At 43.9% G+C, this 65,849-nt stretch overlaps 1 protein-coding gene across 3 annotated transcripts; it reads left to right on the forward strand.

Moving 5' to 3' along the window:
* The first annotated feature begins 33,352 nt into the window (after positions 1 to 33,352).
* TP53INP2 (tumor protein p53 inducible nuclear protein 2) lies at positions 33,353 to 60,268 on the forward strand. Of its 3 annotated transcripts, XM_073683775.1 has the most exons (5): positions 33,355 to 33,550; positions 45,623 to 45,892; positions 51,709 to 51,795; positions 51,886 to 52,018; positions 52,256 to 60,268. In XM_073683775.1, exons 2-5 carry the CDS (start codon positions 45,775 to 45,777, stop codon positions 52,503 to 52,505), a joined length of 588 nt encoding a protein of 195 aa, XP_073539876.1. In that variant the 5' UTR covers positions 33,355 to 33,550; positions 45,623 to 45,774; the 3' UTR covers positions 52,506 to 60,268. The 3 variants fall into 3 exon arrangements, with proteins under 3 accessions (XP_073539874.1, XP_073539876.1, XP_073539875.1); XM_073683773.1 differs by having other exon boundaries at positions 33,353 to 33,550; positions 51,709 to 52,018; XM_073683774.1 differs by lacking the exon at positions 33,355 to 33,550 and adding an exon at positions 44,617 to 44,767 and having other exon boundaries at positions 51,709 to 52,018.
* Positions 60,269 to 65,849: the final 5,581 nt, after the last annotated feature.

Here is a 65,849-nt window from a genome sequence, read left to right on the forward strand (position 1 = left end):
CACCTGGGAGCGCACATCTGCTACCTGCCTGCTAGCCTTCCTGGAGGCTCTGCCATCACGTGCTGTGACCACCTGCTATTCCAGAGACTCCTGCCCGCTCACCTGGGAGCGCACATCTGCTACCCGCCTGCTAGCCTTCCTGGAGGCTCCGCCGTCACGTGCTGTGACCACCTGCTATTCCAGAGACTCTTGCCCGCTCACCTGGGAGCGCACATCTGCTACCCGCCTGCTAGCCTTCCTGGAGGCTCCGCCGTCACGTGCTGTGACCACCTGCTATTCCAGAGACTCCTGCCCGCTCACCTGGGAGCGCTCCTCCGCTACCTGCCTGCTTGCCTACCTGGAGGCTCCGCCGTCACGTGCTGTGACCACCTGCTATTCCAGAGACTCTTGCCCGCTCACCTGGGAGCGCTCATCTGCTACCTGTCTGTTGGACTTCCTGGAGGCTCCACCGTCACATGCTGTGACCACCCGATTATCCAGAGACTCTCGCCTGCTCACCTGGGAGCTCACGTCTATCATCTGCCGCCACAGGTCGTACCAATCCTTTACCCAGAGACTGCCCCGGTCACTTGCCGTGACCTCTTGCCCGTTCATCCAGAGACTGCCCCGGTCACTTGCCGTGACCTCCTGCCCGTTCATCCAGAGACTGCCCCGGTCACTTGCCGTGACCTCCTGCCCGTTCATCCAGAGACTGTCCCGGTCACTTGCCGTGACCTCCTGTCCGTTCATTCAGAGACTGTCCCAGTCACCTGCTGTGACTGCCTGCCCGTCTACCCTGGTCGCCACCCGCTCCCTTACAAGGACCGCCCCCTTGTATAGTAGCTCAGAGGTTCCGCCTCCCAGACCCGTTACAATTACTATATGAGGGCTAGAATTGGAGGACATTATTACTATATGAGGGATAGAATTGGAGGACATTATTACTATATTGAGGCCACATAGGAGGAGATTATTACAATATGAAGATATGGGGGCCACATAGGAGGACATTACTATTATATGGGGGCCACATAGGAGGAAATTATTATGATATGGGGGCCACATAGTGGAGCATTATTAATGTATTGGGTCACATAGGAAGCATTATTGATGTATGGGGCCATATAGTGAATTATTACTGCTATATCAAGGACACAAAGAGGAAGTTATACCTGCATGGGGGCATAACATGTTGACAATATTCCTGTATAGTTACCATGGTGGGGCAGATTCTAATGTATCTGGGCACAAAGGGAACATAATAACTATTATATGGAGAACATATAGAGGAACATCGTTATTGTTCTATATTTTATTTATCATAATACTGTTACTGTGGGACAGAAGACAGGTACTGTTGCTCTAGAAGTGGGGGGGAAAGTGGGGAGTGTGCTCTATAAGTGATCAGCCATAGATACCTGTGTATTACATTTTGCAGACACAAGTCTTGGTTGGAAGAAGCCATAGCAGTCTGCGCCGGATGAAGAAAAGTAAAAATTAATGACTTCAATTGGAGACAACACTGATGAGTATCTGGAATTACCTGCACCGTATATACTGATATCTTAATAATATTTGTCTCTTGTGTGTGGTATTATTGGTATATTGGTTTGGGTATAGTGGACTTTGTCCAGTATTACTATTCGGATAATATTTGTTATTAGGAAAGACTCTAGTAATCCAATTGGGGACTACGCATTTGAGCAACATGCGGGGAGGGGGACAGGTCCAAATTTTGCTCTTGGGCCAATAGGACTCTAGTTTTGGCTGCTTCCTTTGCTAATGCCACATCACATGCATACATTTAGTCTTCCCTTTAATTATTTGTACATCTTGATATATTCTTCCATTTTGTTTGTAAACATTTCCTTATCAGTCATGTACATACACATTGCTTCCTCCTCTGTCTTGTCCTCCTATGTTTGTATTTACCGACCAGGCGGTGGACATACTTGTGTAACAGCACATTCCAGGCCCTATTTATCTCAAGCAGACGTAGGATATTTACCAGGACTGATCCATGTAACATGAAGCTGCATCCTCATTCCCAGCTGTACAGTAACTTTGGAGTCACACCATCCTCACTTGCATTTAGGGTGGATCCATTTTTCTAGTGAGGATTTTGGCAGCAGTTAACCTGTTTCAAAATATACATGTGTCTCATACATATTTTTTGACAACTTTGCATAGTATAAAATCTGCATCAAATGAAATGGAAGTTGCTATGAAGAAGCAGTAAAAAAAAATTCCCTCTTAAGCAACCAGTAAAAAACAGCATTTTTAAAAAAAATAAAAAAATTGTGTATATAAATGCAAGAATACTACGAGAATCCTCTATGAACATAACCGTGTACATTAAGCCACATGTAAGTGTGGCGCCCCTGAGGGTTCAGTCGCCACAGAGGTACTGCATCTCACCCAGAGGTGTGGTACCTCACTCTCAGGTAAGGTTAGAGTGCAGCCCGGGACCCTAACACCTGCATCCAACACTACACTACTCCAGACCAGCAGGAGGGGCAAGATGTGTCGCTTTCCCGCTGAGCCCTGTCCCTGGCTGGAGTGGGGGGGAACCAAAGTAGGGGGAACCATGTAGTGGGTGTGGGTGGAGGAAGTAAATCAGGGGAGCACTTGTTGGAAATAGTATAAAGAGGGAAGTCATCCAGGGAAGCGCGGGCATGAGTGAGGAGGCCCAGGAAAAGGAGAGGAGGAAGGAACGGGAGCAGAGAGAAGGCTCCAGGTGTGAAGAAGGGATCCCAGGGGTACGGGCAGTGCTGGGGGGCCACCCGTACGCCCGAATCTGCCAGGCGGTGGAGGGATTGAGCCGCAGAGGGGACCAGCCCCTAACTAGTGAGAATTACAAAGTTCAACTAGAAACCGGAGGCTCCTGTACTTTCAGGGTGCAGTTGCCACATCCGCAATCGCCAAAAAGGTGGCCACAGAGGATCCAGGGAACTCCAGGTTGCCCAGAGAGATCCGAGGATACCGGCTTGGGACATTGTTTGGCGAGGCGCAGGGCAAGAAGGGTGAGGGCCAGCGCAGGAAGACGGCTGAGAAGGGCATATAGAACGGGGTCCCGTCAGGCACTCTTGAAACACCTGGGAGTTTGCTGGACCCCTGCCTGGTGAACGCAGCGCGACGTGGGAGGTCGTAATCTGGAAAGTGTAACCTGAGGAACTTATCAACTGTGAATAAACCCTGAAGACTGCACCCCACTGTCTCTGCGAAATAATTGCTGTGCCATCACTCCCTGCACTACACTGCACCACAACTGCAACAGCAACATCCATAACATCTCAGCACAGCCCTGGAGCTAAGCTCTACCTGTGGAGAGCTAAGCCAACTCTGCTGCATTAACAACCGCTCCAGAGGACCTGCTCCGCAGCGGCGGCTTCTTTTAGCCGCATACCACAGGTGGCGTCCCAAACTTTATAAAAGAACTTTAATTCCCCTGTAAATTTCCCCTTTTATTGACCGCCCTGGGTCAAGGACCGGGTCACAGCCACTGTGACATCTCCCCTAGCAACGACCGGCCCGGCACCGAGTACCCCACGGCCCAGGGGGGCGAGTCATAAGCAAACCGCACATCCAGTCATCCTCCATCACAGTCATCAAGATAAGTGATCTAGTACTAAAGTTTTACACCACACATGTATTGCAAAGTGCAGGCTCTTCTATGCTTTTATATCTGGTATTGCAACTCTTATCTGGGCGGAAATACTAGACAAAGTCCATGGACAAAAGAGGTGTTGTATCTGGTAAAAGGTAGCACTGATTGTGAGCAACATCATAAATATTATCTCTGAATGTGCTTAAGCAAAATTTGCATTTTAAAGAAATTTTTCTTTATTTTTTTACAACATTGTATTTATCTAGATCATTGGTCCCCAACCTTTCTTAACTTGACAGCCACATTAATCTTTGAGAATAATATAAAAACCAGAAATGATTAGCTCACATATCCATGAGTGCACAGGATCCAAAATCCAAGGAAAGGCAGTCCACAGAAAAAGGGAGGTTGATCCAACACTTCAAGAAAATGCAAACTTTATTCCATTAATAATCCATCCATAAAAACATGTTTCAAAGGAAAGTCCACATCATAGGAATAGATTAATATATCATCTGAGGAGAAAGTCCCAAAAGAGATATATTAGGGTCCTGGTTGACGCGTTTCGAAGTGATACTTCTAATTCATAACATTTGCATTTTAAAGAAATGTAAAAAAAATAAAGAAAAAAAGAAACAACATTGTGTTTATCTAGACCATTGGTTCCCAACCTTTCTTAACTTGACAGCTACATTCATCTTTGAGAGATGATCATGAGCCACATTCAGCGCCATCCCACTCCCCATCCGAAGGGGCAATGCCCATAGTCCTTCATTACCAATATAACATCAAAGCTTCCCCTACAGAAGAAACACCAAGTGCCAACCTGGTAGTATACTTATATTCAAAGGTTCACACTTTACCCCCATTTGGTGTTCTCGCATCAAGCACTCCCACCACACTATCGCATGAAGCTTCAAGCAGTCCTATTAACTGGCAGTATCATCCTATCTCCAGCTTGCCATATCCATCTTCTTTTCATGGCCAGTACATGCGCATCCAGATTTTATCTTCTGTGCTGGGCTACTTTCAAAAATCACCATCTGGAGACCTTCTCTGCATAGCTGCTTGCTAAACCTGGTGCTAATGCACCAAACTGGCAGACAGTCATGAGCCACACATCATGGATCCGTGAGCCCCACGTGGCTCCCAAGCCACAGGTTGGGGACCCCTGATCTAGACTATAGTTCCATTACGACCAGTCTACTTTTTCATTCTTATGCTTGTACCCACAGGCCTGGTTGTGCTCCAGAACCTGCAAAAGATATATTTTACACTGTCATTGACATTGAAGTATATAATTAACTCACCTTGTTGTAAAAGGCTTCAATAGATTGTAATGAGTGGTAGGAATACATCAATGATGGTAACCAGTCCTGATAATATTTGTCTTGCTGTACAGTACTCTGCCATATGCACCATATAGTAAGAATAAAAATACGGTTTCTGTTTCCTTGAAAGGCTGCCAAATTTCTTCAGAATTTTGCTGGCTCTAAGACAGGCAGGTAGACACTTCTCTCTCTGTATGCAAAACTTCTGCACTGGATGAAACTTTCATTTAACCAAATGTATTAGAGATCTGAGTTTATTAATTTCCTTTAGCTTGTCAAGGGTTTACCGTGACAGAGAGGTGCCAGAAGACTGCGGTGTCATATTTTCCATACTCCTGCACTGATTAGAAGCACTTCACCATCATATTAAATGGTGCAGGTTTCTGCTATCAGTGCAGGGTTTAAACTATTCAGTTGAGAGCTTCTAGGGCTTTCCAGCATTTATGGTCTCAGCTGCTCAGTGTTGGCCACTCCCCTCTCCTACATACACTCGCCTCTGGCTATCAGGGATGCCAGTGTTAGTTTCATGCTGTCTGGTTCTAGAGCTGGGGGAGTTGGTTATTTGAGGAAACATTTGGAGTGTTTATCTAAAGACTGTTGCTTGGTGTTTCGGCTGTGTGCAAATCCTTATCCTCTCCTGTTTGGTTTTTACTTCCTTCACTCTCCGATGTTCCACTCTGTTGTTTGTGAGTGCGTACTTGTGTGATTGATATTTTCATTTATCCCTGTACATTGTCCCTTGTTAGTCTGGTTTGCGTATACTCATACACTACTACTCCCCACTTCACTGGGTGGGGGAGGGAACAGATTAAGGGCTGACTCAGGAGCTCAGCACAGCATGTGGCCCTGGCATCTTCACCATCAGAAGTAATCCGGGAAGCAGGAATAGGTAGGGCGTCTCTAGAATTCGGGACAGGGAAGGAGCCCCTGGCCCTGGGATATTTTAGAACAAAGTTGTGACATAGCTTTTATAGTACCAACATATTCTGCAGCGCTGTACACAGATTGTCATCACAGCAGTTACTTTAAGTAGTTATGGGACTTGCAGTATAAGGGTACATTTACACTGCCCAATTATTAAGAAACAGCGTTTCTAGGAAAGCTCATTTCCCGATAATTGGGATCACCAAACAAATTAGCAAAATGCTTGTTCGTCTTGTGAAATGATGTTTAAAATTATTTAAAATCATCTGTCTCGGCAGCACATCATTTACATCATTCTCAGGACGATTATGCTAATGTCACACAGATCAAACTCTGTCTAAACAGAGTATGAAACAACCCATCGGCAAACATGTAGCTGATCGACGGTCATTTGATGCCACAGATCGTGTAATTGAGTCCTTAGTTCTCAGGTATACTAAGGCTACATTCTTACGATGAGCTTTTGGTTAGTTTTTGATGTTGCAGATTACGCAAAATAGGTTACTTGCATTTTTTTGGAAAATCTGCAAGATTAAAGACTTACCAAATACTTATCGTGGGAACGTAGCCTGCCAATTTCATAGAGAGCCACTTAACCTAATGTTATATACAGTGCTGGCCAAAAGTATTGGCACCCCTGCAATTCTGTCAGATAATACTCAGTTTCTTCCTGAAAATGATTGCAATCACAAATTCTTTGGTATTATTCTCTTCATTTAATTTGTCTTCAATGAAAAAAACACAAAAAGAATTGTCCTAAAGCCAAATTGGATATAATTCCACACTAAACCTAAAAAAAGGGGGTGGACAAAAGTATTGGCACCCTTTGAAAAATCATGTGATGCTTCTCTAATTCGTGTAATTAACAGCACCTGTAACTTACCTGTGGCACCTAACAGGTGTTGGCAATAACTAAATCACACTTGCAGCCAGTTAACATGGATTAAAGTTGACTCAACCTCTGTCTTGTGTCCTTGTGTGTACCACATTGAGCATGGAGAAAAGAAAGAAGACCAAAGAACTGTCTGAGGACTTGAGAAACCAAATTGTGAGGAAGCATGAGCAATCTCAAGGCTACAAGTCCATCTCCAAAGACCTGAATGTTCCTGTGTCTTCCATGCGCAGTGTCATCAAGAAGTTTAAAGCCCATGGCACTGTGGCTAACCTCCCTAGATGTGGACAGAAAAGAAAAATTGACGAGAGATTTCAATGCAAGATTGTGCGGATGGTGGATAAAGAATCTCGACTAACATCCAAACAAGTTCAAGCTGCCCTGCAGTCCGAGGGTACAACAGTGTCAACCCGTACTATCCGTCGGCGTCTGAATGAAAAGGGACTGTATGGTAGGATACCCAGGAAGACCCCACTTCTTACCCTGACACATAAAAAAGCCAGGCTGGAGTTTGCCAAAACTTACCCGAGAAAGCCTAAAACGTTTTGGAAGAATGTTCTCTGGTCAGATGAGACAAAAGTAGAGCTTTTTGGGAAAAAGCATCAATATAGAGTGTACAGGGAAAAAAAAGAGGCATTCAAAGAAAAGAACACGGTCCCTACAGTCAAACATGGCGGAGGTTCCCTGACGTTTTGGGGTTGCTTTGCTGCCTCTGGCACTGGACTGCTTGACCGTGTGCATGGCATTATGAAGTCTGAAGACTACCAACAAATTTTGCAGCATAATGTAGGGCCCAGTGTGAGAAAGCTGGGTCTCCCTCAGAGGTCATGGGTCTTCCAGCAGGACAATGACCCAAAACACACTTCCAAAAGCACTATAAAATGGTTTTAGAGGAAGCACTGGAGACTTCTAAAGTGGCCAGCAATGAGTCCAGACTTGAATCCCATAGAACACCTGTGGAGAGATCTCAAAAGGGCAGTTTGGAGACGGCACCCTTTAAATATCAGGGACCTGTAGCAGTTTGCCAAAGAAGAATGGTCTACAATTCCCGCAGAGCATTGTAAGAAACTCATTGATGGTTACCGGAAGCAGTTGTTCGCAGTTATTTTGGCTAAAGGTTGTGCAACCAAGTATTAGGCTGAGGGTGCCAATACTTTTGTCCGGCCCTTTTTTGGAGTTTTGTGTGAAATGATCAATGATTTGATTTTTGCTTCATTCTCTTTTGTGTTTTTTTTCCTTGCAAGCAAATTAAATGAAGAGAATAATACCAAAGAATTTTTGATTGCAATCATTTTAGGAAGAAACTGAGTATTATCTGACAGAATTGCAGGGGTGCCAATACTTTTGGCCAGCACTGTAGGCATAGGAGAAAACTGGGGTAACTGGAGGGATCCCTCATAAACTTGGAGAGAACATACAAACTCTAGTCCTACAAAGTAACAGTGCTAACCACTGAGCCCCCATGAGTTGTGTACATCCATAATATGGCGTCTTAATTGTACAAACATTAGTAATAAGAAAAGTGGTGGCATTACATGTTGCATTATGCAGGTATTCACCCTAGAAGCATTGATTCTTTGGTAAAGAAGCAACATACAGCAGATCACCCACACAGACAGACATACATTAGACCTTATCTTCACCCATCTCTGCTCCCTATTTAACCTCACAACCTCCCCTTTCACCCTATCTGATCACTATCTGCTCACTTCCTCACTCCTGTCCTCACCTTTCACCAATTTCCAGCAACTAGCACACCCCCCGCAGAAACCTCCCACATCAGGACACTCACACACTCTCTGATTCTAATCTACCACTGACATCCATATCTTCACTCCACGACACAGACAGCGCCATTGCTTTCTACAATGCCACTCTCACATCAGCTATTAACGCAGTTGCCCCTCTCTGGCATGGCAGGGTGCGACGAATCAATAGACAACCTTGACACAATAACCTCAATAAAAAGCTGCGGCAAGTGTCCAGGGTTGCGGGGCGGCATTGGAAGAAAACACATTCGCAAGATGATTTCACTGCCTTCAGACAAGCAAAATTCACATTCAAATCAGCCTTCACCACTGCTAAACAGGCCTCCTTCACAACCCTCATATCTTACTTATCCTGCGACCCAAAACAGGTATTCAACACTTTTAACTCCCTACTCCACCCACCTCTGCCCCCTCCGACCTCCCTCATCTCTGCTGAGGACTTTGCCACACACTTCAAAAATAAGATCGATCAAACAAGGCAAGTCTTTATTGTTCGACCACCACAACCCCTTTGTATACCAGACCAATGCCCTTCCCCCTTAACCTCCCTCTCCATCATTATGAAGGGGAGCTTTCTCATCTCCTCTCCAAATCACACCTCACTACTTGTGCACTTGACCCCATCCCACCTCCTCTCCAACCTCACCACCACACCACACTTATCCCATCACTAACCCATCTCTTCAACCTATCACTAACTTCTGGTACCTTCCCTTCTGCTTTCAAACATGCCACAATAATGCCCATCCTCAAAAAGCCATCCCTCTACTCGACCGCTTTGTCCAGCTATCACCCCATATTGCTGCTCCTATTTGCTTCCAAACTCATTGAGCAGCATGTCCATGTTGAACTTTCCTCCCACCTCTCATCTAACTCGCTGTTCGACAACCTACAATCTGGCTTCCGTCCCCATCATTCCACTGAAACTACCCTGACCAAAATTACTAACAACTTACTTACAGCCAAAGCTAACAGACAATTCTCTATACTCTTCCTTCTTGACATGTCATTTGCCTTTGACACAGTTGACCACTGCCTCCTCCCGCACTCTCTCTGTTCCTTTGGCATCAAAGACCTTGCCCTCCCCTGGATCTCCTAGTAGCTTTCCAACATTTAGCGTCTCCTACTCCCATACTACCTCCTCATCCCGCCCTCTCTCTGTTGGAGTCCCCCAAAACTCTATCCTAGGACATATACTCTTCTCCATCTATACCCTTGGCCTGCGATAACTCATAAAATGACAAATAAAGTGGCATTCTGTAACGCTATAGTATGCAAACATGAAATATATGAAATTTTAAATGCATTACTGCTCTAGAAAATAGGAATATTTGAGAATACGTAGCGCATAAATTGGCCAATTCATGTGTGCCCGGTAGCCACGGTAAGGTGATTCTCGTTGCTGGTAACCTATCTAGTGTGAATCCTCTCTTAGGCTGAAGCCTGCATTAATATGGGATTTGTTAGTTATATATGGAGATGGCTACTGTTAGCAAGCATCTGTACACACCTGTTTTCTGTTTGGAAGTGACAGTCAGTCTTTTGATATTTAGAACTCATAGAGTCCCATGGCTTCCAGTACCACTTATAATCTGATGACATTCAAGATCTATGTCTCTGGCACAGACATCACCTCTCTGCTGTCCAGAATCTCAGTGTCTATCGGCCATATCCTTCTTTCTCCTGTTGCTTCCTCAAGTTCAATGTGGACAAATTTGAACTGATCACCGTTCCTCCATCTCACGTATCTTCCCTACCTGATCTCTATATCACAATAAATGACATCACGCTTTCCTCTGTACCGGAAATCTGCTGCTTCAGAGTAACCCTTGACTCTGCCCTGTTATTCAAACCGCATATCCAAGCTCTTTCTACCTCCTGTCACCTCCAGCTCAAAAATATTTCCAGAATCCGTCCGTTCCTCCACCCTCAATCTACTAAACTGTTTGTGCATGCCCTCATCATCTCCCGCCCCGACTACTGCAACACCCTCCTCTGTGGCCTACCTGTTAACACTCTCGCACCCCTCCAGTCCATCCTTAATTCTGCTGCCCGACTAATTCATTTCTCTCCTCGCTACTCCTCCACTTCTCCCCTCTGCAAATCCCTTCACTGGCTCTCAATTGCCCAGCGTATCCAGTTCAAATTGTTAACACTGACCTACAAAGCCATCCATAACCTCTCTCCTCCGTACATCTCTGAACTTATCTTCCGATACATTCCCTTATGTAATCTCCGATCCTCCCAAGACCTCCTTCTCTTCTTCACATTTATTTGCTCCTCATCCAATTGACTCCAAGACTTCTCCCGAATATCCCCCATCCTCTGGATTTCTGTGCCCCAACACATCCAATTATCCACCATATTCAGATCCATCAGATGGAACCTGAAAACCCATCTCTTCAAGGAAGCTTACTGCCTGCAATGACCCCGCTGCCTCCTCAACACTACTGTCTCCTTCCCCGTTCCAGTAGAATGTAAGCCCGCAAGGGCAGGGTCCTCTTCCCTCTGTACCAGTCTATCATTGTTAGTTTACTGTAAGTGATATCTGTATTTTGTATGTATGTAACCCCTTATGTACAGCGCCATGGAATCAATGGTGCTATATACCGTAAATAAATAATAATAATAATCATGCAGTGCCCATATTTAAGGGTCTGAGCCCATAGAGACATTGAGTGCTGCCATACAAAGTATCTGCATCGTGCAGATGAGAGAATAGTGGATTTTTCTGACTGATTTTTCTAAGTGACATTCAGTGTAATATAGTAAACATTATGACTTGCTAGTGAAATATTTGCGTATTTTGCACTTTACCCATCAGTACTATTGCAGTTTTTGTAAAAAAAAAATATATATATATAGCTCTTTACTTCTAAAAACATCACCACACATGTCTAAGGGTTGTTTGTGGTATTGCAGAAATGATTCTCTTCCTAAAAAAACCCTTAAGGGGATTTTCCAGGAATATTTTTTTTTATTTCTTTAATTCTGAGGCTCCCAGTTAGTGAAAATAACAAATGCAGCTATACTTACCATCTCCAGTGCAGGCTTTTCAGTGCCACCTCCATGTTTTGTTTTGACAGGCTGCAGCACTGTCGTCCCTTTGGCAAAGCTGCTGAGCCCAGCAATTGGCTGCAGTGGTCATATGCATTGATGTAATGATGTCACTGCTGCAGTCTGTCAACAAATACCGGAAACAGCACATAAGAACCAGGATATCATTAAAATGTAAAAAAAAAAAATTCTGAAAAATTCCTTTAAGTTTCCTCTGAATTCTTAGAAGTAGCTAGAACACTATAATTGTCAGCTGTTGTGTGTGTGTTTTCACCTTTTACACACTTTTGTAAGTGATGAACCCTCCTGACACTGTCACTTTGACCGCCTCTCACAGAAATATCCCATGTAATATTAAAGGCTTTACAGTGACATGCCTTGCTTCTGTTTATTGCTGGGTAAGGTGATACAACTTGCCTGCAGGGGAACACCATCCATCAGTCTGAATGAATCCCTTATGTTTAATGATTCCCCATTTTCTAACATAGACCTGTCACCAAGTTTTACAATGCAAACTGCATACATTATTAAACAGACCTGATAAGACTGGTGTACTTACTTTGAATATCCATGCCTGAATGACTGTATAAATCTAATATTAAAATGCTATAGAATGAGAGAACTCATGGATCCAAGTGTATTCACTCTTTGCTCACCCAGCCTGACTGACAGCTGCAGCTTGTACTGAGCAGTGTGACATCTCAGCAGCAGGGCGGACCCTGAAGAACTTGTCAGGCAAATATATAAAGACTAGATGGGAATTGACTCAAGATACATGTTAAACAGAAATGTCTACGCTTTCCAGGAGGGGCAACGAAGATTTACAAAACCTTGTCATTATTTTTTTCAGTTGCAAAAGGATGCAATTTTGATGCACACATTTCCACTAGATTTATAACCTATAGTATAATCTATTTCATAGTTACTTGTTGGACTTGTGGCTCAGGTAGACCAGTTAAGCCATCATGCCCTTATAGGAGACCCAGGCAAAGAACGGTCCATGGGCCACATGCAGCACTTTTGCTGTTCTGTTGCGGTCCGCTGACTAGGACATCCAAAGGGCTGGATACAGTGGCGTCTCGCATCACATGCCCTACCTCCATCCGGAATCTCAATTTCACTGGTACTTAAATCCTCAAGATGCAGATAGCGGTGAATATAGTAATGGGACAGGGAGCCGTCAGCTCCCTCTTCCACCGTTGAGTCTGTGCATCTGCGCATGCAGTAGGTGGGATAACGTCACTACATTGCACCAGCTGTGCCTCAGTACATAGCGCAGACTGTAGCAGCGGAAGAACTTGGTTAGGTGAGGGATTTTCTTTTCTTGTCAGTACTTGTGGAAAATTGTGCAGTCATCATATAGCGTGGGGGCTCTGTGGGGACATAATACTGTGTAGATGGGTTGTGTGGGGACATCATACTGTGTAGGTGGGTTGTGTGGGGACATAATTCTGTGTAATATTGTGTTGGGGGGGCTATGCGGGTATTATACTGAGTGGGGGCTATGAGGGCACATCAAACTATGTGAGGAGCTATGTGGGGACATTATACTCTGGAAGGGGTTGTGTGGGGACATTTTACTGGGTGGGGACATTATACTGCTTGAGGGGCTTTGTGGGGCCCTCAAACTGCGTGAGGGGCTGTGTGAGACATTATACTGCATGGAAGGCTGTGTGGTGATATAATACTGTATATGGAGGCTGTGTGGGGACATCATACTGCGTGGAGGGCTGTATGGGGACATCATACGATGTGGGGGGCTGTGTGGAAACATAAGACTGCATGGGGGCGGTGTAGGGACATTTTACTGCGTGGAGACATTATACTGCATGTGGGGCTTTGTGGGGAACTCAAACTGCGTGAGGGGCTATGTGAGGACATCAATCTAACTGTGTGGGGACATCATACTGTCTGAGGGGACACTATTCTTTTTAAGGGGCTGTCTGGTAACATCATACTGTTTGAAGAGCTTTGTGGGGTCATTATACTGTGAGGGGGGCCTTGTGGGGGCATTATACCGTTGGAGGTGATATCGTGCTGTAAGGGGGGCTGTGTGGGGACATTATACTGTTTAAGGGGACAGCATACTGTTTGAGGGGCTGTGTGGGGACATCATACTGTGTGGGGAACTGTGTGGGGATATTATACTTTGTGGGGGGACTGTGGGGGGCATAATATTGCATTAGGAGCAGTTGATCAAAGTGCAAAGGCTAAATAGCAGGAGCAGTATGATTAATTGTTTTATATAAACTTTATAAAAAAGCAGTAAATTATATGAGTTTTATAAGCTGCTAGAGGTAAGAATACAGGTTACAATGAGCCCTGTCATATCATATATTCGCAGCAGCAGCAGCAAGTCAATAAACTTAATTCTGCTCAATATTAAAGGGAACCTATCACCAGGTTTTTCCATATAACCTACGACCACCACCTTTCAGCCCCATGTGGCAATATTCTATAATGCTGTATATATGACTCCAATTCGCCCTGCAAAGCAAAAAAATGACCTTTTATTATACTCATCTGTGCCGCGGTCTGGTGGGCGTCGCTGGTCTTGGTCCGGTGCCTTCTCTCTTTTTGCGATGCCGTCCTCCTTCTCTGCTTCATGTTGATGATGCATCCTACGTCATCCGCACAGTGTCCAACTTCTCTCTGCCCTGCAATGCAAAGTGCTGTTCTGCGCATGCATGGGGAAAGGCCAAAGAGCGCCACGCATGCTCATTACAGTACTTTGGTGAGCATAATAAAGGGTCATTTTTTTGCCTTGCCGGGCGAATTGGAGTCATATATACAGCATATTAGAATGCTGTCACATGGGGTGTGGGGTGGTGGTTGTAGATTATATGGGAAAAACCTGGCGACACTCAGGTTCCCTTTAAGCAATATAAATTAATAAAAACAATAATAATGAGCAGAATTAAGTTCGGTATGTTGGTTTGGCCTCCACAACAGTCGCGGTTTCTCATATGGCCCCTTGGGAAAATTAATTGCCCACCCCTGCCTTATAGCAATACTGAACATTGACAATCCTATACTGTTCATAATTAGAGGGGCCGAATAGATGTAGATAGTTACTTAGAAGACTGTTTTTTGCATTCCAAATGCATTTTCTTTAGGATTCTAAAACATTTATACTGTTCATATGAGCGGAAATATATATCTAGGTGGGATTGTAATTGTATTGTGCATTAGTTGCCGAACAGGTAGCAAATTTTACTGCACACTAAGTATAAATGTGCAACGAGCCTAATAAGGTTTTCATATGTATTTAATAAAAGCTTCAGCAGCAAATCTTGAATTGCTTTCATGATTCATTCTCCTCTTGTTCAAACATGAGTGACATATCTAAAGAGTTAAAAATATGACGGGGATCAGAGTGACTGATGAAAATAGAAACGTGAGGCCGAGGAACGCAATATAGTGATGAGATTAGAAATATACTTACTGAATGCTTATTGTATGTATACTTTCTGATGACTCCTCCTGGGCAGATGTCACATTCCTATAGAATGTATACATATGTGGGAGACGTACACATGCCAGCTGAGCCGGATGGTAAACATATTGCATAACGGCGTGCTTCATGTTTTAGTTGTTATTTTCATCCAAGGTATATGTGACGCTGGAGATGAGGAAACAGGTGGAGTGACAGTGAGAAGAAATATGGATATTATATAGGGACAAACTGAGCCATAAGACTCCTAACGTATGACTTGCATATGATCTTACTTAGAGCACTGGATTTATTGAGCGTTACGTAGCACTATGGTAAAAGTGATACTCATCATATTTGCTGTTTATAAACAATAGTATGTAACATCCCTAGGGAAGAAGGAAATGGGGTGTAATATGGGCTCTGCCACACTGCCAAACGCTGGTGGTTCTGGAGACCACATATAAAAGGATACCTAATCTGTAACATGGTTGCTCACAAAGATAAACTGCTAGACAAAAGAGCATTGGCAACTGGAGTGTATAGTGGCATCATCGTAAGGGCTCGTTCAAACCACCGTAGTTTCGGTCTGAATGCGATCTGTCAAAACATCGGTTCGCACTTGCACCAATTCTATGAGGCAGTGCACATGTCTGATTTTTTCCTCAAACTGGGTCGGTCCAAAGAAGAAAATTGTAGCACGCACTATTTGCCTTTGATAACGGATGGCACTCGCCCATTCATGTCTATGGGTCCGTGGAAAAAAAATCGGACCGTACTCAGATGATACGGATGACAGTACTCATATGACAATTTTCACGGACAGACGGAATAGAGAACATGGAGAAACTTTTTTTAATTTCTCCACATCCAAGAAAATCAGATCCCACTCTGATCATTGAGTGATTAGTATAATCGGACTGAGCGAAAAACGGGCGGGTGACCGTAACCTAATCCAGAAAGCACAGAAATAGGAACACAAAGCCAAAGCATAAACCTGCGTTGATCATATTTTGTACCATTTCCTTAAGTCACGACATGAGATAGGACGGAGATGTAAGTGTTCGTGCCATCCAGGAGTAATCATTCACGCACACAGTTGTATTTCGGCTCCATACAAGTGACAAGCCGTTCATGAAAAGTGCACAGAGTGGTGGATATACTCAGTAAAAAGTCTGTGATTATGTACAAAGAATGGAGTACGAGCTCAAAGACTATCGGTCAAGACAGTATCCCTCTCTCTGGACACGCTCAGGCAGAAGCTCAGCTCTTCTGTCTACTGAGAAGTATGCTGCGGAGCTTCTTATTGAATTATCATTGGGGGTCTCAGAACCCAGCCCTTCATCAATCTGCAGGAAATCTTAGGGAGTACATATCTATTAAAAAATAAAATGATAGGTACTCTTTAGGCAGGGAGTACACCGCCATTATGGCCACACTGCACTCACATGGCCAAGGATCGAGCTATGTAGCTGCTACAGTGCAGCATACTAACGGAGCATGAGGACAATATTTTGAACTTCAGAATTTTAATATTTGTCACTTTATGTAATAATAATTTTTGAATACTGTTACATATCCAAGTGGCTATGAGTTTGGGTCTTTGTGACATATTTAACCCCTTCAATCCCGGGCCATTTTCCATTTTTGCGTTTTCGTTTTTTGCTCCCCTTCTCCCTAAAGCCATAACTTTTTTTATTTTTCAGTCCATATAGCCGCGTGAGGGCTTGTGTTTTGCGGGACAAGTTGTACTTTTGAACGACACCATTGATTGTACCATATAATGTACTGGAAAACGGGAGAAAAATTTCCAAGTGCGGTGAAATTGCAAAAAAAAGTGCAATTCCACAATTGTTTTTTAGTTTTTTTTTTTACCATGTTCACTAAATGTTAAAGCTAACCAACCATTATGATTCTCCGTGTGTCATCACTATGCACGTGTGTGGGATGTTTTGTGAGAATAAAACAGACATGTCAGCATGTTTTGCCCACAGATACTGTTTTGCCCACAGTCAGTGAAACACACTGACATGTGCACAGACCCATTCATTTGAATGGGTCTGCGTATGTATGTGTCTCCAGTACGTGTGGAAATGGTCACCAAATGTACTCAAAACATTGACGTCTCAAAGGTGTCTAAGAAAAATTGTTATTGAAATATTTGCACCTGTTCAGTGTTTTGGAGCCACGCCTGGACCTGGTTTTTGGCTTACAAATTATGATAAAATACTTCACAAAAATACTAACGTGTGACTGAGGCTGCACCCTGATTGGGCAGTTTTTAGAAATATGCTACACATGGCTCTATTGTACAGCTTGAGAGTTCATGCAGACGAGCCTATAAATCGGACATGTGCTATCTGGTTTTTAATCACACGACACACTGACCCATGATATTCAATAGGACTGCTCAGATGAATGATGTTTTGTGTCTGTTAGAAAAAAATTACAGCATGCACTTTCTTCCGAGTCTTGGATGAGACTCACACATTCAAGTCTATGGGTGAGACAAAAAAATTGGATCCCACACGCACCATCAGAGTAGCATCCGATTTTTACAGATACCATAAAGCTAGGAAACTGTACGTGATCATGTAACATGTTTTAATGACGTTTTATGAAAACGGATCACACACGGAGGTCACACAGATGTCACACGGACATATAAAACAGACACATGGATGAAAATCTGATGAAGATTAGTAAAAAATCGTCTGAGTTTTCAGGATGAACCTTGGACAATTTTTCATACGCTCGTCTGCAGGTACCCTGAATCAGACTTAGGCCACGTTCACACGTTCAGTATTTTGTCAGTATTTTACCTGAGTATTTGTACCAGGAGTGGGTGATAAATATAGAAGTGGTGACGTGTTTCTATTATACTTTTCCTCTGATTGTTCCACTCCCAGTTTTGGCTTACAAATACTGATGTAAAATACTGACCAAATACTGAACGTGTGAACATGGCCATAAAGGATTACCGTGTGAATTTTGGAGCCTCCTTTTTATTAGGCCTAGCTCACACGTAGCATAAACGCTGCATCTTTTTGTGCAGACAATTTGTTGGGTTTAGCAGTTCAAGCAAAGTCGATGTGATTTTATGATAACCCATGCCCACTGTAAACACTGTAGAACTGTGCATGGGAGCCTGAAAAAATGCAGGCAAAAAAGGCAGTTGTGTGATTAAGTGCAGAATTACCAAAAATAGGTAATGTAAAAAAAAAGGGATAAAGCATAAAAAAAATAAAATCAGCAAAAATGTGATAATTAGAACAGACTACTATTGTGTATCTTAGTGCATTCACCTGCAAGAAAAAAAATACATTTTAGCATAATGGGAATAAGGCCTTATGATGTTTTTAGAAACCATGTGCATAGGCCTTGAGGTGCCATAACAAAACAAATATCCCCTAAAGACCTTATTCGGAAACTAAAGCCCTCACAGAATTTATCAAGGTTTGTAGTTAACATTTTGATCCCAGAGTTGTCATAGATTTTGTTGTCAAAATAAAAAAATGACATTATTTAAAAAAAAAAAATGTAGCTGTAGATAAACAATTTTTCATTTTTGAAAGGGGTAATAAGTGAAACAGCACACGAGAATTTGTAACGCAATTTCTCCCAAGTGCTGCAATAACTTATATGTGGTCATAAACTGCTGATTGCAACACAAGAAATTGATCAGCACAACGAAGCAAAATGGAATAAATCTACAGCTGCAGGTTGCTGCGACGCGTTGCTGTAGCATACAAGCAAACACTCACACTGTACACAAAGTGTGCTAAGGCATAGGCAAACTATGAATAGATGAACAATGAATTGAATCACTGATATTTAGACTATACTATACTTATACATTTAAGATTCTTAGTAAACATTCTTATCAAATTGTGTGAGCCCATCTGCCAGTTACAAGCAACCCTCAACATAAGGGAACCTCCACTAACAGACCTACCTCTTCTGGGCTTTTTCTTACAAATTTAAGGGGCCAGCGGGATCTACCTATACTCTGCTCTAATTAAAATTACATACCATAGTTGTAAAGTACAGTGAAATATGTTAGCACTATATAAATAAAAAATATTATTATTATTATACCTCCCAACTTTTGAAGAGAAAGAGGGACAGATCATGTGGCAAATTTTGGCCATGCCCCTGGCCACACCCTAATCCACGTCCATTTACCATTTCTTTCTCCTCTGGCAGGAGGAGTTGACAAAGGGGCACTGGTAATGAGGGGCATTCAGCAGATGGCCCTCATCCCCATTCCTGGTATGCATGGCCCCCTCATCCCCATTCCTGGCATGCATGGCCACCTCATCCCCATTCCTGGCATGCATGGCCCCCTCATCCCCATTCCCGGCATGCATGGCCCCCTCATCCCCATTCCTGGCATGGCTCCCTCATCCCCAATCCTGGCATGCATGGTCCCCTCATCCCCAATCCTGGCATGCATGACCCCCTCAGACCCAATCCTGGCATGCATGGCCCCCTCAGACCCAATCCTGGCATGCATGGCCCCTCAGACCCAATTCTAGCATGCATGGCCCCCTCAGACCCAATCCTGGCATGCATGGCCCCCTCACACCCAATCCTGGCATACTTGGCCCCCTCAACCCCAATCCTGGCATGCATGGTTCCCCCAGACTCAATCCTGGTATGTATGGCCCTCCGATCCTGGTATACATGCCCCCCCATCACTGCACACATGAGAAAAAAAATAAACACTTCTACTCACCTTCCTTCCCTCTGCTCCAGCCCTGCATCCTGTTCTGCCAGCAGCTAAAGTCAGCATCTGAGCAGCGCATCACATCCGTGCCATGTGCCCTCAGACACCGAGGTGAGCTGCAGGGATATACACTCCTCTCCACGCCGGGACTGTGGGAGTGAAGAGGAGTGAATAGTCATTCTTAATAGCACGCACTGTCAGCACGGCTGCAGCTCCTGCTGCAGCTCAGCGATTCTCTGTGCCTGCTACTAAACAGAATGAATATTCACTAATCTCCACACCCATGGGAGTGAATAAGAGTGAATATTCAATCTCTCTAATAGCGGGCACACAGGATCACGGTGCTGCATCAGGAAGACGGCAGCTGCGACTGACAGTTTTCGCTATTAAGGAGAATGAATATTCACTCCTCTCCACTCCCATGGGCGTGGAGAGTAGTGAATATTAATTCTCTTTAGCAGTGGGCACACGTGGTAGCTGCAGCAGCAAGCTACTACCTGTGCCCGCTCCTCCACCGCCGCAATCCGCCCCACCACCCTCTACAGTCGGTAGAACAGCTCAGCCATGACGGGACATGGGACTGAGCCCTCAAAGAGGGACAGTCATGCAGAAACCGGGACAGTTGGAAGCTATGAAAAATAGCCTTGAACAGATGTCTTGGGATATGTTCCCATATAGCAGAGATGCAGCGTATTTTCCACTGTGAATTACTGCGCCAGTGTTGTGAATGAGATCTATTTAAATCTGATTCCCTGGCTGCGGAAATTGACCTATTGTTCATTTTGCATGTTAACATATATTTCACCCTTTGCAATGCAAAAAGTAAAATGTGAATAAAATCCAGACCTTTTTCGTAGGAAAATGAGCAGCAGTATATACCAATGAGGATTTTCCTGTGGTTTTGACACTATGGAAATTACCATCTGAAGAAGAGGTCACCTTGTCATTTGCAGATGGGCTCACACAATTTGAGGAGTTATTAAGTTCACAATTCACAAATTCACTGTTTGTATGTATCTTAGCTTGCCTTGTGTCATGCAAACTAGCAACTGTAAATGTATTTAGTTTTGCTAGGATGTTCTGATTGTTTTGTTTGTTGCATTGTACATTTGGGGATGGTGACTGCCTCCACCTTTGGAAAGCACTCCTTCCATCTGTCTAAAGTCACAGCCCCACTATCACTATTTGGTCAGTATTTTTTCTCAGGAGTGGGAGCCAAAACCAGGAGTGGGTGATAAATGCAGAATTGGTGACTTGTTTCTATTATACCTTTTCTCTGATTGTTCCTCACCTGGTTTTGGCTTCCACTCCTGAGAAAAAATACTGACCAAATACTGACCAAATACTGATAGTGCGGCCGTGGCCTTAGGCAGTTTTTAGCTGGAGCAGAATGTAGCTTTTGGAGCCAATGGTCAGTCATGAATATTGGAGTCTGCATTGTTCTGATAATTATGGGAGATATATTTTCGGCGTTGTTGCAAAGGGATGAGCATAACACATTCACTCACTTCACTATAAGGCCATTCTAACCCCTTCAACTTAATTTCCCGCTTAAATTTGTATACTTAGGCTCAAGAGAGGTGAGCTTGTTAGTATTGGATCCCATCTAAAAAGGATTCCTTGTCTTTGGTATGTGGGCCCACACAATTTGATCAAAAGTGAATAAAGAACCTCAAATGTATAAATATGACTTATGTAGCAGTAATGCAATTCATAAATTCAATCTTTGCATATAACTTAGCGGGCTCAGGGTGTGGTTGCATATTGTTTGTGAGTTGCTATTTTGGCAAGCTGCAGGGCTCAAAATAGAAGGAGTGTTATTTGATTTTTGGAGTGCAAAATTTGCTACATTGTTTTTCCAGCTCTGTGTTGAACAGTTAAGGTACCAGTTCAATGGAAACCCCAAAAAGTGACCGTATTTTACAAATTACACCATGCTAGGGATGTAGTGAACATCTCAACCATAATGTACTTTTTAAAAATAAGTGTGCAGTGGATGTTGCAGTGTGGAATTTGAGTGTAATTTGAGTGTAATTTCCAAATTTTCCCAAAATTTGTTATTTCATTGCCAATATAATGCACCCAGTCAAGTGGCTCCTTCATGGAAACTACATTCCTACAGACAAGTATTAATGGTTGTAGCGAGCATTTTGACTCATCAGATCTTTTACAACTGCAAGTGCTCAACTTCCCTGCAGTGCCACCACAGATGAAAATATACGGCACGTACAGTGGCTTGCAAAAGTATTCCCCCCTCATTGGCTTTTTACCTATTTTTTTACATTACAACCTGTGTTAAAATATCTGTGTAATCCGATTTGTGTGTGATGCATCAGCACTAAATAGTCTAAGTTAGTGAAGTGAAATGAGAAAAAATATAGGCATAAATTAAATTTATGGCATCAAATAAATAAAAAGTGTCATGTGCATATGTATTCACCCCTTTTGCTATGAAGCCCCTAAAAATTTCTGGTGCAAGCAATTACCTTCATAAGTCACATGCTTAGTGAAATGAAGTCCACCTGTGTGCAATCTAAGTGTCACATGGTCTGTCAGTATATACACACCTTTTCTGAAAGGCCACAGAGGTTGCAACATCATTAAGCAAGAGGCACCAGGAACAAAACACCATGAAGACCAAGGAGATCTCCAAGCAAGTCAGGGACAAAGTTGTTGAGAGGGTATAAGTCATTGTTAAGTTATAAAAAAATATCCCATTCTCTGATGATCCCCCAGAGCACCATCAAATCAATTATCATCAAATGGAAATAACATGGTCCAACAACGGAGGCAGCACAGAGACCAAATGTAACTCTGAAGGAGCCGCAGAGTTCCCAAGCAGAGACTGGAGTATCTGTCCATACAACCACAATAAGACGTACACTCCATAGAGGTGGCCTTTATGGAAGAGTGGGCAGAAAAAAGCCTTTACTTACACACAAAAATTGTAAGGCACGTTTTGAGTTTGGCAAAAGACTTGTTGGAGATTCCCCAAATGTATGGAGGAAGGTGATGTGGTCAGATGCGACCAAAATTGAACATTTTTACCACCAAGGTAAACGCTATGTCTGGTGCCAAACCAATACAGCTCATCACCCCAAGAGCACCATGCCCACAGTGAAACAAGGTGGTGGTAGCATCGTGCTGTGGGGATGTTTTTCGGTAGCAGGGACAGGGAAAATGGTCCAAGTCGAGGGGAAGATGGACGGTGCAAAATACAGGGACCCAAAGCATACTGCTAAAGCAATATTCGAGTAGTTTAAGGGGAAACGTGTTAATGTTTTGGAGTGGTCTAGTCAAAGTCCGCACCTTAATCCAATTGAGAATCTGTGGTGAAGGAGCTGGAGCAGTTTTGCCTTGAGAAATGGGCAAAAATCCCAGTGGCAAGATGTAGAAAGCTCATAGAGACTTTTCCAAAGCGACTTGCAGCTGTAATTGCCGCAAAAGGAGGCTCTACAAAGCACTGAACTGAGTTGATGAATAGTTTTGCACACTGAATTTTTCAGTTATTTTGTCCTATTTGTTGTTTGCTTCACAATAAAAAGAAACCAAATGTTCACAGTTGTAGGTATTGACTTATGCAAACCCTCAAAAAAAACAGTGAAACTCCAGATTGTGAGGTAGCAAAACACAAATATTGCCAAAGGGGTGAATACTTTTGCAAGCCACTGTATATCTCTTATCTAACTCAACGCACTCTCCATGTAATGCATGAGCATGCTGGGTCCTCTAGAAGAAGAGAAACTGTGTAGGGGTGGTTTCACGCACATTTATTAATTTATTTAAAAGTAAAAACAAAAAAAATGGCACCTTAGTTTTTGAATTGGAGCTGGTCTTCAGTGTAGGGCAGCGGTCCCTTCTGTCAATGTTTACATGGGGTTGCTATCTGTCTATCGGAGCTAAAAACAGCTGATTGGTGGAGGGTGCGAGGTGTCACACCTCCACCAATTTGATATCTATGACCTATCTTAAGGCTAGGGTCACACGACTATATTTTCTCTTATCCGAGAAAATCGGTCCGATTATACTAATCACACTCGGATCAGAGTTTGATCACAGTATGATCAGACTGTGATCCAATTTTCTCAGATGAGGAGAAGATGGAAAAAAAATGCCTCCATTTTCTCCATTCTGTCAGTCCGTGAAAATCAGAAAGCACTCAGATGTCATCCGAGTGCGGTCTGATTTTTTCCATGGACTCATTTACTTGAATGGCTGAGTGCGATCCAATCTACCGGTGCAAATCAAGAATGCTGCTTTTATCTTCCTTGGACAGACTCGATCTGAGGAAAAAATCAGACATGTTCACGGCCCCATAGAATACCATTGGTGCGAGTGCGATTAAATGTTTGGTCAGATCACACTTGGACCGAAAATACGATTGTCTGCACCTGCCCTAAGGAAAGGTCATCATCAATAATTTAGACAACCCCTTTAATAGTGAAGAGCTGGTGGTAGCCACTAGCTGTTTTGGTGGTCCAGGATAGATGAACGCAGGGACCTTGCTGGAGTGTTATTATGAACTGTTAAAGTGTCTACCTATCAATGAGAAACATAATGCCATCAATCTTTTCTTATTAAATAATTTCCAGAAATGTCACAGTGAAGACGAGTGAATAACAACACACTGACTTAGCATTGCAAAGCTAATTATCACACTGTCATCCACCTGCTGGCACATACTAGACTTAAATGGTGCATCTTAATAAGCTCTTCAAGACACAAACACGTCCTGTCACGTGATTTATCCATGTGCTAAAACTCCTGTATAGGTAATACTAGATGTATGGTGGTAGGTGGGCAGTAGTAGGTGGTCTAGTGCTCAGCCTCAGTACAGGAGTCGAACCATTGTTGGATTCATATCTAATTACTAGCCAGGACCCAGTGCTCGGAGTGTTTGGTTTCTAGATTATAATGACTTCTTTTTTATTAAAGTTTCTTTTCCTTTTTCTCTACGTATAAAATATGGGATTGAGAATCAATGTCAGTGTGATGAAGAAACTGCTGGGCTGATACAGAGATACAGAGCAACTTCTAGGAAGTGTTTCATCAGCCTTCATTATACACCGCGGTTTGCTCCTCACTTTATTCCCTGCCTGTACATGAAGGGCTGTGCAGTATTATAAGGGGCAGTTAGAACTAACTGAAAATGTGCACAAAACTGCAGTAAAAGGCAAGTAACTGTGGTTCTAGAAAATCTTATTTAAAGGGAACCTGGCGATCAAAGGGTAGTATGTATCAGACACTGGCTGTATGATTTCAGCCATGTATGTCTGACCCTGAAATACTGCTGCCTTTCAGAGAAAAACATAGCCTATATACTCGTGTACAAGCCGTTTTTTCAACACATTTTGTATGTTGAAAGAGCCCCCCTTGGCTTATACTCGAGTGAGGGTCCCAGCGTCAGCAAGTGCCAGGGCCCTGAGCAGGCGGGGGGGGGCCCACTCGCCACCGAAGAAGACACCGGCGCGCTATGGGGCCTGTGAGCGGGGGGAGTCCAGTGCCAGCGAGTGGGCCTTCCCCCCTCTTGCTCAGGGCTCCGGCACAATACTTACCTCTCCCCGTTCCTCTGCAGGTCCTGTCTCTTCCGCGTCTCCTGACTTGTGACGTCTCAGGGCAGAGGGTGCGATGACGTCTTTACAGCGCGCCCTCTGCTGAGCAGTTGTAAGGGGGAAGATCGGGGTGTACAACAAAGGATCCGGAACTGCCGGGGCCGTGCCTCTTGTTGCAGGGGGAAGACAGACTGCGAGACAGGAGTCAGGTGACCGGGAAGCTTGGGGTGTGTCCAGGGAGAGAGCTGAGGAGTCAGGTGACCGGGGAGCTGAGCTCCTAGCTAGGAAGAGGGTGGAAAAGGAGTTTTTGCGCGGGAAAAGCGGCAGTGGACAGTGGCAGTCAAGCCGGACTAGAGGGAGAAGAGACGCAGGATCCCTGGAGCTGAGCAAGTGAGGTGCACTGTTATGGACTAGGGGCTCAGCGGGTCAAACCAGAGACCGCCCGCTGCCGCCAGAAGACGGAGCATTGTTTAGGTGGGGAAGCCGGAAGAAAGCAACACCGGCACCAGCCGGCAACTGCCTTGTAAGGAGCAAGAGTCAGCTAAGTGTAAAAACTGCCGATTACAACCGTGTTGACTCTGCTACATCTAGCCCAACTGTGGATTGTCAGTTATAGCATATTATCTGCTACTTCCCTTGTTTCCCCATATTTTCCCTGTTACTCCCAGCCTGGAGACTGACCCTGTTACAGTAAATCCCCCTTGTTTATTAACCCTGTACTGGCTGCTCTGTGTTTCTGTGTCACTGCATCTAAAGTACCTGTGTTACACAGTCACACTGAAAAGATCGGGAAGACGACGACACAGAGGAGTCTGGAAAAGATCAGCGGCAGCGAGGAGAGGTGAGTATTTTATTTTTTTTATGTATGGAGCATTATATGGGGCCCATACAGCATGGAGCAATATATGGGGCTCCAATTTACCAGTAGCTGCTGCATTTACTCGAGTCAATAACCTTTCCCAGTTTTTTGTGGTAAAATTAGGTGCCTCAGCTTAAATTCAGGTTGACTTATAGTCGAGTATATACGGTACTTTAAAAGCCTCCCACTCCCCTTGAGTCTCTCCCTGTGTGTATAGTGGAGACCTATCAGTCAGCAGCAGATGGAGAGAAGCTGCCGGGAACCTGCCTGTCTGACTAGTCTCCAATGCGGCTAGGTCCCCGGCAGCTTTTAAAGTATGTTTTTATCTGTAATGCCACAGCGTTCCAGAGTCAAAAGTACATGTCCGAAATCATACAGGCTGTGGGAGTGCGTGTTGCCTGTGGATCGGACAGCATGTTTCCACAATCAGGTTCCCTTTAAATGCTGCAGTGAATCTGTAGCCTTCCCTGTCTATCTATAATATAGTCACCAGTGTTCACATTAACATTCTGTTTTGTTTTTGAAAACTGTTAGGCTACGTTCCCACGATCAGATTTTGGTGCAATTTTGATGCTGTGTATTTTCGCTGTGTCAAAAACGCAGCGTCTTACAGTTCCAGCAAAGTGGATTGGATTTATAGAAATCTCATGCCCACTGTGCTTTTATTGTACTCTGACCTGTGGAGCGTGATTCAAATCCACAACATGTCAATTTCTCTTGTGGGTACACTGAGTTTTATGCGCCGATTTTACCCATAGACTTGCATTAGATGCGATAAATCCACAGCTAAAAAACGCACCAAAAGCTCATCGTGGGAACGTAGCCTTACACTCAACCAGCAGTACTAGGGTATGCTCACACAATGTTTTTGCTGCGTTTTTGCAGCTAAAAATTGCAACGTTTTACTGTAACAGTGACGCGCCCCCTGGGCCTGTGCTGTGCAGGGGATACCCGGAGCCGGGCCTTCTGTAAGATGCTGGGGGTTGTAGTCTCTGTGTGGCGGCGACCCGGTCCGTGCCCAGGGTGGTCAATTCAGTGGCAGTCTTAATGTTGTAACAAATGTCCGACTACGCCACCCGTGGATTGCGGTCAGTGGGGACCGCCGCTGCGCTGCAGACCGCTGAGGCTGATGTTATAAGCGCAGCCAAGTATGGGATAACTCCCCACGGGAGGAGTATAGCCTCAGGGCAGCTAGGATGGATGATGGGAGTGATGGTGTGAGCGTCCCAGTACTGATGGTGCTGGTGCGGCGATGAAACACAGAGACGCGGGGTTGCAGTTTCCAATGCTTTACTCACAGTTGTTATTCGTGTCAATCCTGCAGGCGATGACTGCCCAAGCCGTGCTGCGTCCACCAGGCAGGGGACTCGACCAACTCCCAGGCAATTCCAGAGCGTGGCACAGGGCTCCCTTCTCTACCTTTCTCTGGTCGTCCCCACCAGTGACCCACCTTTGTCCAGCTTCCTCGGGCCTTCTGTTGGCGAAACCTATCTCCGGTTTCCCTGACCCTATGCGGTATGCTTTCCTGGTGGATGTAGTGGGGGGTCACACCAAGATGTGGTGACGACCTCCGGTCTTTGGCTGAGGAATCTGTTGCCTCCACCAATTTGGGTTCTGGTACCCTGCTCTGCCAACCCTTCACCCTGTATCTCCTGGGCATATGGGGTTCCTTCTTTACTCGCGTCTCTGGGGCCTTTCTCTGTGTTCCTTGCTCCCTTTCTCCTCTGTTCCAGCTCCTTTCTTACTTTCCTTTCCGTTCCTTCTCCTCTCTCTTTCTGCTGTTTCTGGCCTCCACTCCAGGCCTGCCTCTGGAGCTGGGCCCAGACTGAGCCACAGCTCCCTGTCAGCCCTCTCTGGCTGAACTCCTGACTGAACTGAACTGGACTCTGTTCTAAGATGGTGCTCACCTTATATACCTCCCTTATGTGTGAGCCCAGGTGACTAGCAACCAATGGGCTCCTACCTATGCCCAGAGACCCACCCCTATCTGCTCCTACACCACTGGGTATTCCACCCCCCTCCCCACTCCAGCCAGGGACATATGCTGTCGTGCCTGCACTTCTGTCTAGTGGGAGCACCGTTGAGCTGTCCCTCGGAAATGGGGTGTATGTGGTGCATGCAGCCTACCGAGTCCTGGTCCACACTCCATCCTTACCCGGGAGTGGAATACCACACCTCTGGTTTGAGGTGCAATACCCTTGTAGCAGCCGAGCCCTCGGGGTGCTACAACAGCAAAGGGAATGAAATTTCTGGAATCTTACGCACACGTTACTTATTTTTCCCTTGCAGATTTGGAGCAGTTTCTAATCCACAGCATGCCAATTCTTTCAGCATTTTTGCAGCGATTGTCACCCGTTCTAATGAATGGTAAAAACACATGCACAAAAAAGGATGTGTTTGTCCTGCCAAGTGACACAAAGACACACGGTTTTGGTGCAGAAATTTCTGCTGCAAATACTCAACATTATTATTATTTATTATTATTACAGCGCCAATTATTCAATGGCGTTTTACATGCGAAAGGGGTATACATAATAAAAAACAAGTCACTGACTAGTACAGGAGGAGCGAGGACCCTGCCCGCAAGGGCTCACAATCTGGTTGTGCAGCGGTATGGTATACATAATAAAAAAACAAGTCACTGACTAGTACAGGAGGAGCGAGGACCCTGCCCGCGAGGGCTCACAATCTGGTTGTGCAGCGGTATGGCATACATAATAAAAAAACAAGTCACTGACTAGTACAGGAGGAGCGAGGACCCTGCCCGCGAGGGCTCACAATCTGGTTGTGCCAGCGGTAGGGTATACATAATAAAAAACAAGTCACTGACTAGTACAGGAGGAGCGAGGACCCTGCCCGCAAGGGCTCACAATCTGGTTGTGCAGCGGTATGGCATACATAATAAAAAAACAAGTCACTGACTAGTACAGGAGGAGCGAGGACCCTGCCCGCGAGGGCTCACAATCTGGTTGTGCCAGCGGTAGGGTATACATAATAAAAAACAAGTCACTGACTAGTACAGGAGGAGCGAGGACCCTGCCCGCAAGGGCTCACAATCTGGTTGTGCAGCGGTATGGCATACATAATAAAAAAACAAGTCACTGACTAGTACAGGAGGAGCGAAGACCCTGCCCGCGAGGGCTCACAATCTGGTTGTGCCAGCGGTAGGGTATACATAATAAAAAACAAGTCACTGACTAGTACAGGAGGAGCGAGGACCCTGCCCGCAAGGGCTCACAATCTGGTTGTGCAGCGGTATGGCATACATAATAAAAAAACAAGTCACTGACTAGTACAGGAGGAGCGAAGACCCTGCCCGCGAGGGCTCACAATCTGGTTGTGCAGCGGTATGGCATACATAATAAAAAAACAAGTCACTGACTAGTACAGGAGGAGCGAGGACCCTGCCCGCGAGGGCTCACAATCTGGTTGTGCAGCGGTATGGCATACATAATAAAAAAACAAGTCACTGACTAGTACAGGAGGAGCGAGGACCCTGCCCGCAAGGGCTCACAATCTGGTTGTGCAGCGGTATGGCATACATAATAAAAAAACAAGTCACTGACTAGTACAGGAGGAGCGAGGACCCTGCCCGTGAGGGCTCACAATCTGGTTGTGCCAGCGGTAGGGTATACATAATAAAAAACAAGTCACTGACTAGTACAGGAGGAGCGAGGACCCTGCCCGCAAGGGCTCACAATCTGGTTGTACAGCGGTATGGCATACATAATAAAAAAACAAGTCACTGACTAGTACAGGAGGAGCGAAGACCCTGCCCGCGAGGGCTCACAATCTGGTTGTGCAGCGGTATGGTATACATAATAAAAAAACAAGTCACTGACTAGTACAGGAGGAGCGAGGACCCTGCCCACGAGGGCTCACAATCTGGTTGTGCCAGCGGTAGGGTATACATAATAAAAAAACAAGTCACTGACTAGTACAGGAGGAGCGAGGACCCTGCCCGCAAGGGCTCACAATCTGGTTGTGCAGCGGAATGGTGGAGTGAGGGTTACTGCAGGCTGTACGCATGTCGGATGTGCACATTCACTTAGAAGATTTTATAGAACATTAAATATTTTTTACTAAGATTAAGAAATAAAAAATCACGACAATACTGATACCATTACATTGGAGGCCCTAGCCGTAGCAGCTAGTGATGAGCGAGTATGTTTTGTTAACCCTTTCGGCGAGTATGCTCGGGCGAGCACCGAGTAGTTACAGCTGCTCGGTGATGTGTTTGAATCGCTCCCGTGTGCATGATTTGCGACTGTTTGACAGCTTTAATACATGTGAGGAATGTCTATTTCTTACACATTCCTCACATGTAATAAAGCTGTCAAACAGTTGCAAATCATGCACACGGGAGTGATTCAAATATATTACCAGCTTCAATGTGCACGCGCTGTCACCTGTGGCTCCGGGCGCGTGCGCGGTCAAGGTACCGTGCGGTCACCGCATGCGCAGTGACACACTGTTGGATGTAGAATATTTAGGAGGAAAGAAATTTCATGAACTGACAAGATAGAATGGTGGCACCATGGTGCAAGAACACTCTGGTATCAATGAGCTCTTTGCAGTGATCCATTCTTTAATAAATGTTATTAAAGGTTGACTGCAGGGCGAGGGACTGGATTTGATACACCTAAAGCAATGGGACTAAATGAAAAACCTTAAAGGGGTTGTTCATTTTTAGAAAATCTTTGTTGCCTTGCACAGTCTGGAAAAAAAAGGCATACTGTACTCACCAACCTTGGGTCCACCAGTGAGTCTATGCTGTTGCTCCTGGTGTCTGGCTTTGGCTCTGGAGCTTATGTCATGTCAATAGCGCAGCCAATCGGTGAGCTCAGCTGCTCTGAATGGGGTGTTCCATCTACTCTGGCTCACTTATTGGCTGACATCAGCACCACAGTCGATGTAAGTCACCGGGAGCAGCGGAGACTCATCGGTGGACCTGGGGTCAGTGAGTGCAGATAAGTTTGTTTGCTCTTTTTTATACCAAACTGCAGAAGAACAAAGATGTATATTACCCTAATATTAGTGCACAGAATTTGTCACATTTTTCACTTTACATTATGAATCTGGTACATTTCTGTGACTAAGTGTCCACCGCTGTATCACACTGCGCTTCCTCTACTGCACAAGGTGCCATTGTCAAATGCCTCGTATAGAGCCATCGCTAGACCTTCTCTCATCCAGGGCAAAAGCTTAGCTGGATAAGGCAGTGTCTTGTCAGCACTGGGGGTACATCACTGGGGGCACATAACTGGGTGCACATCACAGGGGGTACATCACTGGGGGCACAGCACTGGGGGCACAGCACTGGGGTACATCTCTGGGGGCACATCACTGGGGGCACATCACTGGGTGCACAGCACTGGGGGTACATCACTGGGGGCACATCACTGGAGGTACATTACTGGGTGCACATCACTGGGGGCACAGCACTGGGGGTACATCACTGGGGGCACATCACTGGGGGCACATCACTGGAGGTACATTACTGGGTGCACATCACTGGGGGTACATCACTGGGGGCACATCACTGGAGGTACATTACTGGGGGTACATCACTGGGGGCACATCACTGGGGGCACATCACTGGAGGTACATTACTGGGTGCACATCACTGGGGGTACATCACTGGGTGCACATCACTGGGGGTACATCACTGGGGCACATCAATGGGGGCACATCACTGGAGATACATTACTGGGTGCACATTACTGGGGGTACATCACTGGGGGCACATCACTGGAGGTACATTACTGGGTGCACATCACTGGGGGTACATCACTGGGTGCACATCACTGGAGGTACATTATTGGGTGCACATCACTGGAGGTTCACCACTGGGGGCACATCAATGGGGGCACAGCACTGGGGGCACAGCACTGGGGGTACATCACTGGGGGCACAGCACTGGGGGCACAGCACTGGGTGTACATTACTGGGTGCACATCACTGAGGGCACATCACTGGAGGTACATCACTGGGGGCACATCACTGGAGGTACATCACTGGAGGTACATCACTGGGGGCACATCACTGGAGGTACATCACTGGGGGCACAGCACTGGAGGTACATCACTGGAGGTACATCACTGGGGGCACATCACTGGAGGTACATCACTGGGGGCACATCACTGGGGGCACATCACTGGAGGTACATCACTGGGGGCACATCACTGGAGGTACATCACTGGAGGTACATCACTGGGGGCACATCACTGGAGGTACATCACTGGGGGTACATCACTGGGGGCACATCACTGGGGGCACATCACTGGGAGCACATCACTGGAGGTACATCACTGAGGGCACATCACTGGGGGCACATCACTGGAGGTACATCACTGGGGGCACAGCACTGGAGGTACATCACTGGAGGTACATCACTGGGGGCACATCACTGGAGGTACATCACTGGGGGCACATCACTGGAGGTACATCACTGGAGGTACATCACTGGGGGCACAGCACTGGAGGTACATCACTGGAGGTACATCACTGGGGGCACAGCACTGGAGGTACATCACTGGAGGTACATCACTGGGGGCACATCACTGGAGGTACATCACTGGAGGTACATCACTGGGGGCACAGCACTGGAGGTACATCACTGGAGGTACATCACTGGTGGCACAGCACTGGGGGCACAGCACTGGAGGTACATCACTGGGGGCACAGCACTGGGTAGCCCGAGTGACACACCTGCTCTGTACTACATGGGTTAGTAGACATGATCAGTGCCATTTACTGCAAGCAATACAGACGTCACTATGATATTAACACCACGGATAACATCTGCAAGGAGTTTGTATGTTCTCCCTGTGTTTGTGTGGGTTTCCTCCGGGTTCTCCGATTTCCTTCCACATTCCAAAGACATACTGATAGGGAATGTAGATTGTGAGCCCCAATGGGGACAGTGCTGATAATGTATGTAAAGCGCTGAGGAATTAATGGTGCTATATAAGTAAAATAATAATAATAGATTATATAATCCTGTAATATTACAGATGTCATCACCCACGGGCCTGCCATCAGCCTCCTCCACCCATGTACTACTGTACAAATAGCCGGTCCAGTGGTGACCACCTAGCCCTGTCCTGTGCGCCCACCGCTATGACGTCACCGCAGCTTACCGCCAGGCCCCTCCCCCCGCCTGCCTCCTCCCCCCGCCTGCCTCCTCCCTCCAGCAGTGTAAACTGCAGAACGTGACGTCAGGCAGGGAGGCGGGGCCGGGGCTGAGTATGTGACGTCGCTGTCAGCTGTTGAAGCTATTCTAGTGATTGAGCCGTGAGATGAGCCGGCAGAGCTCGTCCTGTGTACAGCGCTGTGCATCTACCTCAGCTGGCCTTCTGTATCGCGCCCTGGACATTGCCTGTGTGTGTATCCACTGACTGCTGCTGTACGGGAAGGTGAGTGCTGCTGCCCCCAGCCCTGGCATTACCGCTGCTGCTGCCCCCAGCCCTGGCATTACCACTGCTGCTGCCCCCAGCCCTGGCATTACAGCTGCTGCTGGGGCCCGGGGATGAGAATAATAAGGGTTGTGTTTCTCTTACCTACAGCTGAACTTTACCCTGTAGTCCCTCCAGCGCTGCGGGGGTTAATCTGTGGCTGCCAGGTGATGGGCTGTAGAGGGTTAAATCCATCACCCTGCAGTCAGCATTGTCCTCTGTGCTCTCTTGTATAGTGTCTACATAGATGCTTGGTATATATATAACACGCATATATAATGCTGGTATCGCTCCTTACTACAAGGTTACCCCAGCTGTGATGTCACTGGCTGAGTACCAGATGTCATAGGTGACAATGGACAGAGAAGGGTGGGGGAGGGGACATCTTTCAGATTTAACCCAGTGTGAGGTGTGTTGTTGACAGCAGAGAACAATGATGGGGAATCTCCAGACTGTGTATCTGCTTTCTTTGTTGTCGATGTATCCATGGTGGGTTTTGCCCCCTTTGATCAGTGATGACGTCCCTGTAGCAGTCAGGGGGCTCTTTGTTCCCGCTGCCTCCCTGGATCTGCCCTATTGTGTGCTTCTGTCCTGCTCCCTTCTTCTCCCTGTCCCTGTAGTTGATCATCTTTCCTCCATCTGTACCTCTCCCTCCCCCCTCCGCTTCTCTCCTCCTCTTTATCCTCTCCTCATCCTCCTTATGAATCCCCCTCCCTCCATTCCTCCTGGCAGGGAAGAGGTTAGCAGGTCCTAATTTGCCAGTGCTGTAGAGGACACTGATGTCCCTGATACCTGGTCGCCCCATCTCCCCCCTCCCTTTCTTCTTCCCAGGCCTGTCAGTGTGCAAATGTATAATCCGGGTCTGTTAACAGCCCAGGATGCTTTATACTGGGGGTGGGGTGTGATCTGCGGGTGAAATCTGCTTGAAATTTCATTCCTTCTATGGAAATATGAATTACTGTCAGGTGTCCTGCGGGGACCGCAGCACCAGCCTTACTCCTATAGGACCTGTGCTGTACGTGAGCTGGATACTTTCCGCAGCGTCTTCCCTCTGGTGTAGCAAGGGGTTAATGGCGTGTCCCTCCGGCGCTCTCCTCTCTGCTCCTTCTATGTAGATGATGGGAGATTACAGCTGGTGACAGTTAATGAAAGCGGGATGTCCATATATTTAGGTCAGCCTTAATGACGCAGCTGATCGTACGATGTCAGGATTACTATGTGATGCATATTCCCCAGGTCGGAGACATATGCCGTTAACTTGTAAACAGACGACTTGGAAAAAGTTAGAGGAGGGGCGACATAAACCAGTGGGAAGAGTCCTATTAACCGTTCTGATGGTGGGGGGCACTTCCATTGCTGCAGACATTTCTATATAAAGTTTATCCTCGCAGCTCCAGCTATAAACAGCATCCGCCTTCCTTATATTTCACAGGGAAGAATCCGGTGACGTGCGTCTCATTTGCATATGACATTGAACGTCACTCCGTCTGTGCCTGTCCTCCACTGAACTTCGAGGATGTGCTGAGAATAACCCCCCGCTCCTCTAAATAAAGCTGTTTACCTTTCAGACCCTACTTTGCTTGAGCGGCGGACTTGACATTGTAGAGCGAACGCTCAAGTACAGGTGCCCTGTGGTGTCAGTAACTTACTGTCCTAGATTAGGACACCATTGCTCAATCCGTCTTGCAAGTTGGGGCTTGTTTCAGGACAGAGTTTCTTTATTTAGTCGCTTTGAACCCTGGAGACGTTTGTAAATCAGCATCAGCCCGGGGTGGGGGTGTGGGGCTTCAGGTCATCCCTAAATATTTATGATGTGCGTAATGTGTCTGATTGCTCTTATATAATGTGTCCCTAAATACAGTTGGTATAGAAATGGTTAATAATCTCGTGTCCCGGTAATACAGTCATTACATTCCTTTCCTGTAAAGCAAACAACTCCAAGCAGGTGGACTGTGGTGAAGGTGTTGACATAGGCTAGGCCCGAATCGTTGCTCTGGAACCACCTATAAACAAAGTGAGCCCTGCTTGTATGTGTGTGGTGTATACAGATCATTGGCATTATGAGCCTTATGTAGATCAAGCTTAAAGGGAATCTGTCAGTAAGATCAAAACGCACGCACACACTCCCCAAATATATGGGCATGTAGGTCTTTGAGAACTAAATCCGTCAACATTTTTATTTCTTCTATCTGTTGCTGCATTTCTAAGAAATTAGCGTTTTAATCCACATACAATAAGACATTAAGTGCTCTGGGTGTGATAGAGCACTTCCCAAACCTCTGACTCCTGAGATACAATTTTTTCCCAATGAGCACTAACCTCTTTAGCTTGATTGATGGCTTACTATCTTTATGACCTTAGACAGGGAACTATCAAGCAAGCTAAAATGGTGGGTGCTAGATAGGGAAACTACTTCAGAAGGCTGAGGCTCGGGAAGTGCTCTGATACCAAGAGTACCTAACCTCTCATTTGCTGATTTCATGCAGCAGCCAGGATCATATTCCTCTCCAGCTACTACACCGATGCCTCCACTCTGTGCCAGTCATTGCACTGGTTACCCATCCGCTACAGGGTCCCATATATTTTTATCACTCACCCACAAAGCCCTCCACAGTTCTGCACCGCATTACATCTCCCTCGTCTCTGTCACCCAACCTGTGCCCTCCATCTCCTCTTGCCAATCCTCTGAAATTATTATTAACAGATAGAAGAAGATATAAAGATATTGATTAATTTAGCTCTCAAAGACCTGCTTATATATTTAGCTTTTGGGGGTAGGTGTTACTGACTGATTACCATTAGTTAAAGTACTGTACAATGAAAAGTTGTGCATCTTTTGGATGTGCTGGTGCTTTTATTTCTCACTTGCTGTCAGTGAATGTTAACATGGCTGTCAGTCTTGACCTATGTCTTCTGACTCGCCTACATACATCAATACAGATACATTGGGACAATCCTTCAGCTATGTGATTTCCACTAGGTCAGTGTTGGGTTTCAGCATCTCTGATTACATAAAGCTTTATCCATAGTGTTGTATGCTTGCTGATCCATAATAAGGCTCAAATAGACTTTGGCGGGTACATAAGGTACTTTGTGTGTGCTTTCAATTTTATACATTAATTTTTTTTATTTTTATTTTTTTTTGTTTCCTAGGTTTATGCAAAAAGGGGAAAAAAAACTTGGGAGTGTTCTTTTGATTGTAATATTACGGAGCTGCTCTGCCCTACAAGCTTTTAGGAATGAATAGGGGCCTCACTGAAGCCCCGACCATAAGGACCCTCGCTGCTGGACCTGGCAGTGTGAATGATTTGTAAGGGGGGTGCGTTTACACCTGCCGACTGGGGCTGGTAAATGACTGCCTTTCAGTGACCTATTTAGGGAGGCCGACCAGCATTAATCAATCAGTAATCTGATCAATCTGTTCTCATAGGATATCATCTTTATCGGCTGCACATTTCTTATTTACACAGTGATGATTTTAGTGCTGGCATGAGCGATCTAATCAGATGATGAACAAGTGATTGCAAGTATGCTTACACACATTTTAAGGGCTGTTTCAGACGTCTGACTTGCACGCACAAATGCTACATATGTTTTTCATAGATGGCACAAATACCCGTAATATCTGAGGCCACTCACATTTCGGTGATTTTTCGCAGCCCATGGAAAATCGCATAGACCTGTCTGATTTTGACCAAAGGCCCCATTAAAATCCAAGTGCAGTCTGATTTTTCACGGCAGGGTATCTACATATGTTGGTGGTTCTGGGGTCACAGGGGACCTGACTGGTTACCTTTAAGACTAGACCACCCACTTTAACCACAATGTGAGAATGCAATTTGACATCCATTCTGTATCGATGCTGAGAGACGCTTGTTTCTGTTCTTACAGTGACTGTCTATTTTGAACACCATTTTGTTTTTCTGATCTAAATTAACTCAAAATACTGTACTGATCAATTTCCTAGAATAACTTTTTTTTTTTTTGGGTGATAACTTCTTGAACATCGATACATTGATTAAATTCTTTTGTTACATCAATGTCTGTGTTCACACTCTCCTTCTGTCACGGATGTCGCCGCTCCTTTATTACAGTCAACGCTGGATGAGAATGCAACAGTTTGAGTTGATATTCTGGGACTAGTGCTGTCCTCCAGGCTGAGGATTGGGGCTATACTCCTGAACTTGGTCATCTAATAGCGTTGAGCGAAAGTGCTCGGATAAGGAGTTATCCGAGCATGCTCATGTGCTAACATGGTGTGTTTGGCGTGCTCGCCGCCGCTGCATGTCTCGCGGCTGTTAGACAATCCCTGCATGTATTGCGGCTGTCTAACAGCCGAGAGACATGCAGCTGCGGCGAAGCAAACATATTTTTCAAACACACTGAAGACACTCTGTTAGCACATGAATATACATGGATAACGCCTTATGCGAGCACATTGGGTCAACATTACTAATTAATTCCCTTCTGCGAGCCTTGGGCGGGGCTCACATTATTTATTTAAACCCTTGGCTTCCTAGCTTTAGTTGCCAGTTATATGTTCTTCTACCCTGGTTCACTCCTTTTTCTACTTCACTGCTCAGGTAATTTGATTCCTGTTGCCGACCTTTGTCCGTTTTTTTTTTTTGTTTTTTTACTATTCTGCTTCTGCTGTCTGATGCTGTTCCTCACCATACTCTTCCAACACTCCCTACCATCCAGCAACCATGCTGAGGACCCAACACAGGGGTCGCTTTGTGAGTCCAGATTCTTGTATAGGTGTTGAGGGGTAAAGGCCAGATCATCCCCTGTCCATGGAAGCCCTGTTAAGAGCTGCCTGGCAACTAGGCACAGAGCTTCTTAAGATCTTTCTGCTTGCAGTGACCACTAGAGAGCGCTTTCTGCATACTGTTTGTACATTGAGTTCAGTAATAACTCAGTATGCAGTAAGCTCTTCATCTTCCCCCTAGTAATGGCAGTGTCTAAATGCAGTGAGAATTTCATTATAGATGTCTATTTTGAAACTTTCATTAAAAAAAAAAAAAGCAGGACCTCTTCTGACTAGAAAGCTTATCTTTTTTTAATTCTCTTACTGTTGTTAAAAGCTAGGGTCTAATGATTTTCACATAATAAGCATATATGGAGCAGTCTTGTGTACAGGCAGATATATACAGATTGGCTTTTAAATATATATATATATATATATATATATATATATATATATATGTATATGTATATGTGTGTGTGTGTGTGTGTGTGTGTGTGTGTGTTGTGATACCACCTTGTGCCGACCTTTGTTGTCTTATGACACGACTCTTGGGCATGGCCTGGTCTTTAGCTAGTCAAAACACTGGACGTTTCCTTATTGGCCAAAGGACATGCAACGTAACGCAGCTCCAACCCTGCTGTCAGGTAGGATCTTAATACGGGACTCTAATTTTAGACGTTCTTAGTCTACACTTTCATACATGGAGGCTTATGCCAAGACCAGCAGTCTTGTGGACACAGCACAGCTGAGTGTCTGCTGAGTACATGGCGTACCATACCTAATCTTGTTATAACAATTTATGATGACCTATAACCTGTATCCTGAGCAGAACTTGGTCAGATTCATATATTGCTGTCAAGATGAAGAGGAGACATCTATAGTTAATGTAGTAGGTCAGGACAATGCGAGAAGAAGACAGCTGAGAATGGGTGTAGTCAATCCAAGGTTGGCAAACCTTAAGCAATTTGTCATGGTTTTAGAGGGACACTTCTTTTTTTCATTAGTGAGCAATTGTATGTCTGGCAGCTAGTAGAAGAAAGTGAGGAAAAGAAATTGAATTTGTGTACAGGGAATTGTAGGAGAGTGACCCAGGGGTCACCATGGATGAAAGTTATGTATCATATCACCAATTCTAGACCAAAATCAAACTATTTTAGGGTAAGTCCACCCAATATGAACATGTCCTCGGGATCAATGCTTCATTTGGAATGAGGCTCCACATTTTAAAAAGGTTGTTTTGAAGTTGGTCAGTTCAGAGGTGGGCAGCTAGCTTATTATATGGGATGGAAGACCTTTCCTATAATGAGAGGTTAGAAAAGTTGGGCTTAGTAAAAGATGCCTCACAGGCGATCTCATTTATATGTATAAATACATGTGTGGTGAATAGAAAAGACTGAAACGTGATTTATTCCTTCTAAGGACCTTTACAAAGTACCAGGGGACATTCATTACGTGTAGTTGAAATGTGATTTCGGCAGTTAAATAGGAAAGGGTTCTTCACAGAGTAGTCGGACTGGAATGCCCTACTGCAAGAGGTAGTAATGGCAAACACTATGAGGGTTTATAAAAGGGCTAGATGTTTTTTCTCAAAATATTCTAGCGATAGAAAATGTATAACTGGTGGAGAAATTGTCACGCTAGGTAAGGGGAGGACCAAGTCTACGACGATGGGGAAGGGGGGAAAGCCCAACAACTAGGGAAAGGGAGAGTGGAGATCCCTAGGCAGATCTTACAACACCCTGACTCCCCTACTGTCCCTAAATAGGTTCCGCACCTATCGCCGAGCAGGATACCTAATCCCTTACTGTCCCTACAGCTAGGCCCTAGGTAGGGAGGGGAAGGGGTGAGCACTAGTTAGCCCCCACTGCAACTAAAGAAAACAAGGAAAACGAACAAGGGGACACACTTAGTTTGAGAAGACACCAGAGAGAAGATGACAATAATCCACCAAGAAGCTCGAAGAAGAAACTAGCTGACTGCAAGTACTCCAGGCCTGAACAGGGGAAAATAGTACTATCACTGGTGACTCTCTGGAGGTTTTTAAATATCAAGCAAGGGTGTGTCAATTAGCAGCAGAATGTGGAAATCTTTGCTGAGTCCTAGGGAGATAAGGAGACCACTACACTACAGAGATGAAAGGATCCAGAAGGTGACTGCAAAGCCAAACGCAGCGACCTTCTACAGCCGGATCCAGAACGACTGTCTGTCAAACCTGATACACCTGTAACAGAAAGTTTGAACTTGATGGACCTAAGTCTTTTTTTTTCAACCTATGTGTCTGAGACAAGCTATAGCCAGACATGTGTTGGCCTATTCTGAAGGGTTTCTGTTTAATACCAGCTCCAGCTCCTGTGCACGCACAAGTCTATGTTGGGTGTAATGTTGAGATTTGCCCAAACAAGAGTATATCAATGAAATTCCAAGGAACAAATTCATAAAAGTACGTTACATTAACAGATTGTACTATTATTATTTTTTTAACGAGATTGGAGGCCTAATGTTTTAATTGAAGATAGTAAAATATCTCTGAATTTGACAAGAGATGATGTGTATCTTATATATAAAAAAAAAAATTATGCACCAATAATGAAAATTAGGGGTGGGAGGTCAAGCCTGGCTGATCCTGGAGATCTCTAGTTGGGTGTTCTAAGAAGACCAATAGGGAGGGCTAAGGAAGAGTGGTGAAGGGTAAGGGTAATTCTTTAGAAGGATGAACTTTTCCTGACCCTCATTCCCCTTCCACTTTGTATCTGCATTCTGGCAATGTTTAGCTATTCAAGGCTTGTAAGGACCTAAAATGAAAAAATAGCATTTTTAAAATTTGTAGGCCAGGACTTCTAAAAGCTACATTATGTGGGCTAGGACATGTTAAGTAATATTAATGAAACCAAACCATGAAATAAGAGGTGTCCTCCAGAAGTTCATTAGGACAAGAAGAGCCATATAGTAGGTACATAGTTTTTAGGAGATAAGAGAAATATAAGAAGTGTGATAAACTTGCCGATAGTGGCGGGCTCAGCCAATAGTCTAATCTCTATGGAGGCCTCCCAACTCTTTCCCAACAGATGATGTAGAGGGAGATTAGGATACAACAAGTCAGATTTCGGATTGCTGATCGCTTTGGTCTTGGGGAGATAAGCCACCGCAGAGGAGTCTGGCAGTGGGTCTCTTATAGAGAGTACTGGAGCACATCACCGTGATGGCTGTTGGCCGATAGCTACCTCATCATGGGGACTGCCAAATGGTAGTTAGATGTTAAGACAGTTACTTTTTGATAGGTCTGTTAAGGGCTATGAATTTAATGTGGGTTGCTCGTGAGGCCTGAAATTGAGACAAAGTGGGATAAGGTTGGATGGAGAACTGTGAAATTCAGAATATGAAAGAAGTCACATGTAAATCAATTTAACATGTGATGTGCTTCCATCTCAACACCTTTTAATGTTTGAGTTCCCCGAAATGGGCATAACTGTGTTCAACTGCGAAAACTAGTAGGTGTGAAGGGAATCTTGCGTAAAAGACCATGGCAGTGGGGTTTACATAGGTCTTTAAGCCATTAAGCTAAACAGTGACTTGGGAATCCCCACCTTTTGTGGTTCTTGGATTTTGATGCATGTAATGTAGAGCAGAGGTCGCCTGTAATTGTGCCCCTGGGCTATTCTTCCATTGTGTTTGTGCAGATATACATGTGAGAGGTTGTATAACAACTTGGTATATTCTGTGGCCCCGATTTATCAAGACTGTCGTTGTTCACAGGGTGTTCTGGAGTCAGACCGTCCTGAGTTATGAAGTGGCATATGCCTCTTCAAGAATCAGGACCATCGGAGAAATGATGTGCTTCGGCTGTTTAGTCCTAGAGTAAGATTTGTTCCATACCAAACAATGGCGCTCATTATGAATTTGATGAGCACCAATTGTCGCGCCCTTGTCCCGTCGCAGCTCGACCCCACTTTGTCAAGAGCCAGTCGAAAATGAGAACGCCAAAAATCAGATAATTTTAGTTCCGCTTTGAATTTTTACTACTGTTCAAAGCTTTTTATGCCAGAATTCTGGAGTAAAAGCTTTGATGAATTGGGCCCTATGTCCATAGCATCTCAGCCTTTCACCTACATGGAGTGGAATGCAGCTTTTCAGTTACTGATGCTGGTGACCTTCACCATCAGTGAAGCTGGATGAGCCGCTGGTTTGTGACTTGCTGCTGCGGGTGCCATCACATTTATTAAGCAGTTCTTGGATATGTTTCTCCATAGAAGCAATTCTAGGACTGTCACATTACATGCATTCTTTTATCCACGCAGTGTCCTCAAACTTCTGCAAATGTTTCTGCTGCACCTCTTCTACATGGGAATACTACAATAGAAAAATATACAGAAACAAGCACAACTGAATGAACATGCCTTCTGATCAGAGTCTACATATAAATGGTCTATTTTTCACATATGAGAAAACCACCTAAATGAGCTGCTTTAAAAGGGTAGCTTCAGCATTGGTGCCGTCAGTGCCCAGCAGCACCTCTTAGGATATGTGCCCATGATCAGGAAATGGCAGCATTTTGGACACAGCGTTCTAATCATGCAGGTAAATCCACATGTGTTCATTGAACATCGAATACATTCTATTGAGGATATTTCTGTTGCGGAGACTGGCGTCTACGCAACAGAAATTGAGATGCTGCGGCTTGTAAACCTCCGCCGTGGGTGAGTCTACGCGGCGTCAAATAGAAGCACAGTGGGCATGGGATTTCTATAAATCTCATCCACTGTTCTTCTGATGTAGAACGCAGAGCAGGTGAGCTGTGTCCAAAATGCTGCTATTCCTGATCGTGGGCACGCAGCCTTATCACTAAACTGGTGGAAACCAACATCAAATTTGGGGCATATACCATCTAGGCCAGTAATCGCCAATGAATGTTCATGCCCTGTTACCAAATATGGGCCCATCTCTAAATCCCAACTTCTGAGCTAGAGTAGTAGCTCTTGCTCTCTGGGGTACCCCTTCTGTCCATCTATTAGATGGGTGGCCATTCCTTAGAATGCATGATTATTGGCCGCTAGAGTAGACTTCAGCAGCAACATTTCCTGGTGAAACTGGCAGTTGTCGGGACCTCAAAAGCTGAGCCTCCTACAACACCTCTCGTATTAAAGGTGTTTAAATATTAAATTAAATATGTGCTTACCTGAGCATGATAATCTGGACAGGAGAGTGGGGCGACTGCTTTATTGGGAGGTTTCTGTGCCAGTCACAGCTCAGACAGTAAGGAGATTACAGAAGCTTGCTCTTTGCCCTAAATGAGAGATACCAATGTTCTGTGTTCATGGAGCAGAGGGAAATTAGGTGACATATTGTAGTGTTTATGCGATCGCACTGGATGTTTGGATCTGCCGTGCGTATATTTATGTATACTCTGACCTTGTACTGTAATGAAGAATACCATGTCACTAAATAATCTTGCTGGTATATATTTCATGCCACAATTTGCAGTAAATACATTTTTTTTGCTTTGGGATTTCTGTAAAAGAAGCGTTTAAATTCAAGATCTATTCCAGGAAGCGGCCATAGATTTCAGTTACAGATGTATCATTGTGTACTGGTAGTAATCACATGATGTGAATGATCTTCATTGTTTTTACTTGGAGGGAATGTGTCAGCAGGTTTTGGTATATAATCTGAGAGCAGCATCATGTAGGGGCAGAGACCCTGATTTTAGCAAAGTATCACTATCCCTTACTGGGCTGCTTGTTTAATTAAAATCCAGTGTTTTATCAGCAGGAGATAATCACTAGAGGATTAGTAGTCATGTGTCATTTAGACCTCCTGCTCTGTATAACCCCCACCGCTGCTTTTGAAGTTTTCTGCCTATGCACAGTGTACACAGAAAGCAGTTAATCAGTGGTGTGGGCGGGGTTATACAGAGCTCAGCATTTAGAGAACTTGTAGATCTGTAGCAGATAAACTGATTTTTATCAAAATGGCAGCAAGCAGACCATCACTGGAATTGGGGACTCTGCCCCTACATCATGCTGCTTGCAGATGTCATAGAAAAACCCTGTTGACAGATTCCTTTTAAACAGATTGTCCAGGTCTGCTATATGGATAACCTACAAACCTTAAGATGAAGACATAAATGAGCAAATACCCTGCAGTAAGTAAATAGTGCGTGTAAATAACATAGTGTACTCAGTTGACACTGTTTTGATCAAAAAAGCGTAAAAGCCATCCAACCGCGACAGGACCGTCCCAATTGGGTACACCTTATCTCTAATATTAAACCTCAGCATGTGTGAGCAGACCTCAATGTAGATGGGGGCATAGCAGGATCCAGACCTGACTGTTCAGACAGCTGCCTGTGGGAAGCTATATTTTGGAAAATGCCTAGCCCAAAAAAGGGGGAGCCCCACTCCAAGATTGGACAAAAAACTTGACACCTTGTGCCGGTGGGTGGCTTTTACACTTTTATGATCACAGCAATGTCAATTGAGTAGACTATGGTATTTACTATTACTTTTATTTACTTACTGTAGGGTATTGTTTGTATTTCAGGTTTTGTCTATTAGGTGGCCAGTGTGAACATGTACCTAGATGTTGCAATTATACCAACATATCTTCTGACTCATTTCTTTTGTTTTATATTGATGGACATCCAATAATCTTTGGATAGGTTAACAGATTTTTATCCACTGAAAGTACAGTATTTGGAACTGGAATACCACACGCCCATTCACTGTGTAAAGGCCGTTCTTGAGTACCAAGTGGACATTTACTTTAAAGAGCAGGATTTCACCGACCACCACCCCAAATTACTTAAATGTGCATGCTCTTTCAAAGACAAGACAAGTAATTCCTTTACGTGGCCAGTCAGTTCCTCAGAAATCTGTGTTTGAAACTATATGCAAATGAGGCTGAAGATCTACTGTAGATCTGAAGCCTCTGTCACTCCAGCTCTTGGCACACACCTCACTGCCAATTTAGCTGATGCTAATTCAACTACCAATGTATAGCTAACTTTCACAGAAATAGCAAATTTCCTTTTTACACTTTAACCTTGATATGCAGTAGAAATTATAGGATTCATACTGGTAATATGGGACGGGTTAAACTTGCCTTTTTATAGTGCATTGTAGTGGTCAAACTACTGAGTACGTCGCATGAGTTATCCAGAGTTTTCATGGGCACTGCTTGGTCCTCCTGTCTAAAGAACCAAATTGGACACAGTGTGAAGTCAGCCATAGTGACCTGCTCCACATCTCCTATCGTCGGCAGTTACAGTTTTTTGTGTTTTCTTGTTGCAGGGCTATTTTATCCAAGCCATACAGAAGCCACATGTTTACAATTCCTCAAGTAGGACTCTGCTGACCATACCACGCAACGTCGCCCGCTTGTTTACACCCCCTGTGACTTCCACTTACATAACCTCCATCAATCTCCAAGGTTCACTTCAACCATGTTCCAACGTTTGACCCGACTGTTCTTCAGCGAGGGACCAGCCTGTGATCCCATAGAACCAAAAGCTTTTGTATCCGAGGAGGAAGATGACGGCTGGTTAATTATTGATATCCCAGGTAAGGAGTGCAACATAAAAGGATAATTTTTCCACAACCCTATTTCTACTGCTTAGCATTTCCACCAATTAACATTCCGTGAGTCATTCTCCGGAGGTCTGCCTTAAATTTAGCTCTGGGCGCAGTGTTTGTCTGCTCTCAGGCACATGCTATTTTGTTATGGAAAAAAAAGTCTAAGGGAACAACTATGTATCTCAGTTTCCAGGCAGGGATTAATAAATTTAAAGGGCCATTGGCCCTGGTTCCTCATCCTGCAGTAGAAGTTACAGGAAGTAGCAATAGTTACCACTGCTTGCTGGATATTTCTCAACTATTTCCAAAATGTATTCCTCCTCACAATTGCACAATTTTAATAGCAGCAAAAGTTTGCAATATTTAAAGGAGAATTACACTTCATTTTCAGGTTCTGGATAAAAAATAAGATTATTAAAGAGTAACCAACTAACTAAATCTTAACATTTTTGTTTGTTGCTTTGATCTGTCAGCAGGTTTTTGCTTTGGAATATGAGAGCAGCATGATGTAAGTGCAGAGAGTCTGATTCCATTGGTGTCACTGGACTGCATGATGCAGCTTTCATAGAATCCCAGTTTTCTCTGCTGCAAATCTAGCGGTGCTCAAAATGCTGAGCTATGAATAACCCCGCCCTCACCACTGATTGGCAGTTTTCTGTGTACACTGTCAACAAGCAGCCAATCCGTGGTTGGGGAGGGGTTATACAGATTAGCTGGACTGTTGCCAGCTACGTCTAGTCTTTAGTGATAATCTCCTGCTGATAAAACACTAATTGTATTGAAACAGCATGTAGCTTAGTAAGTGACACATCCCTGGAATCAGGCTGTCTTGCTCTATATTATGATGCGCTCAGATTAAATAGCAAAAACCTTCTGACAGATTCTCTTTTAATTGCAAGCAGATTGGAGGTGGGTCAGGTTTTGAGACGACCAACCATAGATGTGCAACTCAGTAGATAGCTGCTCCCTGAACATGCACATAGTGAGGTACAGATTCGATAGAAGGTGTAGGCTTTGTAGCATCTGTACTGTGCTCTGTGGATACGAATATAAATGGATATTTAGATCAACAATTTAAAAGTGAAGAATTGCATTCTCAAAGGACAAAGCCAGGGAGCAATAGTTCTTCCATATTACTTAGCTAAATAACCCATCATCAAAATTTCCTTTATGTATTCATATATTTTATTAATAATTATACGAAAATATCAATCTGTTTGTGATGCAGGCATAAACTTTTAAAATTAGATTCAGAACACATTCTAGGAACACCTGTGCGCAGGCTGTTCAAAACCAATGGCAAAATGATGGAAATCTGCATTCTGAAATCATTCCCACCACCATGTTAATCAGCTCTGCTCCCCATTAGAGCTCTAAACCTATGCAAAATCTGTCACGTAGTATGAAGCAGCAGCCACTGTAATCAGCTTACTATCGTGTTTCCCCGAAAATGAGACCTACCCTGAAAATGAGGCCTAACAGGAATTTTGGAGTATGCTTGCAATATAAGCCCTAGTTACAGTCAAGATTGGGGGTGTGCAAACTGGTCAATTGCCCATGGCTCCCAGCATTTCTATTCCAAGGTTACAACTTCTTAAGGACCTTCGGTGACATCATGGTCTTGTGACCATTTAACTGCAGCAGTCTAAATGGACTAAAGAGGAGACAGGCTGATATGCAGGGCCGGCGTTAGGTGGAAGGGGGGATGGGCAAACTGGGCAATTTCTCAGGGCCCCCCTCTCTTAGAAGCCCCCAGTATTTCTATTGAGGTTAAGACTAAGAACATTTGGTGACATCACGGTCATGTGACCATGATGTCATGTGGATTGTTGTTCATGAAAAAGGACATCCCACTGAAAATAAGCCCTAACCCATTTTTTTGAGCAAAAAATATAAGACCCTTTCTTATTTTCGGAGAAACACAGTATTTGCCTGAGCTGCAGCATTTGCTTTGAGCTGATATCCTGTAGTTAGACAATGAAGTTAAAGACTAGGCTCCAAATATTAGTAATTTTATGATCTCCTATTAAGTTTTATTAAAGCGCCACTCCTGCATAATTTTTTTTTTTCTTTTTTCAGCTCTGGAGTGGAGCTTTAAGTGTAAGCTCCCTGCTCCCAGTGATATACTCACCCTCTGGCATCTTCCCCGGTTTTCAACACTGCTCCTGTCCCGTAGCACTATCTTGTGAGCGCAGCTTCTGACAGCCGGAAGTCAGAAGGTCCGCTCAAAAGCTCTCAGTACAAGTCTATGAGAGCCAGAACAAGGCTCTCATATACTTGTATTGAAAAGTGACCTCCGACGCGCTGGTCACTTTTCACATGAGACGGACAGGAACGGCGGGGAAATTGATGAAGGTGGTGGAAGGTGAGTATATGACAGGGGGCAGGGGACTTACATTTAAAGAACCACTTCAGTGGTGCAATTTAAAAAAAAAAAAAAAAAAAAATGTTGGAGTGGACTTTAAATTATCTCTTGTATCACAGTCCAAAAAAGACGAATCAAAATCTTCTATATGGTTTCCAAAAAGGTAGACCTAATCTAAAGCTATTAAAGTAGAGCGCATTTTGGCTGCCTCCAGGTGCCTTTAGACAGAGCAGGGGGAACTTACTGTATACTGTTTTAGTCTAGCGTTCAATGTATAACAGTATACATTAAGTGGGTTATCCCACAAACAAAGTGCATTTTAATTAATTGATCTTAGAATAAAAGTTCCACAATTGGATGTGTTTTTTTTTTGTTTGTTTTTTTTTGTTTGTTTTTTAAAGTGTCTGTGCGGAGATCTGATAAATGTGCCCCTGCCACATACTGTTATTTGCTGTATCTCGCCATGCACAGTTTCTCCAATTCATGGTTGTTTACCTGGCCAGGAGCTGTGTCATGTACCAATCATAAATCACTTATTATAAGTGAGTATGCAGATGAAACTGCAGGAGTTTGCAGCTGCTACTTTGTCAGGTAACACATTTCCCTGCCTGTTTTATCATAGGAGTGGGTGTTACTGCCACGTTACCAGTCTTATGACCTCATCATAAATCAAGTAAGTGATATATAGGCTCAGCGGCTGCTTGAGCTCCTGCATCACTGATTTGATTTAGGATGAGCTAGGAGGGCTGGAGACGCAGCAAAAACACACGCTCCTGTGATAAAACAGGCAGGTAAATGTGTTACCAGACAATGTAGCAGTTGCAAGCCCCTGCTGTTTTGTTTGTATACTCACTTATAAGTGACTTGTGCTTCTTCCCCTGGCCAGGAGCTGTGGTATATGATGTCAATGAACTGGAGTAATTATGTATTGTTAGACACAGAAAATAATAATACATAACAAGGGCTCATTTATAACTTTTGTCTCAGCAGAGGAACATTTGTTTAACACATCCAATTGTGGAAATTTAATATTCCAAGATCTATTGGTTAAGATGCACTTTGTTTGTAAGACAAACCCTTTAAGCTCCCTCTAGTGGTGGCTGCAGGCAGACAGTATTTTATTTTTAATGCTGTATCTATGCAATAGATCTGAAACCCTGTATCAGAGGAACAGAGTTCTGAATATGAAAAAAAAACAAAAAAAAAGTGTATTTTAAAAAGTGTATAAATAGACTGAATCCTAAATAAATAAAATCCCCTTCCGGCCCCTGCTGTTTCTCAGCTCTGCTGTCTGTGTCCCCTGCTGATCAGTTGGTTGCGAATTGGCTGCAGCAATAAGGGACATTGTCTGTCTGTTCGTCTTCTTACCTGTTCTTCTGTTGGTTACACGGGTAGTGGGTTGGAGAAATGGCAGGGCACAACCTGTTGGTGAGTATATAAAAAAAAAAAAAAAAAAAAAACACCCATTTTTAAGACCACCCAGGACTAGTTTGTAGTAGACACTCTAGTAAAGCATATGTAAGGGCACAGTCAAATGGCCATGTAAATCACACCACGATGCACGGACTGGCTGGCGGCTCTCCCGACCTGAGCTTGACAGCTTTATATATTTCTATGCTGCTGTCACGCTTGGGTCGAGAGAGACGCAGGCAGTCCGAGCATTGCGGTCTGATCTTGCTCCGATATTATACAACCGTCTGACTGTGCCCTTAGACTGCCATACAGGGTTAGACTGTGGTTTTTAAGGAACCAATATGTTAGACTTCACATTGTACCTGACATCGCTGGAGAAGACATTATAGAGAAGTAATATGAGCTGTAGACCTTGCACCGCCCAAGTGTTCTCTCCAGTCTGATATCGGGGACCATAAGTATCACACAAACTTTTTGGTTCTGAGAGCAATGCAGTGGCACCTTTTTAATATCCAAGAGTTTAACCCTTTATAGTTATAGAGATTTATTTTATGTGCTTATCTCCTATAACACAAATACTTTTTACCTCGTGAATGATTTGGTTCAATACATTTTGTGGAGACCACATTTTTATAATTTTGTTTTTTAACATGCCTATGTTCTGGGGGTATCAAGGTTAGAATAATATGTGCAATTGACTAATTTGCTCCTATTGGCAGTACTGGTTCTGCTAGTTTTCTGAGTAGTTCTTCAACAGATTATGAAACCTTTTACTATTCTCTAATATATTATCTTAAAAGCCTCCTAACTAATGGGATAAATGGTGAAAATGACCTTCTGATATGTCATAGATACATGTGAGGTCACATTGGTGAAGGTTATAGTTTGCGTCACTATTTATTTCTAGAAAGAATACTTTAAGCCCTTTTGGCATTGCTCCCTTAAAGCGTACGTCAGGTTTGGAAGCACCTGATATATTATATTATATTATCCAGTTGTATTAAATTAAAGCCGTTATTAATCTGAAGGGCAAGAATGCAAAAGTAATTGTGTGTGTATGGTTGTGTATTACAGTGGACATGCACATTAGGTGTACATAAGGGCTGTGGAGTCAGTTAGCCAAACCTCCAGCTCCTCAATTACCTCGTCTCTGATTCCACAGCACGGCCTCACTACTGAGCGTGTACATAAAGTGCAGCCCTGCCTCACTACTGAGCATGTACATAAAGTGCAGCCCTGCCTGACTACTGAGCATGTACATAAAGTGCAGCACAGATTCATCTCCACTGAAAGCCGAGACCCTTAGATCAGGAAAGAATACACATTTATAGGACATCTCATAACTTTCCCAAATTCTTACAGTACATCCTGCATTGTACTACTGTACCCAATTTACTATATATTCCACAGTCCTACATCATCATCATTTAGCTGTAATCAATCGCCAATCTAATGTATAGGGGTCTCCTGACCCTCTCCCTTACTACAGGTGTCATGGGTTACAGTGATCAGGCAGTTGGATTCCAGCTGCCTGATCCTCCTGTTCTAAGCTTCCGCCAGGTGTTTGGGAGTAGCTTACTTGGGCTCTTCCTTCTGCAGATGTGAGTGCACGCTTGACAGAGCCGAGCAAGCATGTGAGTGGAGGAGTTTGAGAGATAAATAGCTGATAAGTGTCGTCTAACTAAACACTTGTTCAGCTATCTGATGTACATGGCCAGTTAATTGCACACTTTTTATACTTGCCTTTATATCCCCAAACCAGAGGTTGTGACCTTTCATATGCAAATAACTTATAAGCAGCATGTCTTGTATAGACAGAGAATTTTGGGAATGAGAGTTAATGGCATAGGCAAAAATAAATAAAAAATCATTGGTAACAATAGTCACCTATATGACATCTATAATGGTTTTCATAACTAATAACTTCCCCATCCTTTTTCCCATTCCCCACCCCTTCTTCTAACACTGTATGTGTGTGGTCCTCCATCTTTTCTCCACTCCTAACTTGACTCCTTGGCCATATCAGATAGCTACACCTTAACCTCAAGTGGGGAAGATGTGGCAGAAGGCCAAACGGACAGCATTGACTCCAGCCCACTGCCACACTCCCTGGGTGAGAGGATTGGTTGGTCCATACCCCCCCACCCACCCCAATCGATGGACGAGAGCTGGTTCGTTACCCCTCCCCCCTGTTTCACTGCAGAGGGTCCTGGCCACAATGCGGTTGGAAGCAGCCCGCTAGAAGACCTCCTGATTGAGCACCCCAGCATGTCCGTATACATCACCAGTGGCAGCATCGTGGTGGAGCAAGAAACCAATGAAATAACCAGAGACAGGTATGTAATATACATTTACAATACATGTGTATTGTGCAGAACAAGTGGGTGGGGACCTGTTTATAAACTGGAGGTAAAACCAAAAGGTAATTGTTCCTCATTATGGAGTGATAATCTAGAAGTAGACATTAGGGGTTGGGGTAAACTGGACACTGGACAGAAATAGTTAGCGCTATCGTAATACAAGGCTTTTTCTATGACCTAATAGACAGTAACTTCTACCCCTCTTTTCTGCAGATCACCGTCCAAAACCAGAGTGGAGCGTCGCACACCACACCATGCCAGCTCAGTTGCTGCCAAAGCCGCTATTTTAGGAAAAGTAGGTCAAGTCTCAAGGATCCAACGCGCCAAAGCTATGGTGGATAAGCGCAAGCTAGGACGTAAAAATCTACAAAGGCAGAATCTGGCGCGGGAGTTCCAGGGTCGCAATGCAGTGCGGCACCGCAATTATATGTGCCAACCAAGGCAGCGCCAGTGCAACCACTGACCTTCTCTTAGCTTGTTTACATGAACATGGGCATTATCTTTACCCAGAATCCTCCTGTCCTGCCTCATGGGTTGGCAATACCGTCTCTTGCCTATTTCTTTCCTTACCCTAAGCACAAGACCACCAGTCCCCATTGTTTTCCGGTAGTAAACATACCCTAATGCCAAGGGTGCTGTAAGTACATAGATTTTGCAGCATCATTATTAAGGGAAAAGGTAATCTATACAGTTTGCTGAAAAGTTACCTGAACCTTGAAAGGCAATATATTTATTTCATTATGTTCTCAGTTATTATGGTCACACCCAGTACTCTAGTTATCTTACAAAAATGTATTCTTGTTGTTCGTGTTAACCCTGTCTATTTTCAGAAATGTTGTCCCTAAACTCTAGTGCCCAAAGGTTTTGGCATGTTGCAATACATACAGTTATATATGACCCCAAAGGACCATTTACAATGAATTTTTAGGAGAAATTATATTGTCTTCTATTATTCACCGCAAACGATGTGCACACTTACATCTATTCTAGAAATCAAGTTACCCCTCACATGGTGTATTCTATAAACACGGAGTACGTAGGTGATGGCACGCAATATACACATCAGATTGGTATAAAGTGACCACAGAGTACATATCCAACATGTACATTGAGGTTGTAATGTGTTCCCTTCACTTGCCAGAGGGACCTGCAATGCTTGGCATCAGCAGAAAGTGGTCGCAGGTTGACGACGGCAAGCGGATGTAGATAAACCGAGTAGGAGTGAAGGGTATTTGGGACAGAAAGGTAATCTGATGAGCCTGATTTGATATAACGGTAATAAGAAAGAGAGATGGTGGTTAGTACGTAAGGCTGCTGTTCAGACTGATGAAGTCAGAACAATTGTGGAGTAAGAAAAAAAAAAAAAAAAAAAAATCTACTTGACTATTTCCGTTATATTTTAATCTTTATTTTTTTATTAGCAAACAATTATATATTTAAATACTATATATATTAATTCTACAAGAATCACTATTAGAAAAAAAAAAAAAAGTGCTGCTCCTTTAAAATGGCACCGGCCTGATCCCAATGTCAGTGTCTAGTACTGCCGCTCAGCTTAGTCACGTGGATGGGGCAGAGCTGCAATACCAGACACAGCCTGGAGCAAAAGTGGTGCTGTTTATGAGAAAAAAAGGATTTAGTAAATATTCCTATACAACCCGTTTAGGGGGCTGTATAACTACCCCTTGTATTAACTGAAAAGCCACATGGTGAATACTCTCGGTACCAGGTCCAGGCTCTTAGTTTGTTACAGCAGCCTTACTGTCACGCATAAGAGAACAGAGCTTGAGCATTGCATGTCCCTCATGTACTCGGTGTGGGTGCCTTGATTTCTAATAATGGTGTTTGGGCTCATTCACATATGTCAGCTGTCTGGTTCAGGCATAAAAAAATTGCCCTGACACAACTAATGGAAAAGTTTGTGCACCGTTCCAACGGCCATAACCCTGCATAAGACATTTCTTCATCCGGCCCAACAGATGTTCTGATGCAGAAATGATCCTATAGAAATCAATATGATTAGGGGAGAATATAGAATGGCAGCAGCATGTGGTTGCTTGCCATGGTGGATACCGGGCGGTACTGTTCTGTCTCTGCCCCCAGCGGTACGTCCAGGTATACACTATCCACCCCTACCAGTCATGCTTCTAGGTATGATGCCCTCTCAAGGGAGCCATCATGGCAGCTGCAGACTCCTCATAGGATTCATCTATACCACATTGTACAGTTAACCTTCTTAGAACTGTTTAACCTTGTGGCGCGCTAGCACAGAGACGGTATACGGACAAAGTTATGATTGAACAAACCTATATCCTGGTAGTGACCTACCCGACAGACTTGTATATAATCACTTCAAAGGTGCTTACTAGAGTAACGTTCTCTAATGGAGTGTACATATTTTAGAACACTATGAAGCATGTGTGAGTATTTGACGACAGCGTTTTCACAAATGGGAATATGCACGGTTGGCGTGATCCATTAGATGCCTCACCGCTACCAGATAGATGTTTTGCTTCATTTTCTTTTATAAAGGACTTCTGTGAATGATGTGTCAACTTGTTTTAGAAGAATTGTGTGCATGTGTGAAGAAGTGTACATTTCTGTGTGGACTCAGGGACCCCATCAGCTAGTGAGGAAGCTATCTGGATGTGTGTGTGACATGAAACATACTTGCCCCCCTACTCACAAGAGAGGCAGCCATTTTGGGTGCTCAGCCAATGGCCTATCAATTCTGTTGGACATGGTGACCTCACTGACTGAGCAGTCTATGGGCCCAATTTATGAAGGTATTTTTGCCAGACTTCTGGTGGAAAGCGCCTTCAAATGTTGCAAAATTTTAGCACATCTGGAAGTTGCATCAAAATTTTGCGACTTTTAGTGTTTTTACGCCAGTCCCAGCCAGCTTCACAAAAATGGGCAGAGCTAGGGTGAGACGGGTTGTGACAAAAATTTACTCCAGAAATGTTACTCAAGTCAGGAATTGGAGTTCATTTCTGGTGGAGGTGCACACTAGTTGTAAAATGCACCTAATTTATTAACTGGTGTGTACGTGTTAGTGAATTAGGGACATTTTACTCGAGCGGAGCCTTCATTAATATTGGCATGAACAACACTAGCCTTAATGAAAAGGACCCTATATATTGGCCTGGCCCTCAAAATCACTGCCTTGAGTGTGTAGGCTACAAGTCCACTTTATCGTATATATTAACCATATTGTAACTGAGCTTTATTTGGCTTGCTTACTTCAGTGGCAGACGTTTTGCTAACCCCCTCTGACACTGAAAGGGCAGCCATTTTCTCAAGAGAGAGAATACTCTTCTCCATCCATTTTGTTGTTGTTGTGGTGGTGGTTAAATGTTACTTACATCTTCATAAACTTGTTCTGTATGACTAGTAAACTTTTGTCTTTTGTACAAGGAAATTCTATACTATGTCCCTGGTCTTAATTTCAAGCCCCCGTGCTGCCCAAGGATAAGACTATACACCCTGGACATAGTGCTGTCCCCATCCTTAGGGATCAAGATGGTGGCAGTCTCATGATATACCCACATCTACTTTTGTGCAGATGCAGATATTGGAGACTTTGCTGCCGGTATCTGGGCATGCGCCATATGGGCTGAGAAAGTGGACACATGGGTCAACATTGTGACCATCACCATCTTGATTCCCATGGATGAACAGAGGGACCCATTAAGTATTTATCATCCCATCCATGAACAGTAGGAGGTTTCAAAAGAAGACCTAGGGCAAGTTTAGAGCTTCCTGGCATAAAACATAAAGGTTTATAGCAACTTCTTTAATTATACATTGACCCTATTAATGTCAAGTACTGAATCGAATGTCACAATTGTTTGATTATTGCAGTATTAGCATAACTTTTTGAGTAGTGCAGTGACGTTAAAGCATAAATTCGGGCTTCAATTATATAATCTGCTGAATATTCTACTGAAAGAGGGAGGCAGCAGTTTAATCCAGGTCCTATTTTATCTCATATGTGGCCATATTTTCACACTGAGTGTTTTTATCCCAAAAATTCCATTGGAAATCCTTGACCAAAAAAATGCAAATTATTGAGGACTGATATTACAGCAGTGTGAATATCCCCTTTCAAATTTTTGATTTTCATAATGTGTACTTATGCATACCAAAATTAGTGATTTTACTCCTTCCCTCATCTGCTATTGGAGGAACCTAGGAAATAGAAACCACTGTGAAATTTTAATTTTTCTTTTTCTCTCCCTAAAAAAAAAAAAAAAAAAAAAAAAAAAGACAATAGATAATATATATATATTTATGTGTAACTTATAATTAGCATTGCTTATCTGCTGTGTGTAAAATAAATACTAAACGTTATAAAAAAAAAAGTTAATACCCTACAATCATAGGATATAGTAAACTGTAGATTGTATTGAATTAAATATATTTAAAGTGGAAGCTCCATCACAGAGTGATATGCTGCACACTTTGAAAAAAAATTGTCAATTTTTATATTTTTGTCATTCTTTCTGCTTACCCGCAAGCTACACCCTTTCAGGTTACTTTCACTGTATTTAAGACCTGACGGTTTGTAGTATATTACTAGGGACTGATCAACTGATTACATTTTACAGGTTGTGATGCAAATCTCATCCAGACTGAATCTACATGTTAAACTCTAACTCCATTGCACTAGTTGCATAAATATCTAGTTATTGGCATTGCAAAACTTTTGCAGAATTTTTTTCTCTGGTTGTAGACCCCCCTACTAGCTTGACTATCTAGCGTGCAACCATGTACGCTCCCACTGCTGACCCCAGCACGGGAAGTTCCATCAGCTATACAATATACTGCCATTCCATGTTGTTCAGGCTTGTTTTAGCTCCCTCCTACTCAGTCACAAGGAAATGTGATCAAATCAAACACAAAGATCAGGAAGAATAAACCTACCAAAAAGGCCAAAATGAAAATCTAATAGTTCTCATATATCTACATACTGAATAGGAGGATTTGGAAAAGTGTAGCAAGCCGTATAGTAATATGTCGACAGGTCAGTCCATACCCATCCGGATACCTCCACTATGAGATAATTGGCTTGCACATATACCTATACCATCAAACCAATCATTGTATTGTGGGTGGAGGGGTGCAAGATGGGTACCAAGTCATACTCGCTTAGGCCTCATTCACACGTCTTTTTTTCATGTACATGCTCTATCCTTGTTTTTCGTGGATAGAACACGTACCCAGTAAAGTCTATGCTGTTTTCATTATTTTTATTTTTATTTTTTTTTATTTGTGGGCCGTATGTCTGCAAAAAAAAATAATCAAGGAGACATGCATTATGACGCTGAGTACAGTCACTCATACAGACTGTAAGTCTGAAAAGCATGGAAAATACACATTGCCACTGGTGTGCAATCTATGCATTGTCTATATAAAATAGTGAATTGTGTAGAAGATATGCATTTTTTTCTTTTTGCATATGAGAAAATCACTGATACTGATGCGAAAAAAAAACAAAAACTGATGAAGATATGACCCGGCACACTAAGTCAGCTGTTTTTTTTTAATGTATGAGGGGGAAAAAAATGTCTGAATGAAGTCTAAGATCTTAATAAAGAGCTCAGTGAGGTCACGTTCACACGCTCAGTATTTTGTATCGGTATTTATAAGCCAAAATCAGGAGTGGAAAAGTATATTAGAAACTCTTCTGCATTTTTCACCCACTCCTGGTTGTGGCTTGTAAATACGGATTTAAAAAAAGAACATGTGAATGTGGCCTAAGGAGAAGCTCCAGCTTAGATTAGGTTCTCCACTACAAAAGGACAGGAATATCAGCCAATATATACAGGAATGGTGAAAGGGCCTAATGGGCACGTCATCCTTCCATGGTGTACAGAACTGAGCAGGGAAATTTGGGGGAACAAAGGGGAACAAAGCTGAGGTTTCCCAGCAAGGAATTTGCAGGAACCATTACTTCCTTGAGGAGAACCAACTTCGTTTTATTGACTGGTTATTTCTTTACCAGAAGCAAAAACTCATGGAAAATGGTGGCACTGGTCCTGGAAAAGCAGGCATCTTTTTTTTTTTTTGTAGTCCTGGAGAGAACTATCAATAGCATAATGGCGGAGAGATATTGAACATGACCAAGAGATGAACATTAGTGGCCATACCGGCTTACATCCAATCGCTGTCTATATCTTGTGTGGCATTGCACTCCAGGAAGCTGACTATACTACTAAACCTTATTAATTATCAGACATGTCCAATATCTGTCCACACATTATGCCATTCATGGTCAGATTCTTATGCTGTGAAGCCTCTGGCAGCTCTTTTACTAGTAAATACTTGTATTTTCCATTTAAATAATTTTGTGGAATCTAAATGTGCCTTTTACTCCTCTGACAACTGGGTTTTACCCTAACCCCTCTCAATGTGGCATGTGCCCACATAGTCTGACACTGTCCTATCTGTGCTGACAGTGTAGAGAAACACCCTAACGAGAAGAGCAATTACTTCACCCCAGTTTGTAACCCAGTTTTCTCTTCTAAAAAACTGCTTGAACATACACTAATGGAATCTAGAACTGTCCACACTCCCTAGTCTGTCCCAGATAGTGTCACCTTGTCATCAATCATTTCACCTATCTGCTGTTGAACATCCCCAAGGATCTAGATTTAAAAGCAGAGTTGAGCAAAACGATAAGCAGGACCTTGGTCCAGTGGCCACTGGGCCAGAGCACTGCGGACCTCCTACATCCCTGGTGCTTCTTCTGACTAGTAGGTCCTGTGACCCATTCATGACTTCACGGGGGCTGTAGTAATCAGAGGAGGCAAAGCGGACCCCTCAGGTAGTAGGAGATTTCCCGTAATCTGTTTCAGTAGCTACTGAAGAAGGTCCTGCAAATCTTTTCCTCAACTCCATTTAGAGGCCATGCATTCATTTAAAGTATTATAATCCGATTTGTTGTCGCTGTTTTTATCTATAGAGTGCGCATTTTGTTTTTTGGCAAGCTTTCGCCTCATCACAATTATAATTAACATCATTTGATGCAGCAGGATCCAAAGTAAACAAGCAGTCATCTGCTATTTTAATAAAAAGCTAATGATGTGCAAGAATAGACATTTAACCAGTAAGGATCCAGATTAGATTTCTGGTTGCACACACAAGCAAAGCGTCAGTCTGCAACTACATGACATCTTGGCGTATACTCAGTCTTCATACAGTGGACACAGCCATGTTAAGGATCCACCATTCCTATGCTTTTATTATTGCCGTTTCTGGATGCCCAGCTTCCCTGCGCAAGTGGGGTAATGCGAAAGTGCGCAAGTATGGCCGTACTGTCCTATTCCAGGCAACCCTCAATCTTTTACTTTCAGCTGTGCCTCCAAAAATGACAATGATAAAGATTCTCACAATTAACGTCATGAGGCCTTTATCAATACTGGTGTTGCCCATATCAACCAATCACAGGACAGCTTCCATTTTTTCAGGTTCTGTTTAGAAATGAAAGCTGCGCTCTAATTGGTTGCTGCTGGCAACTTGGACTTTTTCCATTACACAATGATAACATGGGTTTGTTGTCTCCTACATGTATAGACAGTATTAACATTAGATTAATGGCTGTTTCTACTGTATCATAAGCATTTTGGATGGCAAAAACAGTCACCTCGCTAAATGTTGTGTTTAGTGTGCCATTTCCATATGTCGGCCATGTTGGTCACTGTATGTGTGGCATCAGTGGAAACTAGAGAATATCACAGCTTGATGGTGCTGTTCAATGTAACATATTCTATCCAATGTATTTACAACGTGCACCAGATTAGGATATAATCCTGGTGTTGTATTTTGGGTGCTAGTTTTGATAATTTACGTATGCTAAGGACTAGATTATAATTTTAAAATGTAAAAAAAAAAAAAAAAAAACACAAGTTGCAATGCTAGAACAGTTTTGTGAAATGATCTGCAGCAATATGAAAACCAATGGTCTGCGAGCTGTGACCGTCCAGCTACTGTGAGACTACAACTCCCAGCTGCTGGATGGGCACAAGCTGCGGAGCACTGATAACACGTACACTGTATATAGTAGTGGATTCCTTGCAGTATATATGATGCATGTGCCTTTAGTCTTGTTTTTGCATGGATTTTCAATCACTTTAATTAGACAGGGTGAATAGGTGCAGTTCTCCAGTGAGAGCGTCGTGTGCGTCCTTTTTGAGATGTGAGCAGATGTTTTTAAAAACTTTTGACGCCCTAAACGTCAACAAACCAGCAACTGGCAGAGAGAGAGACAGAGCGAGAGGGGTTAAAAGTGATGCATTATACCAGCATATACAGGTGCATCTCACTAAATTAGAATATCATCAAAAAGTTAATTATTTCAGTTCTTCAATACAAAAAGTGAAACTCATATATTATATAGAGTCATTACAAACAGTTATCTATTTCAAGTGTTTATTTCTGTTAATGTTGATGATTATGGCTTACAGATAATGAAAACACAAAAGTCATTATCTCAGTAAATTAGAATAATTAACAAAAAACACCTGCAAAGACTTTCTAAGCGTTTAAAAAAGGTCCCTTAGTCTGTTTCAGTAGGCTCCACAATCATGGGGAAGACTGCTGACTTGACACATGTCCAGAAGGCAGTCATTGACACACTCCACAAGGTCCCAGAGTTCCAATTTTCATTTGGAAATCAAGGTCCCAGAGTCTGGAGGAAGAGTGGAGAGGCACACAATCCAAGCTGCTTGAGGTCTAGTGTGAAGTTTCCACAATCAGTGATGGTTTGGGGAGCCATGTCATCTGCTGGTGTAGGTTCACTGTGCTTTATCAAGACCAAAGGCAGCGCAGCCGTCTACCAGGAAATTTTAGAGCACTTCATGCTTCCCTCTGCCGACAAGCTTTTTGGAGATGGAAATTTCATTCTCCAGCAGGACTTGGCACCTGTCCACACTGCCAAAAGTACCAATACCTGGTTTAAAAAGAACAGTATCACTGTGCTTGATTGGCCAGCAAACTCGCCTGACCTTAACCCCATAGAGAATCTATGGGGTATTGTCAAGAGGAAGATGAGAGACACCAGACCCAACACTGCAGACGAGCTGAAGGCTGCTATCAAAGCAACCTGGGCTTCCATAACACCTCAGCAGTGCCACAGGGTGATCGCCTCCATGCCACACCGCATTGATGCAGTAATTGATGCAAAAGGAGCCCCGACCAAGTATTGAGTGCATTTACTGAACATACATCTCAGTAGGCCAACATTTCAGATTTTAAAATGATTTTTCAAGCAGTTGTTATAAAGTATTCTAATTTAAGAACTGAAATAAATTAACTTTTTGATGATATTCTAATCTAGTGAGATGTACCTGAATGAGAGAGCTGTCCTACAAGAAGTCAATGCAAGCTCTTAAAGGGAGTCTGTCAGCACAAAATAACTGATCAAACCAAGCACACTCCCTTGGTGCACCTTCTCATCTGAGCTGGTTTCAATCTATCTCTGTTCCCCTATTCCTTGATTGACAGCTCCTGGCTTTACAGGAGACAGACATGTATTGCAAACAAGCAAGTGGAAGGGTGATCTGAGAGCATTGTGCTTGGTTTGAACAGTCGTTTTGTGCTGATAGACTCTATTTGACATTAGTCTGTGTATTTATGCCTGTCTTGTAGAGCTCTATATGGATCTAATATGGCTGGCATACTGAAACACTTAGATTCACATGGTGCACTATGACTCTTGTCACACAGGTAAGAATCTAGTGGCAAAAACCTCAGATTGACACTGCCACAACTATAGGTAAAACAAAGACCTTCACTTATGGCAGCTGCGGAACTGCGACAAAAAAAAACATTTTGTCAGTTCGTGAAAATCAGACTGCAGTCAGATGTCATCCGAGTTTGGTCTAATTTTTTTCACAAACTCATTGACTTGCATTTCCCATTTTTGATGCGACCCTCGAATAAAAATTTCACATGTCTCCACAATTTTCCGTGGTCAGAGTGGTCTGCGAAGAAACTCAGACATGTGAATGGTCCCATAGACGATCACAGGTAGGAGTGATATCAGAGAAGAACACGGATATGTGAAAATTGGTTGTCTGAATGAGCCCTAAATGTGATCCCGGGTGTATCAGTCCTCTAGTGCTGTGCTCCTGAGAATCCTCGCTTGCTTGGGCAGTTGGACATCCAGCTCTTCCTCCCTGTAGTAGCCGTTATCAGTAACACGTCAGTCCTATTTCCCCATTATCAGTATATGCTCAGATGCGGTCTACAGCCAGAGTCAATGCTCCATCCTTCTACAAAGCCTTTTAACCTGTCCCTCTCTATCGGCGCTCTCTCTGCCCTCGGTAGTGTATCTGTCTGTGTATGTAGTTGATGATCTGTTATTAATAAGCATAGTGCAATTAGACATGTATTAAACTCATCCCTGAGTGTTGGGGGGTGAAGCCTTTTAACCCATTCTATGCCTTACAACAAAACATCTTCTGGAGATTAGATGAAAATGGGGTTCTGCCAGGCTCTTTCATAGTGAGAAGTGAGATATTTGCTGTCTAGCTGTCCTGTCTTCTTGCCTGTGTAGCGACCTCCTTCCAGGGTCATAAATGAGTTTGTACGCTGATATATATGTAACCCTGTCACCGCCACCACATAAGAAAGTTGCACTCGCGTGGTAGTTAAAGGGTTACGTCTGTTTGCCTCCTCCCTCTTAGAGGGAATAGAGTTGAATTCTTACTATAGTGTGTTCGCTATTGTGTGAGTTTGGGCGATACTGCGTTATCACTAGTGGGTGCAGACTGAATATAGATCATATATCTTTGGATGGCTGTATGTGGTTTAATATTTAATTTGTATTTTTTTTTTTTTTTCGAGGTGAGGCTGTTAAATTGTAACATGTCATTGACTAAAAAAAAAATATATAAAAGGATAAAATGCAAAGAATTAAAGTACTACTTAATGCTGTGTATTGTCTGTTTATTGATGGTAGTGTCATCATCTTGGATTACATCCCTGGCCGTACTTATTACAATGGTTCCCGTCTTGCCCAGCGTGAACTCATCTGATTACACACCACTCCCTCTGTACACGCCTCACACTGACATTTTCCACATCAGACGTCCGATTGTTATTCAGCACAGTTAAAGGGGTGGTACATGATTAGAAAGATCCAACTCCAGTATTTCACAAGCCTTGGGGCTGTGTCTGCTATTTCAGATCCGCTCCATTGAAATAAATAGGGTTAAGCAACAATGTTACATGCAAGCTGTGGAAACTGGCGCTGCTGTTAGAGCTTGTTCACATGTAGCATTTTTCTGTGTGGAAAAAAAATGCAGCAAAATGGTCGGATTGACTGAGATCTAAAAATATTCCCCTATCCCAAGAATATGGAGTAACTTCATTTTTTGGGGAATAACGCTTTAAAGTGGTTGCGTAGACTCAGCAAGTTACCACCAATCCACATACCTTGCTGCCACCACCAATCCACATACCTTGCTGCCACCACCAATCTCAAGAACCAAGTTCTAAAATGTGCTATAAGAATGGAGCAGAAGCCTTGGAAGCGCGCCACTGCTTCATTCATTGTCTATGGGACTGCCGGAGATTGAGTAAAACACTTAAAGTGGATCGATCATCAGATTTCGCAAGACAAACCTCCTACATTATTAAATACACTGCTCAGAAACATAAAGGGAACACTTAACACAATGTAACTCCAAGTCAGTCACACTTCTATCAAATCAACCGGTCTAGTTATGAAGCAACACGGATTGTGAATCAATTTCTCCAGCTGTTGTGCAAATGGAACAGACAACTGGTAGAAATTATTTATATAGCACCATTGATTCCATGGCGCTGTACATAAGGGGTTACATACCAAATACAGGTATAACTTACAGTAAACTAACAATGATAGACTGGTACAGAGGGAAGAGGACCCTGCCCTTACGGGCTTTCATTCTACAGGAATGGGGAGGAGACAGTAGGTTGGGGGGTTACAGCAGCTCTGGTGGTTGTGATGCAGCAGCGTGGTCATTGTAGGTTGTAAGCTTTCGTGAAGGGATGGGTTTTCAGGTTCCGTCTGGAGAATCCAAATATGGCAAATAATCGGACGTGTTGAGGCACAGAATTCCAAGCATGGAGGATATTCGGGAGAAGTCTTGGAGGCGATTGGGTGAGGAATGGATAAGTGTGGAGGTGAGGAGGGTGTCTTGGGAGGACTGGAGATTACGTGAGGGAATATATCGGGAGATTAGTTCAGAGATGTACGGAGGAGAAAGGTTAGGGATGGGTTTCTAGGTCAGTGTTAGTAGTTTGAACTGGATACGCTGGGCACTTGGGAGCCAGTGAGAAGATTTTCAAAGGGGGTAGCAGAGGAGTAACGAGGCGAGAGATGAACTAGTCGGGCAGCAGAGTTGAGGACAGACTGGAGAGGTGCAAGAGTGTTAGCAGGTAGGTCACAGAGGAGGATGTTGCAGTAGTCCAGGCGGGAGATGATAAGGGCATGCACAAGCAGTTTAGTAGATTGAGGGTTGAGGAAAGGATGAATTCTGGAAATATTTTTGAGCCGGAGGCGACAGGAGGTGGCAAGGGCTTGGATGAGTGGTTTGAAGGACAGAGGAGAGTCGAGGGTTACGCCGAGGCAGCGGATTTCTGGTACGGGGGAAAGAGTGATGTCATTTATTGTGATAGATCAGATGGGGAAGCTACGCGAGATGGAGGAAAGATGATGAGTTCAGATTTGTCCACATTGAGTTTGAGGAAGCGAGAGGAGAAGGAGGATATGGCTGATAGATTCGCTGTGATTCTGGACAGCAGAGAGGTGACGTCTGGGCCAGAGAGGTAGATCTGAGTGTCATCAGTGTACAGGTGGTACTGGAAACCATGGGACTTTATGAGCTGTCCCAGGTCAAGGGTATAGATGGAGCAGAGTAGGGGTCCTAGGACGGAGCCTTGAGGGACTCCAACAGAGAGAGGGCGGGATGAGGAGGTAGTGTGGGAATGGGAGACGCTAAATGTGCAGTTGGAAAGGTATGAGGAGATCCAGGATACGGCAAGGTCTTTGACACCAGGGGAAGAGAGAATTTGTAGTAGGAGGCAGTGGTCAACTGTGTCAAAGGCAGAGGACAGGTCTAGAAGGAGGAGTATGGAGAATTGTCTGTTAGCTTTGGCTGTAAGTCTTTAGTAATTTTGGTAAGGGCAGTTGCGGTGGAATGGTAGGGACGGAAGTCAGATTGTAGGTTGTTGAGAGAGTTCGATTAGAGGTGAGAGGAAAGTTCAGCGTGAACATGTTGCTCGAGGAGTTTGGAGGCAAATGGGAACAGCGATATGGGCGATAGCTGGACAAAGCGGTTGGGTCAAGGGATAGCTTTTTGAGGATGGGTGTGATTGTGGCATGTTTGAAAGCAGAGGGGAAGGTACCAGAAGTTAGTGATAGGTTGAAGAGATGGGTTAGGGATGGGATGAGTGTGGGGGTGAGGTTGGGGAGGAGGTGGGATGGGGTCAAGTGCACAAGTGGTAAGGTGTGATTTGGAGAGGAGGCGAGTAAGCTCTCCTTCAGTGATGTTGGAGAGGGAGGTTATGGGGGAAGGGCAATGGTCTAGAAAACAAACGGGTTGTGGCGGTTGGAAAATGAAGGCTTGCCTTGTTTGATCAATCTTGTTTTTGAAGTGCGTGGCAAAGTGCTCAGCAACGATGAGTGAGGTTGGAGGGGGCAGTGGAGGGTGGAGTTAAAAGTATTGAAGAGTTGTTTGGGGTTGTCGGATAAGGAAGATATAAGGGTTGTGAAGTAGGCCTGTTTAACGGAGGTGAGGGCAGATTTGAATGTGAG

Source organism: Phyllobates terribilis, unplaced genomic scaffold (assembly GCF_046119375.1).
Source record: "Phyllobates terribilis strain yellow unplaced genomic scaffold, ASM4611937v1 Scaffold_5__5_contigs__length_657084704, whole genome shotgun sequence".
In the NCBI taxonomy this organism is placed as follows: domain Eukaryota; kingdom Metazoa; phylum Chordata; class Amphibia; order Anura; family Dendrobatidae; genus Phyllobates; species Phyllobates terribilis.

Coding starts and splice junctions, on each gene's coding strand:
- TP53INP2 (XM_073683773.1), top strand. CDS start 45,775: ATGTTCCAACGTTTGACCCGACTGTTCTTCAGCGAGGGACCAGCCTGT. Junction 45,893..51,708: donor GTTAATTATTGATATCCCAG/GTAAGGAGTGCA, acceptor TGGCCATATCAG/ATAGCTACACCTTAACCTCA. Junction 52,019..52,255: donor AATGAAATAACCAGAGACAG/GTATGTAATATA, acceptor TCTTTTCTGCAG/ATCACCGTCCAAAACCAGAG.